Source organism: Carcharodon carcharias, chromosome 6, assembly GCF_017639515.1.
Source record: "Carcharodon carcharias isolate sCarCar2 chromosome 6, sCarCar2.pri, whole genome shotgun sequence".
NCBI classification, from domain to species: Eukaryota; Metazoa; Chordata; class Chondrichthyes; order Lamniformes; family Lamnidae; genus Carcharodon; species Carcharodon carcharias.
In genome coordinates this window covers 29010219-29082307 of record NC_054472.1, presented here as the reverse complement: position 1 = coordinate 29082307, position 72089 = coordinate 29010219, and positions in this window count along the sequence as shown.

Sequence of the window (72089 nt, the reverse complement as noted above, 5' to 3'; positions counted from 1 at the left end):
ATCCATCAAATATCTGTTATGGGGAAGTTATTTGGATCTTCTGTTAGGGACAAAATGACTGAGCACTCAGACATGCATGAACTGATCAGAAAAAGTGAGCATGGATTTGTAAAAGATAAGCCGTGTCTAATGAGCCTAATAGAATTTTGAGAGATAACTAATAAGGGAGAGATAACTAATAAGGGAGAGATAAGGGAACCTCTATGAGTGGTTATTTATATGGACTTTCAGAAGGCATTCAATAAAATTCCACAGACTGATACCAGAAATGAGAGTGCATGGAATTGAAGGCAATCTGTTGATATGTGTAGGGAATTGATTCAGAAGAAGGGGACAAACAGTGAGGAATGATGGGTATGAAATAAAATTGGTAGGATGTGACTAGTGGTCTCTCCCAGTTTTCACATCATTTATAAATGGTTGAAATGAAGGGATAGAGAGCTGTATATCTAAGATTGCTGACAACACCAAGTTAGGTGGCAGAATAAAATGTAGTGTAGATGGGAGTAAAAAGTTCAAAAGGGACATTGATCGATTAAACTTGTGGACAAAACTGAAATATACAACATAATTTTTTGCTGAGCAGGCAGGTGTGTGCGCGACTCGCTCGAGCATAAAATGATGCGCAGTGACATTGGGCGAGCATCTCAACGAGATTGCGCGCTCACGCAATATTTTGGTCGGTGGGTTCATGCGGGAGTTGGTAGCGCACCCACTGACAATTAAAAGGCCTATTAAGGCCATCAAAGATGTAATTGAAATAAATTTTTAGCTGCCCGTCCAACCTTACTGTTGGCGGGCAGGAGAAAATGCCAAGTGGCCTTTGCATTTTTTAGGAAACCTCATCCACAGGTGGGATGAGGTTTCCAACAGCAATTAAAAATAAAATAAAATCTTTAATTTTTCATTAATAACACATCCCTACTCATATGACAGAGTCAGATGATGGGACATGTTTTTTAACACTTTAAAATTGTTTATTTTTTTATATATATATATACCTTCAGCTCCCTAAGGCAACTCTGTGCCTCAGGGAGCTTTTCTAGAGCGCACCCACGCACATGTGCGAACTTGCACTCTCACCCTCCTCCGCCCTCTTCCACCCACATGCAGTGCTGAGCGCTGAAGCGCTCATTTCACACTGGGAGGGGGCCTTAATTGGACCGCCAGCGATCTGGCCCCGATTGCAGGAGGCGGTTGGCTTCCTGACCACTCCCACCCACCCTGCCGAACCTACCCAATGAGGGGAAAATCTTGGCCACAGTGTTCAATGCAGGGAAGTGTGAGGTTATCCACCTTGGACTTAAGAAAATAGAGCAGAGGTCTAAATGGCAAGAAGCTAGGAACTGCAGAGTAGCAGAGAGATTTAGGAGTGCAAGTACTAAAAGCTAGTGAACAGATACAAAAATAGTTCAAAAGGCTAACGGAATGTTGGCCTTTCTATCTCGAAGGTGTTGCAATACAAAATGATGCAAGTTATGTTAAAATTGCATAAAGCTCTAGTTGGCCCCGTATAGCACATTCGTTTCAGTTCTGAGCACTTCAGGAAAAGTATATTGGGCAGGAAGTGCTGTGGGTCATTACCTGTGTGGCTTCTGCAGTATTCTTCAATTATATCAATAAAGAATGCTACAAGGGCTGCACAAGTAGTGGCTCGAGGCACCTATCTCCCCAGTGAATCAACATAAGTCTGTGTGGCTGCAGTATGTGAATAGATTTTTGCTCTGTTGGCTTTGGAAGGAGTGCAATATTATTGTGGCTTGTTATCCCTGTAGAGACCCACAACTTTTTATAGGAGCTGACTTTCCCAAATGACTAATGGAAATATCCAAAAGACAAGATTTCACTTTTTAAAAATTTCACTGTAACAAGCAAACTAATGTCAAAACAGGCCAAACATGAATTAATAGGCAACGGATATGTTAGATTAAAGAAAAAGATAAGTTTTGCATAACCTAATTAATGCAACCAAAAGATGCCTTATGAAACACTCCTACTCTATGCCACGCTTCTGGCAGATATGTACCACTAAAGGGACTACCTCAAAGTCACTCCCAACTCTCCAGCTGAGTGTCTCCTCTCTCCACCACGCCTGGTCAAAATCTGCAGTGTCCTTCAACAATCACTCTGTTATGTTCCTTCTATCAGGTCACTTTGTTAAGTGAACATGGTTGGCATGCCTATCTACTGGTGAGTGAGTTAGTAAATGATATACTGCAGACCCAGAGACCAATGTAAGATGAAGCACATGTTGTTTATTAACACAAGTCACAGAGAACCAACACAAGTCACGGAGCACCAACACAATTTGTGCTTCTCAAACCAGACCCTATTCTAAACTACTGATTAATATTGTAGCCCATGCTACACAGCAATTGGGTAATACAGTCACGTGGTCAATCTACTCACATTCTCTTAAAGGTATGTTGCACCTCAGATTACCACACGCTCCATTCCATCTGAGTTTTCCCAAATATAATTATCACCAGCAGGGCGCACTTCAATGAATTCCATTCGCCCTCAGGTCACACCAGCCCTGACAATCCAGTTTTCCAGAGATTCCTGTGTTCAACCTCTTTAAACAGTTTAGTCAGCTCTGAAAAACTGTCTTCCCCATAGCGAGTTTTACTTCTGCTACCCGTCCTTTCTTACAGAACCGCGAAGACCTATTCCTGGGAGAGTTCCAATTTTTCACAGGCCTGTGTCTCTGCAGCAGCTGTTCTTTGTTCTCTGAGATACAGTGAAAGGTGCCAATGTTGGCACTTGATACCTCAATGAGTTTCTATTTGAGTTTTTCTCCTCATGGCAGCCGGAGATCATGTGTATTTCCCTGAAATGAGTTGTTTATTAAGAATTCACCACCCTCACTTTCAGAACACCCTGTTTCATGTTAAGTTCAACGAAACATTTTAAAGCAAAATTGTCTTGTAAAGTTCAGCATTCATGACAATGAGGTCAGGTTGCAAATATTTGGCTTGTATTCCGTTGCATATAGAAGATTAACGGGTGATGTTATTGAGGTGTTTAAGATTACTTGATGAATTAATAGGGTAGATTGTGCTAAACTATTTCCATCATCGTGGGAGTCTTGGCCATAAACTTAAAGCTGGAGCTAGGTTGTTAAGGGTGATGTCAGTCAGCACTTGTTCACACAAAGTGTAGTCAAAATTTGGACTCTCTTCCCCCAAAAAGCTGTTGAGGGTAGGTCAATTGAAAATTTCAAAACAGAGAGTGTTAGATTTTTATTTTGCAAACAATTTAAAGATTATGGAACCAAGGTGGGTGAATGGAGTAACAAGACAGTTCAGCCACGGGGGAGAATGAATGGGGGAGCAGATCATGGGGCTGTTTGGGGCCTACTCCTGTCCCTGTTTCTAATCAAAAACAAATCTCACTGTCCTTTTTTATCTCAGGATTTTCCCATTGTCAGTTCCAATATCACTATTTAGAAGCAAGGAAGATCCAGACTGCTCTGCAAAGTACTCATCATTTATCCAATTCCTCCAATATTAACCTTATAAAATTGAATCTTTCAGTGTTTAAAGCTGATGAATAGAATCCCAATCTCCAATAAACAAGTGCAAAATGCAAATCTTATCCCCCAATCTAGCTGAGGGGGTTTCTCTTTCCACATGACAAAATGAAGCAGGATGGCTGAATGATTCAAATGGTTGCACGTGCAAAATGATGTTTAATTTTCTTTTTTGTATAATCTGCTCAAAGTCAAGTAAAACATGCCACATCCTGCCCTACTGTAGTTCTTTATTTCAATAAAGGGAAAGGGCATATTAAGACAAATAAACTGTAAGAAACACTGGGAAGTTAGATTCTAAAACCTGACTCTTCACCTGATTTTCATGATATTTCCTACTCCCTGCCATTTGCTATAATCATGGATAAAGACTATTTTTATGGCACAGCCATAAATTAAGGTTTACTGCTCATCGTGAGCTGCAGTGTTTGATTCACAAAGGCTCTCGATGCCTGGAATTGTGTTAAAGTACAGATGTAATAATGCCTTATAATAACTCTGTGTGTGTGTGTGTGTGTGTGTGTGTGTGAGAGAGAGAGAGAGAGAGAGAGTAGGGACTACATACAATGTATTTCTTAGAAATCTTGATGTACAAATATTTAGTGACATTATATGGTATTAAGAATACAGCATGTCAACCATCAGCATCTCAGATAGCGATCAGCACAAGTCTGGTTCATCCAAATCAGCATCTGTCAAACTATTTCCTAGTATAATGCGATATTCATGAGTACCATACATTAAATCATTGAAGACAAGCTGGGTTTTAAATAGCGGGGTGCCTATGTGACTGATCACTCAGTGTAATATTGCTACTTATCCATTGTTCCCATGATCATATGGTTGGTAAGTTGGAAACGCTGTAATTTCAAACATTTCAATCTAAGATGATACTGGGCAATTCTGCACTCACAGTTAGAAAGGCATATCTGCAGAGAAGTGCAATCAGAGAATGTGACCTGTGCATTTTGAGTCTGCTTTACTTGATGCTGCAAGTACAAATTTGCTACAAACGCTGAATTCCACAGTCTGCCTTATTTCTCCCTAATCAACAGTCTTTGAATACCTCTATTCTTGGTTCAATATTGGAAGCAATCTAAGGGTGGAATTTTACGCCAGTGGGATTTTACTATCCCACCAAAGTCAATGGACTTTTGAATGACTCACCGCATTTTACAGCCCCACCTCCACCTCAAGGGAGCTGTAAAATTCCACCTTATGTCTTCGTCAAATTCTGCTTGGAAAAATCTTTGCTATTGCTGTGGGAAATATCTTTGCACCATCTAAGCTCATATTTTTCAATAAGACACATTATCTTGCTCCCTCCAACCCACTCCTGTATCAGCCCCTGATCATTCAACTTCGTTTAGTCTTCATGCATGTTGACATTGTAGGTGACTCTTTGTTACTTGTCCCTCTCTTTTAAAAGTTTATTATACATCCTCTCAGATACAGCAATGCTTGTCATTCCTCTAAGTTGCTCTGAGCATTTTACATCTAGAGATGTGCTCATTCTGCACAGTATTTAAGTGGACCACAGTATAAGTCAGGGGCGTAATGGGGAATTCTGATCAAATTTGGATAGTGGCCCAATGTAGTAATTATGGTTTTATTTAGTGTGTAATGTACCTTTAGGAATAATACTTGCTAAGGAAGATCACATGATCTGTGGCAACCAAAGAGATAGTAATGCAGGCTACCTGAGCAGTCAGTGTAGAGGTAGCTTTGGAGATGAAAGCACATGTATAGTTGCTGTTGAGTATTTTGTAAATAAACTTAATGATTCCACCAACGAAGTGGCTGCAGGTCAACTCTATTATTAACAGTACAACTTGGCCACCCTGTCAACAAGCTGGTGATAAAGATAAAACAGGATTGAGCAGAAGAAATCAAGATAGAAAGAAATTGGCATTGTACCTCGCCCAGTGATTATAAGTAGCAAGCTCCATTAGAATTGAAGAAATTATCCTCTCTCAAAATGCCACAGTTTTGGAGAGTTAATCCTTTTGAACCAACCACAGATATTGATTTCATTACATACAATGCCTCACATTCTTTTTTCAAGCAAACATGTTAAGGGGTAAGAGAAGAGGCGAGCAATCCTCTTGAGTGTTTGTGGAGCAAAACCTATGATTTTATTCAAAGGTTGACAGCACCCAGTGCCCCAGATGCAAAAATTTTTGATGAATTGGTGGACCTTATGAAGGTTCATCTTCAACCAAGGCCCACAACCACAATGCAGAGTTTCAGGTTTAAGTAGCAAAATAGGGTTCCAGGTGAGACAATAGCATGCTACATAACAAATTTGAAGCCGCTAATAGAACATTGTGAGTTCAGTATGACTCTAAAAGACATGCTCAGAGATCATTTAGTATGTGGTGTAAAAGAACTAACTATTCAGAAAAGGTGATTGCTGGAACTGAATTTGGACTTTATGGCAGTACTAGAGATAGCATTGGCCAAGGAAAGTGCAGTAAGAGATTTAAATGGAATACAGGGTGCACAAAATGCCACTGTCCTCCATATTGGGTGGGAAACCCCAGCTGAAAAAGGCGCGAAAATGCAAGACTCTGCCGAGAAGCGGGGAACAGCCCCCACTAGCCAAAGAATAAAGAAAAATAACTTAGCAGTAAAATCAAAGAATAATTTTAATAGAGGTGGAAACAACCATTCTTCTGGTGATTGGCAGTTTTAAAAAAAATCAAATGCTACTATTATCATAGCAATGGACGTATGATGAGGCAATGCAAGGAAAGATTCAAGCGGGTTTGTAAACAAAAGAAGAAGCCAAATTAATTCTACATTGCAGAAGAGCCTGAAACAACAAATTGAGACATTTACTCATTGTTTAATCTGGACGTTGGAAAGACAGAACCAATATTTGTCACAGTGAAAGTAAATGGTAAACCTGTTAGAATGGAAATGGACATGGGAGCTTCCACTACAAAAATTGGGGAACATGCCTCCAGATATCTGAATAATGGTGAACATCAATTAAGTTTAGAAGAAACAGCTACCAAGCTCAAAACATATATGGATGAAGATATTCAAATAAAAGACATAAGCAGAGTAACTGTCCATTATGGAAGCCAATTGGCAAAACTACCCTTGCTGGTGGTAGTAGGTGAAGAGCTAAGGCTCCTGAGACAAAATTGGTTAAAGGAGATTAAGTTAGAATGAGTTGAAATTTTCCAGTTGAGAGCAAGTGGGATGCCAAAGATGGTTAGAAAGTACGCCACTGTCTTTGAGGATGAACTGGAGAAAATCCAGGGCCTGCAGGCAAATATTTATGTGGATCTGGAAGCAACTGCTTGCTTCATGAAGGTGAGACTGGTGCTATATGCACTGTGAGAGAAAGTTGACACTGAACTGAACAGACTAGAGAAACTGGGCATTATACAACCTGTTCAGTTTTCAGAATGGGCAGTACGCATAGTTCCCACCCTTAAACCCGGCCAAAGCATTCGAATTTGTGGAGACCACAAGCTGACGGTTAATAAAGTGGCTAAGATAGACAGGCACCCTATTCGCAAAATTGAAGACCTGAATGCCAAGCTGGCAGGAGGAACAACGTACGCAAAGCTTGACATGAGTCATGCTTACCAACAACTAGAGTTGGATAATGCCTCCCAGGAATTTCCCACAATGAATACCCACGAAAGGTTGTGCCAATATACATGATTGCCTTTTGGTGTCTCTTCAGCTTGCACCATCTCTCAGAGAACACTGGAAAGCTTACTGCAGTGACTGCCCCATGTTATTGTCTATTTAGATGATGTATTTCTAACAGGAGTCACTGAAAAAGAGCATTTGGCAAACTTAAAATTTTCCTTGAAAGCTGCAGTGCAGCTAGAAAAAAGTACACTTTCCAATCGAGGGAGGTAATCTATTTTGGTCACCAAGTAGATTGACAGGGCCTGTACCTGGCTGAGGTGAAAGTGAGAGCCAAAAGATAGGCACCCGCACCAAAGAATACCACAGAACTCAAATCATTCCTAGGAATGATCAACTATTATGGGCAGTTCTTACCCAATTGTCCACAGTGCTGGTCCCCTAAATTCTCTGCTCAAAAAGAACCAACGTTGATCTTGAGAGGCGCCCCAGAAATAAGCTTTCATAAAGGTGAAGCAATTGTTGCACTTGTCTCATCTATTAGTGCATTACGACCAGATGAAAGAATTGCTGCTGACATGTGACACATTTCTCTTTGTAGTGGGAGCAGTGCCCTCTCATCAGATGGATGACTGCATGAAATAGCCAATAGATTAAGTACCAAGAATGCTCACCACAGCGGAAAACTCAGATAGAAAAAGAAGGCCTGTCCATCATTTTTGATGTCAAGAAATTTCACCAGCACATACACACTGCCATTTTGCAATCATTTCAGACCACAAGCCATTGTTAGGGTTGTTTAGTGAAGACAAGGCTATATCAGCCATCGTCTCAGTAAAAATATAATGATGGGCTTTAATACTGGCAGCGTACGAATACACTTTTGTACATAGGCCTGGCAATCAAATCGCAAACGCTGATGCCCTTAGTCATTTGCCTTTACAAGAAAATGATGAGCACGTCCCAGATCCACAGCTACTTGTTTTACTGTTAAATTTCTTAGATTCCTCACCAGTACGTGCTCGACCAATCAGAGACTGGACTAGTTGGGACCCAGTCCTATCTCAAGTACGAGAACTAGTGCTACATGGTAGGTCACAGGAGCCCGTATCTGATTAAATAAAACTGTGCTTCAACAGAAGACATGAAATAACCAGCCAGGATGGCATCTTATTGTTGAGTGCATAAGTGATAGTTCCCCAAAAGACAGAGGACCACTTTTAATCAAACCACAGAATGCCCATCCAGGAATTTCCCAAATGAACCCCATAGCATGTAGCTATCTATGGTGGACTAGGATGGATGGCGAAATAGAGGGTTTAGTAAAGCACTGGATACAATGTCAGCAACAGCAAAAGTTGCCAGTGACAGCTCTGTTGCACCCATGGGAGTAGCTAGGTAGATCCTAGGTGTGGTTACTCATTGACTACATTGGATCTTTCCTGGGAACAATGTTTCTGCTCATTGTCATACTTGGACATATATGAAGTGAAGGAACTAACATTGGCCGCTACAATTGAGGACTACGTCAGAATTTTGCCATTCACGGACTACCAGAAGTAGTCATTTCCAATAACAGCATGGTACTTATGAGTGCTCAGTTTCAAGTTTATCAACCTCAACGGTATCACTCATGTGAAAACTGCACTGTACCACCCTTTCTCAAACGGACTGGCCGAAAGGGCAGTTCAAACATTCAAGTTCAGCATGAAAAAGTTAACTGGTGATTCCTTGGCAACCAAGCTAGCACACTTTCTTTTTCATTAAAGCCTACCCATCTCACACAATAGGTGTCAAACCTGCAGAGTTATTGTTGAAGCACCGTCACGGGATGAGATTGAGCTGAATAATGCCGAATTTAAAGGGGAAAGGAGTCAGGGAAGCCAGAAAACTAGACATGACTGGCACAGTTGTGAGGGGAAATTTACTGTGGGAGAGATGGTATATGTGAAGAAGTTCGACGAAGGCCCAAAGTGGTTGCCGGGTGAAATAAGTGCGGTGACTGGACCTCTATCTTATCACGTACAGGTGGAATGCCAGATCATTCATAAACATGTGGACCACTTAAGGAAGAGAAAGACAAATCACCAAGAATTGGTTCCACCAGTGATCATGACCAGGTCTGCATGTCTTGTTGACGATACTCAACCCAGGACAGACATGTCTGATGTTCCTGTAAGAGTTGAGGGCACAGAACTGCAAATGCCCACTTAGGCACCTGATTATCAGGCAATTCTGGAAAAGAAAGTACCTCACTAAGAATCTGAAGTTGTGGAGCTGCGAAGTTCCACACATACCAGGAAACCACCTGAAAGACTGAACTTGTAAATTCCTTACCCAGTGTAAATATTATTTTGTCTTGGAAAACATGTTCTTGTAAATATAATATGTATAGCCTGGTTAAAGGGAGATGAATGTAGCAATTATGGTTTTGTTTATTGTGAAATGTACCTTTAAGAATAATGTGTTAAGGAAGATCACATGACCTCTAGTAACCAATAGGAGAGCACCGCCGACGACCTAAGCAGTCAGTGTAGAGATAGAGTTGGAGTTGAAAGCACACATGTAATTGCTGCTAGGTATATTGTCAATCAACTTGATGTTTCCACCCAAGGGGTGTCTACAGTTCAACTCTAGCATTGCAACTTGGCCACCCTTACAACACCCAGATTTGCACTTAAAATGACAGTGAAGTGACCAAGTTTGACTGTCATTACTCCTCTGAAACTGAAAGCACATGTGCAATTAAGTGCAGAAGTCCAGAAATGCCATCAGTGATTTTGCTCTAGGGAAAGCTGTTGAAGGCCCCCAGGCTCACTAGAAATACTGGAAATTACTGAACTCTCCTTTTACAGCATTGGTCTCGTTGTAAAAACACTTGTAAAAATGATAGCTTTTTGAATGAAGTGTATCTGGGTTTTTCATGGTTTTCTAAGTTTATAAATACTGCTGATCTGCCTCTCTGGCCCTAAAATCCTAATTTCATATTTGTTGAGTGTCAAATTGCTCCATTATGATTAAAAAAAATTCCACATAGTTTATTAAAGTTTTTTTATCGCAGAAGTTTATGATATTTTAGTTCCTACCCTAATATCATCTATATATGTGAATCATTTATTTTGCTCTCTGTAAAATGATATTTAAAAATTATGAATAATCAGCACACTTTACTTCCTGATTTACTGTGTGAGAATACTTCACTATGATTGACTGCTTACTCTGCCTGATGATCTCATCATTGTTAGATACCTGGAGAGTCTCTTGAATTAGCACCAGATTTAAATTAATGTCAGGAAAAGAGGAATTCATGCCACAGGGGTCACCAGATTTTTGTGGATAGCTTTCTTTGAGGTCAGCAGCGAGGATCGCCACTTTGCTACTGTGGCATTAGGCAGGTTGATGATATACCTGAACCCTGCTGCCTTTCTGTTTCTGCCAGAAATAAGTTATAAGTGGGTGTTACAATTGGTCCATGGGCAAGGTCCCCCAATTTATTAACTTCCTGAACAAGGCCCCAATTTTGTTATGCTCCCAGGTGAGGAGGAATGAGTTGGCTTCCCTTCTTTATTCCATCCCCTTAGTTGGTTACAACAAGGTTAATTTAAAAATGTCCCTTTCCCCACCATGGATACCCTTTCCCATTTCAATTGCATTTATTTTTTACAAGAAGACAATTTAACATGGCTTTCTTGAGTTTAAAAAAGTATGTTTATTAGTTACTAACACCTGAGAAAAATAATAAAAATGCAACACACATACACATAGATCATAAATAGGAAGGCAAGAGTCCAAATAAAAGTTTAAAAAAATATAAATGAATCAGTCTTTGGCTTGTCCACGAGGCATAGATGGCGGTACGTTGAAGCCGTTAAGTTGGGTGATTCCGGTAGAGCTGACTTTGGCAGTTTCGCAGTTGATTTGGAGACACTTGGTTCTGCAGCATAGCTGAAGAGGCTGTTCTATTTCCTTTATGATTGTAGCTTCTGCTGAGCCCTGCCTCCAACAACAAAGAGAGAAAGAGAGAGAGACTTTGCCTATAACTGCAGGGGTGACTAGTTGGTCTTCTTGTGCTGTCACTCTCACAGCATACCAGCACACACTGCACTGTCCTGCAGCTAACTTTTTAACCCATTTTCCCCCTGTGCATTCCAGGAGAGGAAATAGTCATCTTGCATTCATACCAAAACTATTAACATATTCTGAGATATAAATCAACAGGGGGTGGATTTTTGGGTGACTGCTGTCTTCACAACCTCCGGAGATTAAAGTTCAGTCTTTTGTATCTTTCTTATCTCCCTTTCAAGTGTATCTGCTTGAAGAAGCCCATTACATATTTCAAGTACAACATACCATGCTCTGTCAGGGCAGGTCTGTCGAAATAATCCACATAGGAATTCTCAGGAAAGTGGTCACTTTACATTATCAGCCACTTTTTGTTCAGTACCCTTACTTGTATTTCTTTAAAAACACACAAGTCTTCCTTAAAAATTTCAATATGCCACAATAATTTGTGGTGGTAATTGGCTTTTCATGGCAAAAGGAAGGTCCATGGCTTGACCTACATATGCCATCGCCGACTGAGGCCCTTAAGTGACCAAATAATGACCATTACTTACCTGTTGCCTGGATCACTCCACAATCCTGGTATTCCTGTGCCTGTCACTCCAGCAGGAGCCTCGGCCTCACCAGTGGCGCTGCTGAGCACAAAAGCTGCTGGCTTCTGATTGGCTGTTAGCTCTCAGTCGATGAGACTTCATCCATTGGGGACTTGATTGCAGGAGCAGTCCCACCACAGGCCTTGTCTGATTAGCTAGTGGTTCAATTGGCCTTCCTGAAAAGAGGCAGTGGGGGCCTCTCACCAGCTGAATAGTCGGCACAAAAGATCTCTGACACCTCAACAAGATTCTGCTAATTTTGTCTCTTGCATGTGCCCACACGTGTGTTTCTCCAACCTTTTCAAAGGAAGGCTGAGAAAATATTTTATAAGGATGGGCATTAAATTCTGGCCTAGCCAGCGGTGCTCACACCCCATGAATGAATAAAAAAAATAAATTGTTAACAACATCTTTAACATAGAGAAAGTTTATCAGATGTGATTGGATTGGGCCATGCAGTAAAGCTCTATTGGTTTGGATGTCGTCTAAAATGATTGAGATTTTGGGCAAGGCATTAAAAGATATGAAATGTGTGTCTCACATGTCGACAAGTGCATTCACACTCTTTTAATTGCTGAACTAAAACCATTGAACTTCTGCAGAAAAAAGATGGTGCAGAAATTGACCCTTGCCATGGGAATTTTATGCCTCTCAGATGCCTGAAAGGATTATACCACTATTTTTCAGGCATCTCTGAATGTATCATGAGACAGATTTTACACTCCTAATGTATGTGAATGAGGGGCTGAGTGTCAGTTTTATGACTCCTGGACAATATTCAGGCTTGGGCTCACAAGTGGCAAGTAACATTCACTCCACACAAGTGCCAGACAATAACCATCTCCAACCACGTGCCCTTGACTTTCAATGGCATTACCATCACTAAATCCCCCCACCATCAATGTCCTGGGGGTTACCATTGACCAGAAACTGAACTGGACCAGCCATACATATACTACAGTTACAAGCAGGTCAGAGGCTGGGAATTCTATGGAGAGTAACTCACCTCCTAACTCTCCAAAGCCTGTCCACCATCTACAAAACACAAGTCAGGAGTGTGATGGAATGCTCTCCACTTGCCTGGATGAGTGCAGCTCCAACAACACTCAAGAAGCTCGACACCATCCAGGACAAAGCAGCCCACTTGCCTAGCACCCCATCTCTCAGCTTATATATCCACTCCCTCCACAACCAATGAACAGTGGCAGCAGTGTGTACCATCTACCAGATGCACTGCAGGAATTCACCAAGTCTCCTCCGGCAGCACCTTCCAAACCCACGACTTCTACCATCAAGGACAAGGGCAGTAAATGCATGGGAACGTTACCACCTGCAAGTTCCCCTCCAAACCATGCACCACCCTGACTTGGAAATATCTTGCCATTTCTTTGTTGTCATGGGGTCAAAATCTTGGAACTCCCTTCCTAACAACACTGTGGGTGTACCCACAACACATGGACTTCAGTGGTTCAAGAAGGCAGCTCACCATCATTTCTCAAGGGCAATTAGGGATGGGCAATAAATTTTGGCCAAGCCAGAGATGCCCGCATCCCACGAAGGAACAAAAAAAATCTCCTTCGGAAGTTGTACCCCAAGCAACGGACTGGAACGGGAGCTAATCTTCACCAGGTGTACACATGGCCTAGGAAGTGTCCAGCACCAAAAAGGTGAGATTTTGTGGGATTTTTAAATTCACATGAAGCCAGGAAAAGCAGGGACACCCCTCAAGAATTCTTGAAAGTGGCTGAGATTCGCGAGAAATACAATGGCTCAGATTTTACTAGTCAGGAACAAAACGGCAGCGCTCACCGCAGACCTCGAAGGAAGTTACCTACAAAGGTCGAATGATCTCTGTGACATGGATTTCCCTTTTTCCTGACCTTAACTTAAATCTGGTGCCAAGTCATGGGACTCGCCAAGTGCCTAGCACCAGTCATGTCATCAACATGCATAAGCAACAAATTACATTAAGGACTTAACCAGTGTGCTCACCTGCCTTAGTACGCTCGCTGCTGGCAAACTGCGTTAACATCCCTGATCAGTTCGGCAAATGGGTTCCTTGATGCCACACTTGGTCAAATGCTGCCTTCATGTCAAGGGCAGTCACTCTCACCTTATCTTCGAATTCAGCTCTTTTGCTCAGGTTTAGACCAAGGCTGGGGTGAGGTTTAGAACAGAGTGAACCTGGCAGAATAAAAACAGAGCATCAGTGAGCAGCTTATTGGTGAGTAAGTGCTACTTGGTGGTACTTTCAACACCTTCTTTGAATCTGTTGATATTCACTCTACCAACATCCATTGGGATGACACAGGAAAGGACTGTTGCCAGCATAAACTGGGTTCAGGATTCGATCCCTGTGTGAGAATGGTTAGGCCTGAGCCACAATCGATATTAGATCTCGGGCCACGTTTAAATTAAATCAGCAAGCTGTGAATGCCTGCTGAACATTCACAGGCAGCTCGCCAGTGATGCAGATTTAAAGTTACACTGCCTGCAATGGCCTGCAGATAGGTCCTGTGGCAGAGTTGGGTGGGGGGGAGGAGGCTGAGTGGGGCCAACGCTGGTCTTAGCAAAAACCCTGTTACTCCTCCTGGTCCACGTACAGTAAGAATTTGTTTTTTTACAAGTACCTTTATTGCTTTCTGTGTTCCCTTTAAGAACCCTGTGTTAGGTTGCATGTGATTTGGTTATCCTGAAACTGGCAGGCATAGTGTCGGTAGGGTTCGCTGAAGCCCAGTTTCTGGAAAGAGTCCTGAAACAGACATTAGGCCCTCTATCTGTATGTGCAAAGACTCACCGATTTCATGCAGGGACCCTGTGTAGCTATAATTCAGCCTTTGCCAATGTAAAGCAAATGGCACACTTCTTGGGTGGAATTTGCATGCTCATGCCAACCTCATTTTGAATGCTTAGGTACCTGTTTTATGCTTGTATTAATGAACTTCTAGACCATGGTGTCTTCAGCAACAAGTTCCTCTGGTTGTTGAGATTATGGCCAGGACTTTCCCCTCAGCGATTTGGGGGTGAGGCCCAGTTGCCGAGGGTAACATGATGTGGGATGACATTGAGAGAAATTCCGGACGTCATCCCGGACCATTTAAATCTTTAGGAAGGCGGGCGGACAGTGAAATCAGCTGTCTGCCCGCTGACCTGTCAATGGCCAAGTGAGGCCATTGACAGGCTAGTTAAAGTACTTAAAGACCTGCCCAGCCAACCTTAAGGCTGGCGGGTAGGCCAGGAGCCCCAGCAGGCTTCTGATTATCCATGAGACTTCATCCACTGGCGGGATGAGGTTTCGTGATCGTTTTGAACAAAAATAATGAAGTTTATGTGTTATTTTTTAACATGTCCCATCTCGTGTGACATTGTCACATGAGGGAGACATGTTAATAATTTTTTAATGTTTCTATTTTTAATGTTTTTGACACTGTCAGTATTCTCCCTGAGACAGGACTTTGCCTCAGGGAGAAGTGCGTTCTTTTGCACGCATGCACGAAAGAGCGCACTTTGACAGCTGGGGAATCCCCCCCGCACAGGAAATGCATAGTGCTTCCCGTCGGGGATGCCGCTGGGTGGGCCTTAATTGGCCCGCCCACTTAAAATGATGGCGGGCACTGTTTCAGTGGTGGGGGTCGGCTGCCCGCCCATCACCAAGCCGGTGGGGCCCGCCCGCCATCCAAGGGCAAGATCCTGCCCTATGTTCCATAATTGCTTATGTTTACCTGGCACTGGAGATCAAGGTGAGGCTCCACCAAACAAAGCATATAAATTGTAATATTGCTTATTGTGCAGTTGTCCAGGTTCCTCATATGCCACAGGCATTTGTACACATTTACTCTGTTGTAACTCAAAAGGAGGAGGCCAGGTTACCTTAACAGGTAGAATTTTGCGGCCCTGTCGTACCAGGAGTAGGCATGCCATAAAATGTAGCCAGCCGTTCAAAAGTCCATTGGCTTCAGTGGGACCGTAAAATCCCACTAGAGTAAAATTCCGCCCTATACGTATGTAACTTTTGACTACGCCAATTAGACTATAACAGATGGTTGTAAAGGGGTATGGCAGTTTAAGCACAAACAGAATTAAGACACTAATGGGAAACAAGCAAGATTTTTTTTAAATAAATGTTTTCTTCTATTCGCTATATTATTCAGAAGGACATTGAATTCAAGTACAACCTTGAATACTGTGAACTTAAGAAAAGGAAGTTAAAGTAAAGCTATTCAGAGGAACATTTTGTACAGAACTAAAATAAATTCAGAGTAGCTGAAGTGCAATAGATTTTCAGCATTTTGTTAGATTGATACAGATGCATTTTCATTTTCAACTGGACTTAAATGAAAAGGAATAGATTTAAAATTTTGGAATAAGCTCTGATTGCTTCCAACAATACAAATTATCCTTAGTCTGGTCATGGGTTCATTCTGTTGTTAGGCTTCAAAGGGTATGTGAAACCAAAAGAGGCAAATGGTTATGATTCAATCACCAAAATTCAAGGATTCCTTCATGCCAAAGAAAAAAGAATGAATAAATCGGAAATATATATTTGGACAAGTGGGACAGGGAGCAAGTGAGCTGCTGGTTAGATATTATACATCAGTATGACATCTGTGGATTCACAGATGAGAATAAAGAGCTAAAATCACAAATTATCCTGAGTTGAACTTCTCTTCCATTAAGCAGCAGGCAAACAAACCCTGAAAGACCTGCTCAATGTAAGATGCGCATCGTGAGCCATCAGTGTTCCAAGTATTAGACACAGAACAAGGCTTGCATTGTAATGACAATATTCACAAATGGTATAACACGCCAAAGACCAAACTGAGAATCAAATAAGGGGCGTACTGGAAGAGAAAACGCTCAGGATAACGAATAGTACATAAAACATATTGTACAGTAATTTTTCCACACAAAGGCCAAGGTACTCTAAACCTATCTCACAGCAAGCAAATCACTTCCTAAGAACTTCCATCTCATGATCAAAGCATTAAATGATACACTTGGTTGGAGCACCAGTCAAACCTTTAAGGTTCAATGGACAGAGCAAAATGGAGCGAAGGAATTTCACTTAATGCAGGGAATAGATACATTAATGGTATATGTCACGTGATCCATGCAAAACACCAGTGATTAATGCTGAACATGTCTTTGAAGGTAACAATGAATTTCATACATCGATATGCAGAAAGACCTGAACAACTTTCAGGCTTGGACTGATGAATGGCAAGTAACATTCATATCACACAAGTGCCAGGTAATGAACACCTCCAGCAAGAGAGGATCTAACCATCTGCCTTTGACATTCAATGCCATTACCATTGCTGAATCCCTCATTATCAACATCCTGGTTATTATTGATTAGAAACTGAACTGAAATACTGTGGCTACAAGAGCAAGCCTAAGGCTGAGAATTCTGAGGTGAGTAACTCACCTTTTGAATCCCCAAAGCCTGTCCACTATTTATAAGTCAGGGGTGTGACGGAATACTCTCCAGTTGTTTGGATGAGTGCAGCTCCAATGACTCACAAGAAGCTTCACACTGTCCAGGACAAAGCAACCCATCTGATCAGGCCAATCAACCCATCCACGCATCGATGCAAATTGGTTGCAGTGTATACCATGTTCAAGACGCACTGCAGCAACTCACTAAGACTACTTCAGCAGCACCTCCAAAACCTGTGACCTCTACTGCAATGGCAGCAGATGGATGGTTTCACCACTTGCAAGTTCCCCTCCACGCCGTACACCATTCTGACTTGGAAATATAACACTATTCCTTCAATGTCGCTGGATCAAAATCCTGGAACTGCCTAAAACAGCACTGTGGCACGAGCTGCAATAGTTCAAAAAGGCAGCTCATCACCACCCTCTCAAGGGCACTTAGGGATGGGCAACAAATGCTGGCCTTGCCAGTGATACCCACTTCCCATAAAAGAATAAAAAAGAGATTAAGCATAAACTTAAGAATGCCTCAGGCAAAACATAATGATATTACCAAAGTGAAAAGTGCAACATTACAATTTCTGCACATTGGTTAAACTTAATGCCATAAGTTTTGGAAGGATCTAATGCCTTATTTGAATGAACAAAAACTAATGTGTGTAACGAGATAAAGGAAATAAAATAATTTTCTTTCAAATTATGAATACTGGGAGTTTGCTGACAGCTGATGTTAAGAGTAACTGCTGCATAGTTAACCAAATTATCTTTCTCTTCCTGCTTGAAAATAATTGTTGTAAGTCGTTAATTCTAACGGTAGCTACTGAGTATGTGCATAAGGAGGTGTGTGGTAATGATGTCGCTCAGAGAGATGAACCTAAGAGAGAGGAGCAATAGTTTAGCCTTGATGTTATGTAACCTTGTATTCAGTAAGTTATGTAAGTGAAAGTATTTTTAAGGAACGGTCTTTACCTCCAGCCAGATCTCTTCCTAGAGCAAGAGACCCAATGGGCGGGATTTTCTGGCCCTGCACTCTGCCGGAATCATCCAGTTTTGCTGAAGGTCAATAGGCTTCTGGCTGGGCTGCTGCAAACCCTATGGTGGGTCTCACCACGATGTGGCTGGAAAATCCTGGCCAATGCCTTCCGAAAAAATCCAACAATAACAGAATTGTTATATCAGCTACTTCTCAGTAGGTTACATATTTCATGAGGATTGAAATTTTGAAGTCAGAGCTTCTTCTGTCTCCTCTATCACATCTTCCAACAGATGGAGAGGTGGTGGCATAGTGTTAGTGTTGCTTATACAACTATTCCAGGGACCCAGGGTAATGATCTGGGGATTTGGGTTCAATTACCACCAGAGCAAATGGTGAAATTTGCATTCAGTAAAAAAAAAAATCTGGGCCAGAATTTGCACCTGATCTGAACTCACATAAAACTGTGCAAAAGGATATTGGGTGTGTGTGTCCCAATGTCATCAAGCTTGCATATAACATTGAAGTCAGTAGGCACATGTTGGAGTAGTGCCTGCTGACAATGAAAGGGCCAGTTAAGGTCATTAAAAAGCCAATTGACTGCAGTTCTATGTTGCCCATGTGATTTTTAGCCCATCATATGGGCATACCGGTTAGCAGGAATCATGTTTTAATTGTTTCCTCATCCATGGGTGGGATAAAAACCTCAGAAGCACCTTCTCTGTCAGTTTCTCTCTCTCAGTCCTTTGCTGTGTGAGTACAGAGTTGTCCCAGAATTTCTTGGCATCTTGTTTGATTATCAAGCCTGTCTTTCAGCATCTCAGGCCCTTATCTTCCCTGCAAGATTTCTCTGAGTATTGCAGCACAGTGCTCCTTCATTTTCAAGATACTGCTTCTCTGCATCCCATCTTATGGGGATAGAGTATTCTGCTGGTGGAACCTCCTCTGAAGAGGAAGGGAGGGGCAGGAGGGAGATGGGGCTAGGTGAGCACGCCAATGTCCTAGGGACAGATCATTAAGAGGAGAGGCAGGACCTTATTTGGTGCAGGGCCAGCAGGGATGCCAAGGTGGGAGGGCACACCGGAGAGACCACTACCCAGTGGCTAGAGTGTTCAGGCAGCGCTCTAACTACCTCCAGATGTCTGAAGTCCATTGCCACAGGTGTCTCTGCCTCTCCAGTGACACAGTGAAAGCAATATGACACATGATAGGTCCAGAAATCACCTTCAGCTGTGTGGGCGGACGCCCCATGCTGGTGGCCTTGGAGGTCACAGTGTCCCTCAGCTTCTCTGCCTCCAGTTCTTTTCAGGGTTCAGTGGGGTATCTGCGGCCTTTCTCAATCAGCTGCACACAGTTGTGTCAAGCTTTTGGCTGATGCTACCTTTAGACACGTCCACACTTTCACCCACTTCCGGACAGGCAAGGTGAGCCAGGTGGAGAGAGCACAAGGCTTCGTTGCAATGGCTGGTGCCCCCATATCCAGGGTGTAATAAATTGCACTCATGTGACCATCAAGGCACCAGCAGGTGTGCCTGGAGCTTTTGTCAATAGAAATGGGCTCCACATTGAATGTTCAGATCGTCTGTGACCACAGGACACAGATTCTCCAAGTTTGAGCCTGTTACTCTGGGAGCTCACACGATGCTTACATCGTGCGGCACTCACAAGGACCAAGGCTGCTCGTGGCTCCTGCACGAGTGGATGGACGGCTCCTGGGTGACAAGGGCTATCCCTTGAAGAGGTGACTGATGATTCCACTCTGTCACCCAAGAATGAGGCTGAGAAGACATACAACAGGAGACGTGCCTCCACAGGGGCGGTGGTGGAGAGGACATCGGGCTGCTGAGGATGCACTGCACATGCCTGGACCAATAAGGGAGCATCGCAGTATCCTCCAGAGTGTGTCTCCCTCATAGTGGCCACATGCTGCACCCTGCACAACCTGGCTCTGGCGAGGGGGGACCCACTGGAGACTGAGGAAAGCGAGGCAGCTCCACAGGTCAGGGACGGTGACTCAAGTGATGGCTCAGAGGAAGAGCCTGGGGAGGCGCAGGGTGAGGACCACAAAGCAGAGGACAGGAAGCATCATGGAGGCAGGGACACCAGAGGTGCTTTGATTGAGCGAACCTTCAGCTAGGTATTCAAGGCATCAATGCCTCATCAAGTCAATGGCACTGTCTCCTTTGCTAACAATCAATAAATGAGAACCCAAACCAGTACACCAGCACCACACACCATTCATTTACAAGCCTGTGCTGCACCTGGCACCTATTCCTACCATCCAGCAACTCAGCCCATTTAAGTCACATAAATGTTTATGGTCCTTAACATGAACAAACAAGGAACAAACTAAGTGTCCATCCCTAACATGAGAGTCAAAATAATTAACGCAAAAAATGTCACCTGTGACACACCCCTGCTGTGCTCAAGGTGCCTTCAACTTACGTTTGCGGGTGCTATGTCTTGGTGCCACCCCATCCTCCCCTCAATGACGGTAGTGTTGGAGGTAGCCTGCCGACTCTGCTGTCCTGGTGGCCCTGATGACCTTGGCGGTTGTCCTCTGGCCACCAGAATCTGAGTTGGCTCCGCCTGGGAGTGTGCATCCAGCCCCATAGCTGGGCACTCCTCAGTCATCACGGCATCATCAGATACAGCGGCCACTGGCAGAGAGTCAGAAGAACTGGTGCCCCCGTCCAGAGTTCCCTGAGTGAAGCCCGTAGAGACAACAGGCAGCTCGTCTGCCAGTGTGAGGTGCGTTTGCATCTCCCTGCTCACCATTGATGGACGGGGACCTAGCAGAGAGATTGGTGCCTCATTCATCTCTCACACTGGCAGTGACCTCATGAGGTCACTGTCTGTTTAAGTTCTTGCAGGTCTGAGTGCAACCCCAGGAACCCGAGTGTGCTCCTGAAGCTGCCTGTTCATGAGAGTCGCCATTTTCTCAATGGAGGAGGCTGTGCACTCGGTGTTAAGTGTCAACGCAGAATTCATGCTCTGCATGGACACGTCCATGATGGAGACCATGGCACACAGACCCTCATGGGTCTCCGCCAGTTCTCTCCACGCATCCCGCTGAACATCCAGCATCTGACGCCTGCTGGACAACTCCAGAAGTTCATCAACTGCCTCAGACGCAGCATTTTCCTCGTCTCCAGCTGTGCTTCCACTGTCGGCTTCCTGGGACCTCTCTGCCTCTACCAGCTTCCCATGTGAGTGTGATGTGCCCTCACTGCTGTGCATTTCTCGCAGAGCTGAGTACCTAATGCCCACCAACATGCGGATATCTGTGCTGGTGCCTGGTTCAGGGAGATGGTCTGATGCTAGTGCAGGTATGATGTCTTCCTTGCAGTTTAATAGGGGTCCTCGGGGTCGCTGGCAGCTCCTGCGGATGGTGCGTCTGTGGGAGGAAGGCAGAAGATCAGTACATTCACTCATCATAGTCACTATGCAAGCTAGGCAGGCTGAGGAGACAGTGGAGACATGTTGCATGGTGCCATCTGCATTAGGTCTTCAGTGGGCTCCCTGGCTACAACAGTTCAGTTTCTGATGAGAGGAGCCCATTATGTTTCCAGTATCCACCACACATGCACCTGTCACCTGCACTCTTACCTTCACCCAATACCCCACCTCACTGCAACCGGAGAAGCGAGCTGGTCGGTGGCAGTCAAGCTCCAGTGCATCACACTCGTGCTTAGTGAGGAAGCACAGATTTGGCCCTCCTTCGCCCGTTCTGCGGTGTTCCACCGCATTATGACTCCTCTTCTTCTGACAAGGAAAAATAGCTTCATTATTGCTCTGTCTCCTTGAACGTCCTTTCCTGGATCCCACCCACCTTACCAGCTGGACATGGTGCGGGCCGTGTCACTGTGGCACATCTCACTCTGCACTGCACTGACGCCAACCATGCTGACATCCCAGCCTCAGCAGAGCAGACCTAAGTGCCAGTTGGCACACGTAATCTTAGACCCCTGAACATTCCAAAAAATGGGCACCTGATTAAAGTTCTCTCACAGGTCCATGCCATTTCTGCACTTACACATGCTGACTGCAGCAGATCATTGAATCTTTTGCAGCACTGAAGCCACACTTGGTGCACCATGTTGTGCTCACTGACCTGGACGGTGACCTCTGTCCAGACCCTCTTGGTCAGCTGTGGTGGGCTTTTTTTGCCATCCCTGGGCATTAAGATGTGTCGCCTTGGCACTGACCTCCTTGACCAGCACCCCCAAGCACTCATCTGAGAAATGCGGGGCAGAGTGCCCACCCAACTTGCCCTTCTGCCTTCTAAGTGCTGAGGCCATGACTGCACACTAGGACACTTCTTGAACAGCTTCCAAACAGCCCCCTCAGTCTCCCCAACAACTCCTGGCAGCCTTCAGGGAGCTGCCTCTTCTGTTTTTGAACACCCAGCCAGGTCCCCTTTGGACATGGCGCCTGACACGTTCCTGCCCCCGCACATGGAAAATGCATCTGGTAGTCACATTTCACGCTGGGCGGGGCTCAATTGGCTACCCAGCGTAAAGCCGTGTTTATGGTGCATTCTCGGCCCGGAGTGGATTTCACATCTGCCTCCAGCCGCGCTGACCTTGGGCATAACCCGGCGGGTAAAATTCAGGTACTGGTATTGAAAGTCTGATAATGACCATGAAACCATTGCCAATTTTCGTAAAACCCATCTGGTTCACTTAATGCCCTTTAGGGAAGGAAATCTGCCATCTTTTCCTAGTCTACATATGTTTCTAGATCCGCAGGAATGTGATTGATTCTGAAATGCCTCCTGAACAAGGGCAATTATGGAATGGGCAATAAATGCTGGCCTCGCCAGTGATGCCCACATCCCATGAACAAAAAATAAAACAAACATGGGATTTGCACTGTCAAGGTCTATTGATAATTCAGCTTGAGTTCTGCTATTTTTTTTAGAACTGATTGCTTGCTATAATTACTGCCATCAATTGTTTTATATACCCTTTGCATGGTGCCTATATTTGCACTTTCACCACAAGTTGTAGGAGTTAATCAAAGCATTTATTCAATATCATCATCTTCATTCTCCACAATTAAACGCTTCCCCTCCTCCCCATCTTGCAACTATCCTTGACTGTTTATCTTCTTAAAAAAACATTCACCATTTCCTATCATGGTCATCTGCTCATTTTTTAGACATTCACCTTAAGCCTCTCTAATGTTTCCTTTTCACCTTCTGTGGTGACGGGGGGTATAGTCCCTCCCTTCTATCAGTCGAGGATCACGTGATGTACTGTGGGTCCTCCAGCCAGTGAGCTTTTAGCGCGCACAATCCGGGGGCGGGGGAGGGGTGGGGGGGCTTCCTGTTGAGGAGTCCTGGATGAAGCATCTGTAAATCTCCCTGTAATAGAGTCTAACTGTTTCTTGACGAAACCTGTCTGCTCCATTGAGGCATCACACCTTCCTACTGAACTTTCGAGAAGCATCAAGATTTTCTGCGTGTCGTTAACCCTAACTTTATCGAATGCTTCCTTTTAAAACCTCAGCTTATTTTTAAATCTCTACTTATTCGTGAAACTTCATACTTTTACGCACCCTTCTTTTGCTTTTCAGAGAAAAATTTATTATATAATCTCTGCCTCTGTCACATTTCATGATCTTTTTCCATTATTTTTCCACAGGAAGGATTTCCCAGAAGCCGTGATGAAATATTGGATTTCTTAAAAAACTGAATGTATTGCCTGGGGGGAGGGAGAGTGGTGGTTAGCTCAGTTGGCTAGGCAACAAGTATGTGGTTCAGAATAATGTCAACCGTGAGAGGCTAGGTTCCTGTCCTGCTTGCAGTAGACTTGGAGCTTACCTCACAGTATAAGCCGTAATGTGGAAAATATTGAATAAGCGAGAACACTGCCCGAGGAAGAAATGTATTCCTCTGGGATTTTTTTTTCAAAAACGCCCAGACAAAATGTGATTGATTTTCCAACTGGTGTTTCGACTACTACCCCCACCGCAACACCTCCCTGCCCCAACCCCCCAGACGCCGAACAATAATGTTTGAGCTCATTTAGGCAATTAAAAATAAATCTCATCCCCAGTGTGTTGGAAAGTCCTTTGATCTCTGTAAACAGAGCAGATAAAAAGGCAGAAAGAGCGATGCAGGAGGCAGGCAAGCTTTTTGAAGCAGAAAAGATGTGAGGGAAGCCAGTTTTGTCAAATGGAAAACTGCGAGGGTTTTCACTGAGGTGAAGAGGTTAGAAATGCTGAAGGATAATTAGCAACCATCTTGTATGAATTAAGTTAGGCGATCCACAGATGTGGACTGGAGTGCATTTTTTTTCATTTTCTATTATTGCATGTTGAGAAATCGTCAGGATTGAAGTAAGTGAGCCTGGCCATAACGCTAATTCTGTGGAATAAAGAAGCCTCATATTTATTGTCAGGCTTCACCTCAGCTCTTTGTCATGTTCAGAGAGATTGAAAGAGTATGTCTTTGAACGAGATGGATACCTGATTTAGGACATTTAGGGATATTACTGTTGTACCTGAGCGCTGTATGAGTCAATTTACAGAAACGGTAAGATACTCGTAGCTGAAACTTGGGCTCCGAAAATGGAACTGTTCCCGTCCCGTGGAAGTGCACTTTCCGGCATAATGAGCGAGGGGCTTCTGAGGGCAGGAAGTAGCAGGCACACCGATACAGACATTCTGATGACCCTTATGCCCCCTTTTCTGCAATAACTTTGGCAGCTGCCTTCTGGTCACCTGAGGCTCTGAGGGCCCCAGCATAGTGAGAGTCTCCTGCACTGTTGCAATGGTACTCAGAGATGTCTGTGCCAATAGCAGAATAAAAGGAGAGGCTGACACCATCAGAGACACCCTGAGAGGTGCCAGCTCACTCTCTGCCGTGAGGTCCATTTGGCTTTCCCTGCTTTCCTGAGAGGTATCAGTATCTAGATGTAATTCCAGGCTCCTCATCCTCTTACCACCGTGGCTCCGGGTCCCTTAGCTAATAGGCAAGACAATGGAGTTCGAGTCCAGGAAAGAGCTGAAATATAAGCTGGTTTAAGGTGTGTGTGTGGGGGGCGGAGAGATAGAGAGACAGAGAGGTGGAGGGGGTTGGTGTGGTTGTAGCGACAAACAAGCAGTGATAGAAGCAGAATATCAAAAGATGTCAACAACAATAGTACAATAGAACACATAGGTGTTAAAGATAAAGTTGGTGATATTATCTAAACGAATGTGCTAATTAAGAATGGATGGTAGGGCACTCAAGGTATAGCTCTAGTGGGTTTTTTTTTTTTATTTTATATAATGGAAATAGGTGGGAAAAGGAAAATCTTTATAATTTATTGGAAAAAAAAAGAGAAGGGGGAAACAGAAAGGGGGTGAGGATGGGGGAGGGGACTCACGACCTAAAGTTGTTGAATTCAATATTCAGTCCGGAAGGCTGTAAAGTCCCTAGTCGGAAGATGAGGTGTTGTTCCTCCAGTTTGCGTTGGGCTTCACTGGAACAATGCAGCAAGCCAAGGACAGACATGTGGGCAAGAGAGCAGGGTGGAGTGTTAAAATGGCAAGCGACAGGGAGGTTTGGGTCATTCTTGCGGACAGACCGCAGGTGTTCTGCAAAGCGGTCGCCCAGTTTACGTTTGGTCTCTCCAATGTAGAGGAGACCACATTGGGAGCAACGAATGCAGTAGACTAAGTTGGGGGAAATGCAAGTGAAATGCTGCTTCACTTGAAAGGAGTGTTTGGGTCCTTGGACGGTGAGGAGAGAGGAAGTGAAGGGGCAGGTGTTGCATCTTTTGCGTGGGCAAGGGGTTGTGCCATAGGAGGGGGTTGAGGAGTAGGGGGTGATGGAGGAGTGGACCAGGGTGTCCCGGAGGGAGCGATCCCTACGGAATGCCGATAAGGGGGGTGAAGGGAAGATGTGTTTGGTAGTGGCATCATGCTGGAGTTGGCGGAAATGGCGGAGGATGATCCTTTGAATGCGGAGGCTGGTGGGGTGATAAGTGAGGACAAGGGGGACCCTATCATGTTTCTGGGAGGGAGGAGAAGGAGTGAGGGCGGATGCGCGGGAGATGGGCCGGACACGGTTGAGGGCCCTGTCAACGACCGTGGGTGGAAAACCTCGGTTAAGGAAGAAGGAGGACATGTCAGAGGAACTGTTTTTGAATGTAGCATCATCGGAACAGATGCGACGGAGGCGAAGGAACTGAGAGAATGGGATGGAGTCCTTACAGGAAGTGGGGTGTGAGGAGCTGTAGTCGAGATAGCTGTGGGTGTCGGTGGGTTTGTAATGGATATTGGTGGACAGTCTATCACCAGAGATTGAGACAGAGAGGTCAAGGAAGGGAAGGGAAGTGTCAGAGATGGACCACGTGAAAATGATGGAGGGGTGGAGATTGGAAGCAAAATTAATAAATTTTTCCAAGTCCTGACGAGAGCATGAAGCAGCACCGAAATAATCATCGATGTACCGGAGAAAGAGTTGTGGAAGGGGGCCGGAGTAGGACTGCAACAAGGAATGTTCCACATACCCCATAAAGAGACAGGCATAGCTGGGGCCCATGCGGGTACCCATAGCCACACCTTTTATTTGGAGGAAGTGAGAGGAGTTGAAGGAGAAATTGTTCAGCGTGAGAACAAGTTCAGCCAGACGGAGGAGAGTAGTGGTGGATGGGGATTGTTCGGGCCTCTGTTCGAGGAAGAAGCTAAGGGCCCTCAGACCATCCTGGTGGGGGATGGAGGTGTAGAGGGATTGGACGTCCATGGTGAAGAGGAAGCGGTAGGGGCCAGGGAACTGGAAATTGTTGATGTGACGTAAGGTGTCAGAGGAATCACGGATGTAGGTGGGAAGGGACTGGACAAGGGGAGAGAGAAGGGAGTCAAGATAACGAGAAATGAGTTCTGTGGGGCAGGAGCAAGCTGAGACGATCGGTCTACCGGGGCAGTTCTGTTTGTGGATTTTGGGTAGGAGATAGAAGCGGGCCGTCCGAGGTTGGGCAACTATCAGGTTGGAAGCTGTGGGAGGGAGATCCCCAGAGGAGATGAGGTCAGTGACAGTCCTGGAAACAATGGCTTGATGTTCAGTGGTGGGGTCATGGTCCAGGGAGAGGTAGGAGGAAGTGTCTGCGAGTTGACGCTCAGCCTCCGCGTGGTAGAGGTCAGTGCGCCAGACAACAACAGCACCACCCTTGTCAGCGGGTTTGATGACAATGTCAGGGTTGGACCTGAGAGAATGGAGTGCAGTAAGTTCAGAGAGAGACAGGTTAGAATGGGTGAGAGGAGCAGAGAAATTGAGACGACTAATGTCGCGCCGACAGTTCTCAATGAAAAGATCGAGAGAAGGTAAGAATCCAGAGGGAGGGGTCCAGGTGGAGGGAGAATATTGAAGATGGGTAAAAGGATCCGTTGAACTGGGAGAGGACTCCTGCCCAAAGAAGTGAGCCCGGAGACGAAGACGGCGGAAGAAGAGTTCAGTATCATGCCGGGCAGATCTCCTCTGGGGATCTCCCTCCCACAGCTTCCAACCTGATAGTTGCCCAACCTCGGACGGCCCGCTTCTATCTCCTACCCAAAATCCACAAACAGAACTGCCCCGGTAGACCGATCGTCTCAGCTTGCTCCTGCCCCACAGAACTCATTTCTCGTTATCTTGACTCCCTTCTCTCTCCCCTTGTCCAGTCCCTTCCCACCTACATCCGTGATTCCTCTGACACCTCTACACCTCCATCCCCCACCAGGATGGTCTGAGGGCCCTTAGCTTCTTCCTCGAACAGAGGCCCGAACAATCCCCATCCACCACTACTCTCCTCCGTCTGGCTGAACTTGTTCTCACGCTGAACAATTTCTCCTTCAACTCCTCTCACTTCCTCCAAATAAAAGGTGTGGCTATGGGTACCCGCATGGGCCCCAGCTATGCCTGTCTCTTTATGGGGTATGTGGAACATTCCTTGTTGCAGTCCTACTCCGGCCCCCTTCCACAACTCTTTCTCCGGTACATCGATGATTATTTCGGTGCTGCTTCATGCTCTCGTCAGGACTTGGAAAAATTTATTAATTTTGCTTCCAATCTCCACCCCTCCATCATTTTCACGTGGTCCATCTCTGACACTTCCCTTCCCTTCCTTGACCTCTCTGTCTCAATCTCTGGTGATAGACTGTCCACCAATATCCATTACAAACCCACCGACACCCACAGCTATCTCGACTACAGCTCCTCACACCCCACTTCCTGTAAGGACTCCATCCCATTCTCTCAGTTCCTTCGCCTCCGTCGCATCTGTTCCGATGATGCTACATTCAAAAACAGTTCCTCTGACATGTCCTCCTTCTTCCTTAACCGAGGTTTTCCACCCACGGTCGTTGACAGGGCCCTCAACCGTGTCCGGCCCATCTCCCGCGCATCCGCCCTCACTCCTTCTCCTCCCTCCCAGAAACATGATAGGGTCCCCCTTGTCCTCACTTATCACCCCACCAGCCTCCGCATTCAAAGGATCATCCTCCGCCATTTCCGCCAACTCCAGCATGATGCCACTACCAAACACATCTTCCCTTCACCCCCCTTATCGGCATTCCGTAGGGATCGCTCCCTCCGGGACACCCTGGTCCACTCCTCCATCACCCCCTACTCCTCAACCCCCTCCTATGGCACAACCCCTTGCCCACGCAAAAGATGCAACACCTGCCCCTTCACTTCCTCTCTCCTCACCGTCCAAGGACCCAAACACTCCTTTCAAGTGAAGCAGCATTTCACTTGCATTTCCCCCAACTTAGTCTACTGCATTCGTTGCTCCCAATGTGGTCTCCTCTACATTGGAGAGACCAAACGTAAACTGGGCGACCGCTTTGCAGAACACCTGCGGTCTGTCCGCAAGAATGACCCAAACCTCCCTGTCGCTTGCCATTTTAACACTCCACCCTGCTCTCTTGCCCACATGTCTGTCCTTGGCTTGCTGCATTGTTCCAGTGAAGCCCAACGCAAACTGGAGGAACAACACCTCATCTTCCGACTAGGGACTTTACAGCCTTCCGGACTGAATATTGAATTCAACAACTTTAGGTCGTGAGTCCCCTCCCCCATCCTCACCCCCTTTCTGTTTCCCCCTTCTCTTTTTTTTTTCCAATAAATTATAAAGATTTTCCTTTTCCCACCTATTTCCATTATATAAAATAAAAAAAAACCCACTAGAGCTATACCTTGAGTGCCCTACCATCCATTCTTAATTAGCACATTCGTTTAGATAATATCACCAACTTTATCTTTAACACCTATGTGTTCTATTGTACTATTGTTGTTGACATCTTTTGATATTCTGCTTCTATCACTGCTTGTTTGTCGCTACAACCACACCAACCCCCTCCACCTCTCTGTCTCTCTATCTCTCCGCCCCCCACACACACACCTTAAACCAGCTTATATTTCAGCTCTTTCCTGGACTCGAACTCAAGTTCTGTCGAAGGGTCATGAGGACTCGAAACGTCAACTCTTTTCTTCTCCGCCGATGCTGCCAGACCTGCTGAGTTTTTCCAGGTAATTCTGTTTTTGTTTTGGATTTCCAGCATCCGCAGTTTTTTTGTTTTTATTTTTAAGACAATGGAGTGCTGGTCGGAATGCATATACACTATTTCATCAGTTATCTGCTGGGTTTGGCACTTAATGACAGTTGCTAGTCTGTCAATGGAGCAATCCACATGTTCTGTTGTTGGTCCTTGCAGTGCTCATGGCCTAGATGGATTCCTCCAATGTCAATGCCTGAACGCACATCCCCTCTGGTATCTCCATGTATGTCATGCTGGATGTCCAGCTTTATGGACGATTCCCGTTACCTAAGCACTCACCAAGTTCAGTGATACCAATTTCAAAGAGCGATTTTTAGCGATCAGCAGAGCCCTTGATCATGCTCTGGAAGTGCACATCATAGCTTTAGGCAATGTTGAGGAGAGCAATGCAATAGGAGCGAGGATGTACTGAAGCTGAAATCTGCTCTTCATTTAGCAATGACTCGTTACCTTGAGGGCATCATGGTGCCAGTACTTTGGAGTTCACAAGGGCCAGGGCTGGCCTTGACAGCACAATGTGTGCCTTAAAGAGGAGGCATTTTAACATCTGGCATGCAAGTGGTTGAACATTGTCATCCTCAGGTAGCCCATATTCAGAGTAAGGTGAGGATAAAAGCAGGCCAGCATCCCTAACTGAGAGTGCCAGGTGTTAATGTGATAGAGAAGAAGGTGATACAGGGGATTGAGTCACTTCTGATTAGATGCACATCTGCGGAACATTCTCGGCTGCCTTGGCCCAAGTGTCATCTCTCAGTTTCACCACCGAGGTTACACAGAATGCATTGTCCAATTGCTGGAGATGAATCTCCTTGAGGAGCTTTGTCAGATTGAAGGCATACTGCTACGAGCCCACTGAGGATAGTGGAACAGCTCCTGGCTCTTTTAGGCAGGTGTGACTGGGATGCTGGAGAGATGCTTGAGGAGGCAGCACCTTCTGACGTCTGATGCCAAGACTTCCTCCTCCAGTTAGCACCTCATCTCAGCAAGGACACCTGCTCCCAAGATTTCATTGTCCTTCAAAGTATCAGGACAATGTGAGCCTGATGTGTAACTATTCACTCTCAGATTGAAGTGCATGGTTGAAATGAGAGGAATAGCAATGCTGGTGTTCATGTTGGTGCATGATGGAAGTCACTTGTCCAAGAGGAAACTCACAGCAACTCATCATCCTCCTCGTGGAATTTGCAGGTAGTGAGGGCCTCAGGTGCATGCCTGCCTTGTTTGGCCCATGCTGTGGCCTTTTCCCCTGCAGCCTCAGCTTCTTCAAACAAAAAGCCCTCATCCCCTTCGATATCCTTCTCATCGGAGAAGCCCAGCCCCTCCATGCTGACACCTGACAAGTCCTCCCTCCTTTGCAGTGCCAGGTGGTGCAGCATGCACAGTCCCTCTGGGGACTGTACTGGAGTGATCCCCCAGATCTGTCCAAGCATCGCAATCATATCTTTAAGATGCCTATGGTCTGCTCCACCAATGCTCGGCCAGCGGCATGAGCCACGTTGTACCTTCTCTCTGCACGTGCCTGAGGCCACTGCATGGGTGTCATCAACCACATCCTTTGGGGGTACCCCTTGTTACCTAGGAGCCAACGCTGGATCCTGTGTGGTCCCTCAAAGATATCCAGGATCTGCGATCTACTCAAGATGTATGTTGTGGACGCTTCCTGGGTATCTGGCACAAACCTGAATGGTAAGTTTTTTTATGGTCACAGACCAGCTGTACATTGGGCAAGTGGAAGCCTTTACTGTATATGTATTGGACTGCCTGTAGCCAGGGAGATATTATTGCCACCTGAGCGCAGCCGATGGCACCCTGCACCTGAGGGATATCTGGAAATCGCTCAAAACCCAGTGCTCTGTTGACCTGTATTGCCTGATCTTTGTTGAAGTTGGGCCTGGTCAGAGAGGGTGTCTGTCACCTCATGTCTGCATTTGTGAGTGGACAATTGAAAGATCCCTCAGAGGTACCTTGTAGAGCCCTGGAAGGAGCCATTCACGTAGAAGTTCAGTGTGGCTGCTACTTTCACAGCCAGTGGCAATGAATGTCCCCAGTCCTCATGGCACCAATTCCTGGAGAATAGCAAATTTGAGTCACCAGATCCCTGGACATGCAGAGGCATCAGCGACACTGTCTCTCGCTGATCTGCAGATAAGACATGTAAGTTCTGTACACCATCGGTCGTGCAGGTGCCTGGGCACAATATCTCTGTGAGCCTCATGCCCTGCGTCCGGAGGAGGCCCTGCTGCCCCTTGGTCTTGAGGGTTTAGCTCCTCCCTTTGGCGAGCCTGGCACCTCTGTTGCACTCTTCTCCTTCTTTTCTCCTGCCTGTATGACATTATACAGCAGCAATAAATCCAGGCTCCATCTTCCTGATGGCCTCCTCCCTGCAGCGTCAATGAGAAACAGACAAGAGCCAGCATCAGCTTGTCGATGACTCAGTGAATGTGGGTTCAAAGGCTTTGTTCCAGTGTTGGAAAGTAATCGTCCCAAAAATCCAGTGCAAGGCTCGTTTCAAGGTGTGCCTTCCCCACCCCCCCCCACCAATTTACACGGTCGACTGCTATGAGATTGCTTTGTTCAAGCGCTTGGATGTGCTGCTTTTAGCCCAGTCAATGGGGTCTTCATTCCCTGCACTTTAATATAACACTCTTTGAATACACATGACGGAAAATGGTTATTCAGGAACTGAGATTATGTGAGGGGGGCCTGAGGCTTCTCTTCTGCGAAGCTGCCAGTGTCACGATTGTAACAAATATTTGAAGTTTGTCTAGTCACCCAACTGCTCTGGAGTGCATTACAGCCCTGGCGAATCTCCATGCTATCAACAAGGAGTTAATACAAGGAGATTGATTAGTGCCACTTTTTGGGATTAGTCTCGCATGAAAGTACATCATAGCTTCACTTTCCTGATTCCCTGCATTGCCATTGAAAGGCACCTAACGTCTCAGCAGTGCCTCTCTCCTTATTTGGGAATGCACAGGTCAGGTGGGTGCCCCTTTAATCGTACCCCCCGCCCCCCAACACCCAAGTGCATGTACCTGTACTCCAATCGGCCTACAGAGCCCTCACCGTCAGAGTATCGTCTCATTTTAATTTTGTGCTACGCTATCACTGCAAGTTGGAAGATGGCAGTGCTGAGGTCTCACTGCCAAACCAGCTTGGACCTTCCCTGCATGAGTGTGGAAATCCCTCCCATCATCGTGGAGAAGGTTAACGTTCAGGTTTCCCTCCCTCCAAGAACTTCTCAATCCTCCCCCTGTATTCCTTCATCCCATCATGATCGTGGTGGATATCCCTTTGTTACCCCCGGAACATGGTGAGGTAGATGTGCCTATGCCCCCTGTGGACCTCATCCCTCCCCATCTTGTGGACACGTGCACAGTCTGACATATACCCCGACCCCTTCCGACACCCTCAAATGCCCCCACAATACCTCTCCCCCATCTGTAGGCTGTAGATGCCTCCCCGACTGAGTGTGCCATCTGCGGCCCAGTGTGATGCCAGAAACCACAAGGACCGAGGCACATGATGTTAAAACAACACCCTGCGTACAACATCCTGGATACGACAGACTGGGCAGACATGCCTTCCCCTTGCTTGGACTGGGACAAGGATAATCTTTGTAAGCTCAGTATTGAAGCACTTCTTTACTCAGCAATCCTCCCATTCTGGCCCAAAGCCCTTTATTTCATTCCGTAAATGACTCTCTCCCCATCCTGTCACTGAGGGCGTTTCCCCACTGCACTCCACCTCTCTGATACCCACCCCCCTTCCCCAGTCATGTATCTGAGTGCACCTTTCCCAATCTTGTCCCCCAGTGGAGCCCTTGCGCTGCAGCACATTCCCAAGCCTCAGGCCAGCTTCCTCCCTTCCCCAGCAGAGGCTGTGCCCTGTGGCCCATTAAAAGCCATCCCTGCCACACTGCTGGCCTGGTGGGTAGAGACTTGGCTCTGACACCCCTGAAAGCAATGTGGCACTGTTTGCAAAGCCGGGCACTGCGGCTGAGTTGCTGCAAGTGCTGAGCGATGTAAGATAGGTGAACAAAACTAAAAGTCACGAGCAAAGTGTAGGACACCATGTGCGCATCGTTTATGTACCGTTGTGAAACATATTGGTCTAATAGGATGCCAACGTGCTCTCTTGATCCAGCCTGGGGGAATGATTCCAGTGGGCGGCCCTTAACATTAGATGCAAATGTATTAAACTGACACTCCCAATGTGCAGCGGCAGAAACCTGGCCTGCCATTAACAGCAGGAGCGGATGACCCAGACTGCTTTTACGATGGAGGTAAAATGATTTTTGCGACCTTGTGATATTTTGTACTCCCACCTGCCTTGCCACCCGTGTGGGGTTGGGGTGGGGGTACCTGAAAATCCTGCCCTTTGCATTCATATGGGGTATGGCTCAGCCACACTCCAATGTTATTTTGTCCCTGCCAAAGATCCTGAAAGCTTTGCATAATTAATAACAGTCACGCGTAGTTAATAAATGTCAATTACCTCTCGCAATGGTCCAGATAATTTCCATTCACCAAAAGGGTTTTCTGATTCCCTGAAAACAAAGATCCCTGGTGCAACTGATACCGTCCTATGCCAGGGGCCCATTAATGAGTGACCGTGGTCTGCTTTCGGGTCACAGCCTGCCACCTCTGTGTCTGGATGTCCCATCCTTATCGGACCACTGGGAAAGCAGCCCACTATCCCCAGAAGCTGTTGGCCGGCACCCCGCCCAGTGGCCGTTAATTGGCTGCTACATGTAATGTCTTTCACAGGCGGAAGTGGGAGTCGGTGAGCCACTGACTTCTGGAATAGACTCTGGCCCACTGTGATGGTAAGTAAAGTCCAGCCCTCCTATACGAGCAACTGATGTGACTAACCCACACAGGTCTCGAGAGCAGGCCTGAAATTCAAACAGCATTTCATACCTGAAGATATTCAACTGTTGGTCAGTTGACCTGTTTGCCCACTCTTCTACCGTGTCAAGTGTTATCTCATCAAACTTTGCCTGTTTCCAGTTCTACACTTCTTCACCATACGTTTCTATTCTTGCATTGAATGTAATTATATTATGGTCACCCTGCCCCAATTCAACTCTCCCATCAGTTATCTGCCCCACGTCATTTCACAGAATCGAGGCAAGTTTAGGCCGCAACTTCCTCAGAATGGTAAGCATCGTCGGATTGCCACTCCGTGCCCAATTACCTGTGTGGATTTTCTTCTGTGCCTGTCTCTCCCGATCTTCTGACTCAAGCCGAGTGAGATCCAAGCAGCATACCTATATCCGAACCCCAACATTGCAGTCCAGCTCCAGTGGATTGAAGAAGGACACACCCCTTTTTATACGGCACAAGCTGCCGTAAACCAAATAAGTTTAAAGGACCGATTGAAATTGACAGGCCAGGCAGAAGGTAAGTGACTAAGGTAAGTAGGTAGGATTTGGGCGGTGTGGGAGATGGATCAGAGATCGGGGGCTGGGGGTGAAGAGATCGGATGTAGGGGAGGGCATCAGAGGTCGGGGGCGGTCAGACCTCGGGGGATGTGGGGGGTTCGGAGATAGAGGGGCTGGAGGGGTCAGACCTTGGGGGGATTAGGGGGTTGGATAGAGGTCAGGAGGGGGTGGTTGGTCCTCAGGTGGGTCAGTGTGATGGGAGTCGGGTCAGGATGCCCGGTGGGTTCGTCCTCTGGTGGGGTGGGACCTTGGGGGGTAGGGGGATCAAACCTTAGGGGTGTTGGGCATGTTTGGAGTTCAGGTGGGTTTGGGTATGGGTCTGGCCTGTGGAGTGGGGGGGGTGGTCAGGTCGGGGGGGTGGGGTGGGGTGGCGGGTGGGGGGGAGTCCCATGGGGAGTCTGGGGAGCCCGGGGGTGGGGGGATTGGAGAATACTGCGGAGGGTTGGTTAACGGGAGTGGGAGGAGTCCCGTGGGGTGCGGGGGTAGTTGGGGGATGGGGGGGCGTCCTCTGGGGAGTTGGGGATGTGGGGGAATCCCATGGGGGTGGGGGGTGTCACTCTGGGTTTTTACAATAGTTACCTAGGTTACCTAGGAGTTAGAAGAGGTTTTAATCCTTCTAACTTTATCTGCATAACTAATTGTGTAACGCAGCCGGAACCATCTGATGTTTGTGATTTAAATTGCATTTTTGGATGGTTTCCAACGCAGGGCAATTGACCAGAGGAAGTTTACATTTCCAGACAATTGCCGTGCAACTCTTACCTGTGAACTTCCAAAGGGGATTCCCCAGCGCATCTTTGGGGTAACCCCCAAATCTGATGCTGGGGAGATCGGAAGTTAGGGCCCTTTATTTTTTTGTTGGGCTGGGAATCTATTGATATCTAGTCCTAGTTGCATATTAAAAAGCAGACCCTACTTTGACCACATTCATTAACATCATTGCACTCTGCCTCCGGATAGTTAAAATCATCCAGTGTTGTTGCTCTGTTGTTCTTACACATCCTTCTGAATGTCTGCTGATTTCTAACTTCACCTTATCACTACAGCTCGCTGGTCCGTAATACACTGCAACAAATGCACCATTGGCTTCCCTATTTCTGAACTTTATCCATAGCCAAATGGTTTTACTGCAACCCCCATGTCTTTCTTATATTCCAATGCTGTAATTGACCCATTACTACCCCTGCTGAACCAGCTCCTTATCTGTCCTTAAAACATTATAACTACAAATGTTAAGTTTCCAGTCCCGTCAAGACTTAAGCCTCTGCTGAAATGAATTTATTACATCTCTTCATTGTTATTAATGCTTCCAACTTTGCAAATTTGTTCTAAGTGTTTTGTGTATCCATCGGGCCGAGTTTAATGGTCATGGCAGCGGCCCTATCCACTAGCCAGAAAACCAGTGGCAGCCCCACCGAAGCCATTTCCAGGAGCCCGAAGGGATTAAATGTCAATCAGGCCCTGGATCAGCAGCCATGAAGGATACTCCAGGAGGCAGGTGAGTGGGGCAGGCTCGCCAGGGTCATTCATGCAGGCCCCAGCAAGGTGTGTTGGGTGGAGGGGAGTGGGGCTGTTCTGGAGGATGGAGGGGGCCACTTTCAGCCAGGTTGCCCTCCGTGGGCCACAAGGAGTAGATCAGGAGGGCTCCGCCCACCCTGAGCCCATGGGAAGGCCACAGGTGTATACCTGGCCGCCTCCCCACGTGGTATACAACACCTCTTCCCATGGGATGAAGACCTTATGTAGCCATGGATTGCCCATTTAAGGCCTCAATTAGCCTCTGGGTAGGAGGGCAACCCTTGACCCTCCCTGACCCTGACTTAATTGGGGGGAAATGGAAAGGTGACGTGCTGTTCACCTCATGCCTTGCCACCCAAATATGTGGCCCCCTACCTCTCAGCCCGCTCCAGGGAGGGAAATTAAATTTCGCCTACCATTATACCTAGTCCTGATTTCAATCTTTTGGAATATTGAACCAATTCTTTCCCCTGGATCACCACTGGTCATTCTACATTGTTCTTTTTAAACTCTCAATACCTCATTGCCTGATTCGCTTCCTTTGAGAGCTGGAATTTTTCAGCATTTATTTCATCTTTGCTTCCTACTGGTATTCCAGGAACATTATAGTCAGCTTTCTCTTTCACTGTTTGTAGCTCACTTAACTCATGAACTCCATCTCTAGGATTGGTGTACCTGTTAAACACCCTCAGTCCTTTACCACTCTTTGTTCTGGCCAACTTTACTGAGATGTTCATTTAGCTCCTCATCTTCTCTTTTAATGTAAGGCGCATTCCCAAAATAGCATAACCTGCACCTTTCCCATCAAATGATGCAGATTGGTTTGCTGTGAATTTTCAATGTTTTATGTGTTTTTTTCCCCCTCTATGTTAAATTAATGAAAATAATGGTTGAAGCAAGTTCTGTTAACTTGTCCAAAGAAAAGAAAGATTTGGATATATGTAGCACCTTTCATGATCACTGCTTTAACAGCTGGTGAAAACCTTCACTCTTATTATGTGAGAAATATGGCAGCCAGTTTGTGCACAGCAAGCTCCCACAAGCAGCAATGTGATAATGAGTCAATAATCTGTTTTTGTGTTGCTGATTGAGGGGTAGATATTGGCCAGGACATGGAGATAGCAGGAATTAATCTCAGGATAAAATGCCGTAGGCAGGACATTGACATTTGTTGTAACAGTCTCATTCACCAGCAAATTAAAGAGAACCAGCTATCACGTAGACTTGTGAGCATTTTCATTTGTAATTCTACGGGGTTCAATTTACAGTGATCACTGGATGTCATTTCCAACCAAAAATCAATATCGCTACAAAGCAATAGGGATTACATTTACAGACATACAAGCCTAGATTTTCTGATCAATGTTAGTTTTATGCTGGCAGTAACTCAATTAAAACAAATGAGTTAGTGTCAGCACTAAGTAATGTTGATCAGAAAATCCAGGCTACAGTTTCAAGGCACTGGTAATTCAAAGTGAGATAAACGTAATTTTACAGCCTAGGTGCACTAAACTGAGGTTACTTTGGGTTAGCTACCAAGTAGGAAGCCACATGTAATTGATGCAGAAAACCATAGGTAAGTGCAATGTACATCCATTTTTAATTTTGACATAGTGCGTTGGTGACTAGTACTTCTATTAATTCTTGGATTTTACAGAAAGGCAAAAGACTACGATAAAAGTGAATTTGGTAGCCAAAGTTGCAAGCATTGCTTGAAAAAGTGCGAGACAGGAGGGCTCCAGCATTTGACCACACCTTTTGCAGGCAGGAATGGTAAAAATGGGGCAAAGAATAAATAGTGTCTCATTAATAAGAACAAGGTCTCAGTCTTGAATTGACTTGCTTAAGTATTCTAAACATACTGTATTTGTAACAGAGTGACAGGAAACAAAGTGTGGTCAAGGGTTGTTCTTTGGAATGGAGGAAGGTTTATAGTGAAATTCCTCTGGGGTCAGTGTTTAGACCCCCTGCTCTTCCTGATATATGTTAATAACCTAGACTTTGGTGTACAGGGCACAACTTGGAAGATAGTACATAACTTCATGGGAGGACAAGTGGCAGACAAAATTTAATGCAGGAAACTGTGAAGAGATTTATCTTCAGAGGAAGAATGCAGAAGGATAATATAATATAAAGGGTACAATTCTAGAAGGACCTGGGGGTATCTGTGCATAAATCATTGAAGGTAGCAGACAGGTTGAGAGTGTGGTTAACAAAGCATACAGTATCCCAGGCTTTGTTAATAGAGGCATAGAGTACAAAAACAAGGAGTTACATTAAATCTGAATAGAACACTGGTTTGGCCTCAACTGAAGTATTGCATCTAATTCTGGCCACCATACTTTAGGAAGGGTGTAAAAACATTAGAGGGGATGCAGAAAAGATTTATGAGAATGATTCAACAGATGAGGAACTTGAGTTACATAGAAAGATTGGACAAATTAGGACTGTTTTCCTTGGAGAAGAGAAGGTTGAGAGGAGATTTGATCAAGACATTCAAATCCATCATGGGTCTGGACTGAGTAGATAGGCATAAACTATTCTTATTGAAGGAAGGATCAAGAACCGGAGGGCACAGATTTAAAGTCATTGGCAAAAAGAGAAATGGCAACATGAGGAAAAACTTTTTCACGCAGTGAGTGGTTAAGATCTGGAATGCACTCCCTGAGAGCATGGTGGAGCAGGGTCAACTGAGGCTTTCAAAGGGAAATTGAATCATTATCTGAAAAGGAAAAATTTGCAGGGCTATGGGAAAAGACAGGGGAGTGGTACTAGGTGAATTGCTCCTTCTGAGGGACAACACAGATATGACAGACTGAATGGCTTCCTTCTGTGCTGTAACCATTCTGTGATTCTAAAACACAAAATACACTTGTTTTAACTTAAAATTGTCATTAAATGTTGATATGTGCCTGTGGGGAAATAACATTGTAGTCCTACCTTCTTTACTTCTAACTACAAGCTTTAGCCTGTGAAGGATGTTAAGGCATGTGAAAATATACTATAAGAAAATAAATGTTTTGTAGAGGTGCAAAAACATTTATTGAAGCTAAATATGTGCATCCCATGTCAAGCTATATTTCTTGATTATCAACTTCTCTGGATGTCAGAATTAAATGGATCATGGTTAAAAGTGTGCATAAGTTTTAAGTATTTATCTTCTGCAGCATAAGTCTTTTCCAATCCTTTTACCTGATGTGATGTTAAGTTAAACTGAGGTCCTGTCTACCCTCTCAAGTGGACGTAGGAGTTCCTGTGCCATTATTTAAAAAAAGAGCATGGGAGTTCTGCCCAATATTTATCCCTCAACTACACCTAAAACCTTTAGGGTCTTGAAAAGCAGTATATAACCACAAATCTTTCTTTCTTTATATGAGTGCAGTCATCTGGGTGATTAAGATAGGATGGAGTACACAACACAGTGTTCTGAATAATTGTATCGGTAGCAGCACGCAGCACATAGTTTGGAACATTATGTGCTTCCTGGTAGTCTAGAAAGAGCTTTTCGAGTTGCTCAGAAGAAAAAAAGTCATAGAGTTGTGCCTACGTCCTTTATCTAGTTGAGGGGATACCTAATTATCAGTCATGAATGTACCCAATGCCTTTGAAGAAGATTGTAAAACTGATGTTAGCAGGCTTCGTTAATTCTCATTTGTGCAAGACTCTTATCATTTGCCATATTACAAGAAGTGAAAATGAAAAATGGATCAGCTTTTAACAGCACTCATAGCTATCATTGTAGAAAAAAAACAGAACAAATAAGAACAAGCATTTCTTACTGCAGAAATTTTATTTAGTTAAAAACAAGTTATGAAAGAGCTGGTGAGCCCACAACAGTGAAGATGTTGCTGGTAATGATTGATTGGATGCACATTGATTAATCAGGAACCTTTCCTATTCACGTTGAATGGTGCCTAAGAGCCCAGATAACTACATGGGTGCAATCAACATCCTTTTGGCAATTCAATAATTTGCTTTGAGAATGGGTAGCTCTGTATGTTGCTGTTGCTGTTCAATGGGGAAAAAAATTAGACTGCTGTCTCTGCTGAAGAATGCATCAAAACATAGTCGATATACCTGTGGACAACAATTTTTTCTGATATTGCATATGTGCTCCCTGGTAGACTAGAAAGAGTTTTTTGAGTTGCCCAGAAGGAAAAAAAGAATCAAAATGTTCAAATCCCAGTAAAATCAGTAATATTGGCACCAGTATTACTAGAATTCGATTTTAAGATATACAAGACCAGTTCAGACAAGTTTTACTGGTACCCTTTCATGGCCTAAGCCTGCAGGTTTAGTTGATGGCATAATAGTAGGACAGAGCAGTTGATCTTTACTGAGATCTGATATCCATAGTATTACTTCTGTGTTATTCATTCTGTTCCACTAAATATAGTTTGACAGAAGCACTTATATCATTTTCCACAGCTTGGAACTGAATGGCAGCAAAAAGAAAGGAGTACTTAGCTTTAATAAGTCCCTTCACAGCAGATGAGGATCTGGCTGGTCTTCAGTGGCCATTTTGAATGGGAGCTCAGCACACAATGCAAGAGTTTAGGGATTTTGTAGGCTGCCCCATTAACACCTGATTTGTGTGGTTTTGAATTTAAAGTGAAGCAGGCAGCAGCTGACAGGGAACTTTGTGTAAAACACTGAACAGATGGAAAGGGAGTGAGTTCCTAAACCCTGTGATTTTTCTGGCCCTGCTTGCATAATTCCCACTGCCAATGATTGACTAGCTCCAATAATGGCAAAGCATTCATATTCTACTAAATGTTGCATTGCCAAATTATTTCTGTTCTTCCCTTTTGTGTTTTCAATAACAAACTTTGACTCATCGACTGGCTAAAATAAACTTTCAACAATTAGCTGTCTTAAGTTCTATCACAATTTCTGCAATGTTCCAGTGAAGCTCAACGCAAACTGGAGGAACAGCACCTCATCTTCCGATGAGTCACTTTACAACCTTCTGGACTTAACATTGAGTTCAACAATTTCAGATCATTAACTCTCTCCTCCATCCTCACCCCCTTTTTAATCCCCTTTTTTCTAATAATTATTATATGTTTTTATACATTTTTTTCTTTTCCCACCTATTTCTATTATTATTTTAAAAATTTATTTCCATCCATTGTTTAATCTTCACCTTTTGCCTATTTTGAGCCCTTCCCCCCACCCCACCCCCACTAGGGCTATTTGTCACTTGCTCATCCTACTTTCTACCCTTAATGTCACTATTAGCACATCCTTTAGCTAATATCACCACCGTTAACATCCCCTTGACCTTTTGTTTATGACATCTTTGGCAATCCCTCCTTTGCCTCCGCCTATCACTGGCCCTCTATCCAGCTCCACTGTCCCACCTCCCTTAAACAGCTTACATTTCACCACATTTCTCTTTCTCTTTAGTTCTGATGAAGGATCATACGGACTCGAAACATTAACTCTGTCTTCCTCTCCCCAGATGCTGTCAGACCTGCTGAGTTTTTCCAGCAATTTTTCTTTTTGTTTCAGATTTCCAGCATCCACAGTATTTTGCTTTTATCTTACCGAGATTCATTGTCATTTCCTTCCTTTATATTCATTCATTTATATATAAAACCCAGATCCCAGTTGGTCCTCTACGTGGTTTAAGGCAAAGGCCATCCCCCTTTTAAGGATATGCGTATCTTCCCCTCTGTGTGCCTGATTTTGGACACCATTGAGAAGTTTGTCATGAGGAATTATAAAAAAAGTTTTCCAATTTTTTAAAAATTAAAATCCCTGTGGCATTTTATTCATGTGTACTTGAGTGCAAATTTATTAATGTTACAATCCTGACACAGACAGGTCAAATAAGTGTCAATTAATTTTGTGACCTGCAACTCTGCGCATTGAAGCTCCATGCCAGGAGCACAGTCTAACTGAAATTAGCCTGTGATAGTTTCTTCTCTAAGCATTTGATCACAGTGATAAACACAATTTGCCACTCACAAGCCCACGTTTGAAAGCTCCTGATTATCCCTTAACATATTAAGTGTTCACTGATCTTCTTTCACATTTTGATTTCTATCAGTTTAAAGCTAACAACAACAACAAGTTGTATTTTTATAGCACCTTAAACATAGCAAAATGCCCCAAGGCACTTTACAGGAATCTATCAAACTAACTTTGACATAGAGTCAAATAAGGAGATATTAGGGTGAAACGTTTGGTCAAAGTGATAGATTTGAAGAAGCATCTTAAGGGAGAAAAGAAAGGATAGAGACGTGGAGAGGTGGAGAGGTTTGAGGAGGGGGTTCCAGAGGTTAGGGCCATGGCAGCTGAGAATGCGGGCTGCCAGTGGTGGAGTGATTAAAATTGGGGATGCTCAAGAGGCCAGGATTGAAGGAGTGCAGAGATCTGGAGATGCATAGGGCTGTAAGAACCTACAGAAGTAGACAGGGTACAAGGTCACAGAAGGATTTCAAAGTAAGGGAGAGAACTTTAAAATCGAGGAGTTACTTACCCGGAGCCAATGTAAGTCAGCGACGACAGGAGTGATGGATTCTTTGGTAAAATTTCAGTTTTAAAATAATTTTAGAGGATTATAGTTAGAAACCAGGGCTGGTGTCTAATCAACTTTAAGTTATCTTAATTTTTAATATATGACTAGGCAATCTTCCATGATAATGCAAACAGTGAGGGGGTGCGGGTAGGGATTGCGGGTGTTAACAGAAGTGGGGCCCGCCAACCTGGGAAACATTTCAGAAGCAGCCACAAGGGCTGCAAGGTGCTGAGACAGGCTGTTTAAAAAGCCTGCCTTGGTGCTCTGGGACCTTATCTGGTTACAATAAAACAAAAAAACACAGCCCTCTGACCTTCACCCCTCACATCGTCTCACCACCCCACCCCCCCCAACGCACACACACATCATGCCCCCCATCCACAACCCCACTGCCCCTCATGCTCACCACACAAACCTACACTCCCTACCTACAGCATATGGCTCCTCGTGCCCTCCACACCAACCTATGCCCCTCCACCGATGCCACATGGCCCCTCATACCCTCTGTGCCAATCCATGACTCCCTACTCATCCACATGGCTGTATATAGCCCCTATTCCAACTCATGCCAATAAATGCTCCCATCACCCTTTGCCCTTACACCCTCCATGCCAACAAGTGTGTCTATTGCACACTTCACTATATTAAAACAAACACTCTCTTTGATGACATTTAACTCAATTCAAGTACTTAATCCCTATAAAACAAACATTTCCTTCAATTGCTCAATCCTTTATAAAAGCAAACAATTGCATTCATAGCCCCACACCCAACTGTGATAATGATAGGTTATGTAAGGAATCAAGCAGCACTAATTTTTAGCTCGGCTTTCTGCACTATGGATTAGCAAAAATGGTGGATGAGCCAGAAACCTTAATTCCCACCCCTGAACGTGGCACTCCCTACTTTTGAGGGGGCTGGATTGGAGTTGGACCAAAGTTCATGCATGCGTAGTTTACAGAGGCAACTAGCCATTTTAATCACAACCTGCCTCTACTGAAGTGGGATTTTGGTAGACCAGACATCTAAAACCCTGGTTAGACAAGGTAAGAGTTAGTTTGAAATTTGTGGATTCATTTTGATAGCCAGGAGAGTTAAGCTACCCCTTTGAACATGGTCTTGGGGCACATTTGGGAGACATAAGGTACCTTTGGGATTGTTAAAATTAGACATGATTGTGTGTAAAACGTGCATAAGCTCATTGGGAATGACAAAACTGTCAAAGAACTATGAAAGCTGTAAAAGAACTGCCAAAATTGTCACTATCATCAAAGGACTGTGAAGGCTGTTAAAACCATCAAAGAACTGTCAAAGATTACTAGGTGGGCTGGCTTGGGGTGGGTAAGGGCAAATTGTAGTATGTGGAAAGATGGGTTCACATAAGTTGGCACAAATCTGGAAAAGGGGCATAAAGCATGTGGGAAGCACGGGAGGTATGAGGAGCCAATGGTATGGGTAGAGGGGCATGGGGTGGCATAGGGTGTATGAGAGTGCCTGGGTTGTGTAGAAGGGGTGGCAAGGGGATGTGAAGGATCATGGGGTGGGTGGGGGTGCATGAGGTCACATCGGTTGGAGCATTGGAAGTTTGTGGGGGTGAGAGCGGTGTGGGATGAGGGATCGAAGGCTGTTTTGAGTTTCAATCTTTGTTTATTTACTTCAGCAAAGATCTGGAGCACGGAAGCAAGCCTTACACCCAGCCCGCCTCTGCACTCAGCAGCCTCCTCACTCAATCTGGGGGTGGCGGGCTCAACCTCTGACGCAGTTTGCCACCCCCCCACCCACCCCGCCTCACAGAATGAAAATCAAGACTGCAGGCAGCCATCTTTAAAGTTTGGGTTTGCAGATCTGAGAATTCTTCTGTCTCCATACACCTGACCGGAAGTGAAAATTTGGGCCCTTATATCAACAATCATTGAAATAGCAAGCACTGATTTTTTTTCATCTGTAGCTGGATGATTTATTATTTCAAAAATTTAATGGGCCTGGGGATTTAAATGACTTGACAGCTCGACATTTCCACATATATGCACATTTATGTCTATTCCAAAGCGATACCTGATCTCTCCCTAAGGGCACCTTACCTCTCCAAATAGTTCTGGCAGTTTTAAACCTTTTCATCAAACAGTGACTTGTGTTTTAAAAATCCCAGTTATGAAAAATTGGATCTGTTGAAAACATCTGCACTCTTACATGCGCAACTGCCTCTGTGAACCATGGATATGCAAATTACAACCTGCTCCCATTTGCTCCCCGGCAAAAATGATGGGTGCTGGATTCGAGAGCAGGACTTCCGGAATTGGGGTTCCAGCAGCATTTTGGCTCTGGTGCAGAGCCCTTCCATCACTAGAAAAATGTAGGTCTAAGTTAGAAAATGTGAGACGTGTGTAGAGGCAAGCATGGAAACAGCTCTTAGTTTGGACCATATACTGGATATATGGATAGAACTACAACAGAGACCATGGCACACATACCCTCCAGCCCAAAAAATATCCATTGACCATTACTCTCTGCTTTTTATTTTATAGGCAATTTTGTATCCACGTTGCTCCTGTCCCTTTTATTCCATGAGAATTAACTTTTCTCACAAGTCAGTTGTGTAGTCTGAGTCAAATGTCTTTTCAAAGTCCACGTACACCACATCAACAGCATTACCCTCATCAACATTTTCTGTTACCTCTTCACAATTTCCCCTTTAGTAATTCATGCTGGCTTTTCCTTATCAATCCATATTTTTCCATGTGACTACTAATTCCATCCAGAGTAATTGTTTCTAGGATCTTGCCCACCACTGAAGTTAAACTGACTGGTCTGTCATTGCAGGGCTTATCCTTACAACCTTTTTTGCACAAGGGCATAATGTTTGCAATTCTCCAGTTCTCTGGCACCATCCGTGAGTCTACGGAAGACAGCAAGATTATGACCAGTGCCCGTGCAATTTCTACTCTCACTTCCTTCAAAATCCTTGGATGCACCTCATTTGGTCCCTGTGCCTTGTCAACTTTCAACACTGACAGTCTATTCAACACTTCCTCCCTATCAATTTTGAACCCTTCCAGTGACAGAGTTTCCTCGTCTGTCCCATGGCCTGGGTGACATCTACATCTTTGGCAAAGACAGGTGGAAAATATTAATTTAATACCTCAGCCATGGCCCTTTCATCCACATGTAAATTCCCTTTTAGGTCCCTAATCGTCCCTACTCTTCTTTTTACCACCCTTCCACTGTTTATATGCCTAAGAAGATTTTGGGATTCCCCTTTATGTTGGCTGCCTGTCTTTTCTCATAATCCCTCTTCACTTCTCTAATATGCTCTTTCACTTCTCCTCTGAACCTTCTGTATTCCCCTTGGTTCTCAGTTGTATTTTCTACCTGACACCTGTCATAAGCACACTTTTTCTTCTTTATCTTAAGTTCAATCTCCTTTTTCATCCAGGGGGCTCTGCATTTGTTTGTCCTGCCTTTCCCAAGTATGTTTCTACATGTGTGCAGTCAATTGCACCCTGGATGCGGGGAACCTAGCAATCACTGCAAACCCTCTGGCTCACTCTGCCTGGCTGCCCTCATCTATACAGAAGTTAATAAATGTCATTATCCACCTGAACAGAGCTTCTGTCACCAGTTTGATGCAATTGTGAACAGCTGATTGGGAGACTCCACATAGATCCCCACTGACACCTGGAAAGAGCTGAAGGCATAGAAGTTCAGGGCCACTGTGATCTTCAGAGCCACTGGCATGGGGTTCCCATCCACACAGTCGGAGCTGATCTCAGGCCCAATCATCTGACAAATGGAGGTCACTGTCTCCCTGGAGAGGCGGAGCCTCCCTCAACATTGCACCTTGGACAGATTGAGGTCGCTGCATCACTGCCTGTAAACCCTGGCAACAGGATAGTGGCATCTTTTGCAGTTCTTTCTGCCTTGGACTACCGGCTGGCCCTGCAACCTTGTGCCTGTGCCTCTCCTCCCACATGTCGCTCCCCTAGAAGCTGAATTGGGACATCGGGCCTCCTTTACCTTCTGCCTCTCTCTTCCTCCTCAGAGGAGGTGCCACTAGCAGAGAGCACAATCCCTATCACCAGGTGTCTGATGCCTGGAAGGGTCCACATGGTCAAAATTCTCAGAGGGCCTTGAAATGAAGCCTGGATACGCTAAGAATAAAGTTCAGAACAGAGATGAAGCTGTCAAGTTCAAATAAGCAACCAGCAGCAACCTATTTCCTATACTCCTCACTACTCACAATGGCAATGCTGCTGACCCTTTTAATCCCACCCTTGGATGAGGTTTTGTAAAAAGTGGGTAGGCCACCTGGCCATTTTGCCTGAGCAACGAGTGCGCAATTGCACAGGCAACATAAAATCGTGAACAATTGCCTTTTTAATGGCCTCAAGTGGCCTTTTAATTGATGGTGGGAGTGGATCTGACACCCACACTTGCCTGCTGACCTGAAAATTGCTCCCATGGGGATGACATCAGGACGTTCGCCTGACGTCATCTCGCGCTACTTCTCATCCATTCAGGTCAGACGTGTGTCTGCCCACAAGGCGTAAAACTCTGCCCATGGGTTAGCATGGGTATATTAAGAACCTGTCCTGGTTAAGTGTGAAGGCCCCTTAACGCATCACGGAGAGTGATGGCCACCACTTGGATGGCCAGTTATTAGTGCGCTGCCCGAAACCCCAACCACCTCTGCCTCCTCCACTCCAATTGGAGACAGCTTTGCCCACTGGACTGCATGCTGTGCTCTCAGCTTAGGTGCAGGCATTCTCCTAACCCACACTGCAAGGCTGCACTGTTAGCTTGAATGATGGGAGAGACTGGTCCAAACCGGGATGCAAGGGGCTGTGAGCGCCTCCACCAGCAACTGCTCCATCGCCAGCTTTAGCAAGGAGATTGTACAATGTGCCCAGTCATCCAACTGTTCTGCAGTCCACTAAAACATTACATTGCAGTCTGTGCTCAAAGGGTAAAAAGCTCTGGAGCACTTGGTGGCACTTTGATGCCTCTGCATTGCTTGAGTGGAGAGATGAGCTAGAGACCCGACTCCAATCATATCAATGTGGCTGCGCCTGATCTGCCTCAGTTATAGAGGAATTGTCACTTTATATAAGGTGCCCCTGATCTGTGGCTGCTCCCCTCGCCCACCCTACACGCCCACCCCGAATGCTTGCACGCTACATTCAACTGCAAGGCTGCCCTTGCTCCCACCCCCAACGTATCTCAAGCTTGAAGTCCAACAGGCGCCCCAGTGGGCATTGCACAATGTTACTGCGCACTCTCCTCCGAATTCCCCTCAAAGTGCAGCCTGCCAAGGGCATGCCTTTGATATGCTGCTGTGAAACACGGTCCATTGGGGGTGGACGATTCTGGTGGGCAGCCTAATAATGTATTACAATAAGGTTCCCGATGTCTGATGGTGGGAAACCATTGGCGGGCTGAGCGGGTGATCGCAAACTGATTTCACACCGTTGTGAAACTGACTGCACCATATTGACTGCTCACTCCACCAAACATGCCCCACGCTCGCGGGCAGGGTAAATCCCGACCCAGGTCTTATGTTCCTTTACATTGCACTGTGGGTGGAATTGTCAGAGCTGTCCCTAGGTTATAGCAGATGGAGCGAACATCCTGGGCCCCATGCTCTGGTGGGCCCCGTGCTTCAGCATCAAGATGTTAAGTGTAATACTATCCTGAACTAGTTAAAGTCTTTAAAGTAGGCACATAGCATACCTTTGGGCTACGTCACTCACCTGCTGTGTTTATTTTTTGGTCCCGGGAAATTTAAACCCTCCTCTACTTATTTTATTTTTCTTCCAGTATGCATTTGCAACCAACAGTTACTTAATGTCGGAAGATGGACAATCATTGTGTTTTTAAAAGTCAATTTACTTATTGCATCGTGTCTGAATTTTTAAACAGTTGATCACAGTGAATGTCCTCACTCTGACATTTAGCTCGAAATTTTCCAGCCTCCCTGCAGTGGATTCCCTTGCAATGGGGCTGGTGAGCCATTGAAACTCCCGTTCACATTAGTGGGACCAGAAGACCCTACCAGCGTAAGGGGGCTGGAAAATTCCAGCCTTAAAGTTTTCTCCGGTGGAGGTGTGGGGTGCTTTAGTAAACATATTATAACAGAATCCCAGAGGGATCATGGATTTCTCCTTAACAAAAGGAGAGCCAGCAGTGATTTTCAGCCTTGAAAGCAAGGTGTAGTTTTATATGTGACACAGTGATCGCAGTCAATAGTGCAGTACGAGCTTGTAACCGAGTGCTGAGTAGCTGGGATGCTGCTGGTGTTCCTTTTCACACACAAGGTCAGGGGCTCAGCCGTCAGAGAGAATTTGTCTAAAAATGTTACAGGGGGCCCACATGGTGTGATTTGCCCCAGGCCCCGCACCCACCGAGGGATGGCTCTGGGTACTGCACCCAGTTCCACGTGAACCTTTTCCATGCCAGACCCTTATACTACACAATTCAAGGGCAAGTAGGATGAGGAAAGACAATAAATATAGATTTATGTAGCTTTCTGAAATTTTGGTTTATTGAAATTCTTTGAGAATACACCATTCAGTGGAATACACCATGCTGTAAAGTGGTTAGTGTTATGTATCTTGATAATTTTATAAGGCTCCTCATAAGAAACTTGTAGCTGAAAAAAAAGCTCATGGGATCCAAGATGAAATGTAAAATTAGATTATGAGTTGGCTGCATAGTTGGAAGCAGATGGTTCTTATCAATGGTAATAACTCTCATTGGGTAGCTGTGAATAGCAAAGTTTCCATAGATCACTCCTAATATCCCTGCTGCTTATAATTTACCAAATCACATTGATGAAGACATAGTATGTAGATTGTTCAATGTTGCAAATGATACCATGCTGTGCTTAAAACACCTAGTCCACAGAAAGGGATACTTTCAAAATTTGCTATAAGCACATACTAGCTTATTCATTGGCTAGCCATTCATTGAGAAGTGTGGAATGTTAAATAATAGGTAGAAGTAATAAAATGAGAAAAAAAAACTGATTATAAAATTTGGAGAGCCTCAAATAATCTGAGTGTGCTAGTTAATCAGCGGCTGAAAAGGTTGTCACATGCTATGGCTTCAAGCTCAGTGCAAATAGATGAGGAACTTGTCATTACATAACTTTTACTCATTGATGTGTCAAGATTTGAAATATTCTACATGGTTTTGGTTATCACACAAATTATGTAGAGGAATTAGGAAGAATTCAAAGAAAGGCAGCAAGAATATTACAAAGATTTGAGTCAATCAGTGAAACGAAGTTGAAGGAATTTGGGCAGATCCTCCAGGCTGATATTTCAGTACAATACTTAGGGCATCCTGCATTTTCGGAGGCGTTTTAGATGAGATGCTAACCTGAAATCCTATCTGCCCTCTCTGATAGATTGTGCCAGCTGTGATTCACTTTGTAGCACTCATGCCTTTGAGCCACAAGCTTTGGAGTTCAAGTCCCACTCCAGGATGTAAGGACAAAAATCAAGGCAGACACTCCAATGAGTGGTTGCTGCACTGTTGGAAATGCTGTTGTTTGAATGGTGCTGATGAAAGGGGACACAGTGGTGTGAAGTCTTCAAAAAGTGCTCCCAATTCTCACCCGCCATCTCAGACTCTTCTCCCAATGGTCTAGTCTACCCCTACACAGATGCAGTTGAAGTATTCTTTGGTGACGTTCTCAGATACTTCAAAGTCCAGAAGACATAGACCAAAAACATCTCAGCATTCAGGACAGGGATCTGAGCAACCTGCCTCTCCCCCTGCTGAAGCCAGATGTGATGGATCATGTAGAAGCAGTAAGAAGCTAAGTTCAAGAAATTGTAATTCACCACTGTGTACACATGGGTGTTTGACAAAATGTTGTATTTTTAAGGTTTTTTTTTATAATCCATGTAAAATTTATTGTGTCATAATTATCCAGTTCATGGCTCAGGAAAGTCATAAGAACAAAGGGGAATTTCAGTTGAGAATTTTCATCTAAAGTATATGTGATTATGTTTTGTTATGCATTTTGATGTGAAGTATAAGTATACACCCAAGACAGTCTAGTAATGTTTTCTTTACTTGTTTCTTGCATAGTAAAATTTATTGCCATGAAATCTTTAGGCACGATTTCTTTCAGGTGATCGCTGGTTGTTTGAATTTTTCTTTAAACATTAACCATCTCTTTGGGGTTTGTAACAATTGATTAGCACCACTTTTGTGTCTTGCCCACATTTGCATCTCGAGTGCGATCTTACCCTTGTTTCATGATGAATGTTGATACATGCCTGGGCCCATTCGACAGATCTGCAGTGGGTGGATGTGTGGCTGGAGGACAATTTTATGCATAGGTGATGGCGATCCTAGTGCTGGCAGTTAACCATGGGGCCTCATTTGCGAAATATCACATTTGGTGAGCCTTCATGATAATTGGGCTTCCTAGGTATCCCAGACAACAATGTAAGTGGCTGATCTGGTGATAGGTTCCCCATTTCCATCTTCCTTCTCCACCACAACATTCTCCTCATCTGAAATGAATGATAAGCCCTTTCATCCTCCTTTACCCGCAATCCTCCAGAGCACACCACCGTTATTTTAGGCCCCCTGTTGGTAAGTAGTGGATGGTCCCTCCAGATCTATCTAGGTATGAAGCATTGTTTCAGCAGCTGACTCAGTGATACACCTGTTGACCATGTAGCTCTCATTGTAAAGCTCCTGCATCAAATTAGCTGCATTCATCAAAGGTAACATGAGTCAAGTTTGAAGAGGGTATTTCTTTGGCTTCAATGAGTCAATGCTTAAGTCTGTTTCCTGGTTTGAAAAGGTCTGTAAAGTCAGACTACTGAAGTAGGAATACATTATGGCAGCTCCCAGGGAATCTAGCACAGATCTGCATGAAATCCTTCTTGTGGTTGCACACCAGCTGCATATTCATTGATAAATTATCCTAATAGATTATAAAAAATTGCAGATGCAGGAAACTATTGGCCAGTTAGCCCAACATCTGTCATAGGAAAGATGCTGGAATCCATTATTATGGAGGTAATAGCAGGACATTTAGAAAATCATAATACAATCAGGCAGAGTCAATATGCTAAAGTGAAAGGAAAATTATGTTTTTCTGATTTATTAGAATTCTTTGAGCAAGGTGGATAAAGGGGAACCTGTAGATCTAATGCACTTGAATTTCCAAAAGGCATTCAGTAGGTGTCATATCAAAGGTTACTGCACCAAAAAAGAGCTAGTGTTGTAGGGGTTAGCATGTTAATATGCATAGAGAATCGGTTAGCTAACAAGAAGCAGAGAGTCATTTTTGGGTTGGCAAGCTGTTACAGGGATCAATGCTTGGGCCGCAACCATTTGTAATCTATATATCAATGAATTTGATGAAGGGATCGAATGTACAGTTGCTAAATTTGCTGATGACATAAAGATGGCTAGGAAAGTAACAGCAGATAAATAGTCTGCAAAAGGACTTAGGTTGGTTAAATGAGTGGGCAAAAAATGGGCAGGTGGAGTACAATGTAGGAAAATATGAACTTGTCCACTTTGGAAGGAAGGAAGAAGATAAATATTATTTGAATGGAGAGAGATTGCAGAACTCTCCAGTACAGGGTACCCCACATAGCTGGGTGCCCTGATAACATGAATCACAAACAGTTGGTATGTGAGTGCAGCAAGTGATTAGGAATGCAAATGGAATGGTGGCAAATTTTGCAAAAGGAAATGAGTATAAAAGTAGGGAACGGTTGTCATGCAGAACCTTAGGCTGCATCTGGAATACTGAATATAATTTGGTCTCCTTACTTAAGAAAAGATATAATTGCATTAGAAGCAGTTCAGAGAAGGTTCACATAACTGTTTCCTGGGGTTATCTTATGAGGAAAGGCTGAACAGGTTGGTACCCATTGGAGTTTAGAAGGACGAGAGATGATTTTATTAAAAAATATAAGGTTCTTAGAGACTTGACAGGGTGAATGCTGAGGGGACGCCTCCCCTTGTGGGGTGTCTAGAAGTCTGGGACTGTTTAAAAATTTGCTGCCTCCCATTTTAGACTGAGATAAGGAGAACTGTTTTTTCTCAGAAGGGTGTCAGTCTGTGGAATTCTCTTCCCGAGAGAGCAGTGGAGGCTGGGACATTGAATATATTCAAGGCTGAGTTTGACAGATTTTTCATCTGGAAGGGGAGAAAGGGTTATCAGGTAGGGGTAGGAGGGTACAGGAGATACAGAAAAATGGAGTTGAGGCCATGATCAGATCAGCAATGATCTTATCGAATGGTGGGGCAGGCTCAAGGGGTAGAATGACATACTCTTGCTCCTAATTCTTGTCTTTACTGTGTTGGTGCTCGGATTGTCATGTGTGTGAAGTCGATGGCACCCTGCACTGGAGGAATCCAGCCAGAGAACTAAATCTGAGTGCTGCCCATTCAGCCTATTGCCACCTTGTATAATTTACATAATTGTTTGCCCGAAATAAACAATCCATCAGTAACTTTCCTTATGTATTTTTGTGTAGCTGACTCAGAAACAGCCCCTGGAAACAGCTCCGTTAGTCCTGAAAGATCAGAAGGTGGAGAAGTTGAGGCTGGTGATTATCAGCACAGCCTGCCCCTCAGGTCCAGCAGAGACCAAGACTTCCTCTAGTAGGATAGAGATGCCTGTCACCACCTGATGTGATCATCTGAGCCTGGGGAAGAACTGCACTTTTGAGAGAAACACTGGCTGAGTTCTTCCAGCCCCGCCCACTGCTGAGACCATCCGGTTCCACCGAAAGTCAGTGGATATTTGGCTTGAGCGGCCGCATACCGCGCGGTGGGTCCTGCCACAACGGGGCTGGAAAATCCCGGCCACTGTGACGAGGATGGTGCCTCCTGTGACTTCAACCTCTCTCCAGTACACACCCCTCTCACCTCTCAACTATGCACCTCCCTCCCGTGCACCTCTCTCTTGTGCATGTGCTGATCCAGCAGTAGCACAATGTTGGTGCCTTGGATGACAAAGGCCTTCCTCTTCAGACGTGCTGTCGGAAATACATCCAACGTGATCCCATCGTGATCTTGCCAGTTTGAAAGCCTCCAAAGTTGATAAAGGCTGCACGCATCAGAATTCTCTGCCAAAAGTAGACGCCAGCTGCAATAGGTGAGCTTTCATTCAGGTGAGAAAATAACAAGTTTAAATAACCAGCGAAATTGTTGCTCAAGCTCACCTTTATTTCACTGGTCAGTTTCCTGAGCTTTGGGAACCCCATGCTGTATGTGTTAAATTTGAAGCCAAGTGGCAATGTGCAAAACCCTCATTGTTATCTTCTAAAGACACTAATTGCACCAATAACAATGGATCTGTCTACAATAATTAAATCCCCGACTTTGGTGTTTCTCAATGGCATCCAAACACAGTTCTAGGATATGAATGTGTCGAAGCCACCTTGCACTCCCAATTGAAGAGCAACATCTTATATAACCCACGCCCACCCCCTCTTCTCCACCCTCTCTCCCCTTTCACCGCCAGCTGCCCTCAAACCCTCAGGGGATAAAGTTCCTCTATAATGTGTTTGTGTGGAATTCTTTTGACCTGTATGTAGTGCAATGTGTTAATAGAATGGCGTATGGTAATGAGTGATGTGGACCATGGTGTAACCATTACATCAGCAATCATGTGCTAGAAACTTGGGGAAGAGGATGGAACAGTCTGTACTCATGAGAGACATAGCTACTCTATAACCTATCTTATATATAGTGTTAATAAACCAATTTGAAGTAACCACCAGAGTAAGACTACAGTCTCTCTCGATATGATAGGCTGCACAATCAGAAACCAACCGGCACATAACCAGTAGATGAGACATGGTAGCAGTGGTGGTGACACCGAGGGTTGGTGCCATTGACAGGTCACCATGGCAGGAAAATACGGGAAAATCTGGTAGTAATAAGAATCTACACACCTAATGAAGAAGGAGGCAAACTGGAAAGTGGTAACCATAAGCGGTCTCTGCCCCTACCTTGCCCTTTCGAAAGTCGCAAGGACCCATGGAGAGGCCAAAAGTTGGAGTTATGTAAGAAACACTTCCTCCAAGCAGCATTGGGCCTTCATGCTAAAGAGCAGAAGCACCAGGTTACTTTATTCCTTTATGCCATAGGACTGGTTGTCGATTAAGTCCTCTTGAGACAGAGGGTGGAAGAGACCTTGACAGACTTCGACACCATCCTCAAAACCTTTGATAAGTATTTTAGCCTGAAACAATACCTCATGATAGAGTGAACACACTTTAACCAAATATCCCCAAAATCAGGGGAATCAGTCGAATTATTTCTTATTGGCCTATATTGCCTAGCTAGCTCTTGTGGATACAGGATTTGAAAGATTAACTTATTCACGACCACATCATTGTTGGGGTCCCTGATGAAAATTTCCCTGAATTTTTACAGACCAAAAACGTCCTCACTCTGGATCAAGCAGATCAATTCCCGAGGCAGGCCGAACTCAGAGAGATAAACTGGGCTATCATCTGTCATGACTCAGAGGCTCTAGGTGACTCTGTTAATTGAGTAGGCCCAAGGGCGCCGGCCCCACCCACTCAAAAAAACACCAAAATGGGCAAAATGGTGGGAAACCCTACAGCAGCCATTTTGAGATGCTTACGCTGCATTGCAAAGAAATAACACAGATGCCAAGATTGCCCAGCAGGGGGCACAGAGTGCTTCCAGTGCAGGATGGCTGGACATTTCAGGCATTTCTATAAGTCCAACAACTTTAATAAACGAAGAAGATAACAGAGTATTTATGAAATGTGCTTCCTCCAAGAAATAGAAAATAATGACAGAGACAAAATCACAGAGTTTCTAGGGGAAGTAAATAGTCTTAATCAGGACTATTGGTCAGTTGCAGTGCAAGTTAAAGGTTTTGACACCAATCTTAAATTGACACTGGAGCTGATGTTTACATACTCACTGATCATCTGGACTGGCTCCAGCCTACAGCAGCTGGTGAGGTTTATTCATTGAGCGGTGATTTCATCTCCATCACAGAGACACCATCCACCAGACCCCAGACAGATATCGATGTCGTAGATCTCTCAGTTCTTCTCAATACTAGGCCAGAGGATGTGGATACAGAAGGCACTGTGGCAGACAGTGGCCATCTACAAGAAGACCTTTTGGACCTGGATTGGCTCTTTCCAGAAGAAGGTAACGAGCAAGAAGCTGTTGTAACACCAAGTCATCCATTGGAAGGTGAAGTCCTAGGAGTTGATACGCTATTTGAATCTGTAGCTGAACCATATGAAGTCGCTATATATTTTTTTGAGGAGTCAGCTGTGTTTACAGTGGCAGAGCAGCATCCATATCTTCGTCCCACTGAACCTACCAGCATGATGCTTTGTGTATCACTGGTTAGCCATGAAGAGTTTCCCAGGGAGAACAACATGCTTGACATCATGCTTGAGACTATACAGGATCACACTGCCAGAGATTTGGTAACACCTGTTGCCTTGGGTGAAAGTACATTGATACCCACGCTTCAAGCCTCAGCTGAAAATCTTTGCACTAAAACTTTGCCAGCGCAAAAGCTGAGGCAGAATCTTCAGAGCTTCTCCAGACTTAGAACCCCAAATAGGAAATTTGTCTTCATATTATCTTAGAGATTCAGCTCATTTTAGAAAATGGTGTTGTCTTTTCTACTTAACCTCCAAAATTCTTCCCATTGCCCCTGGTGAAGCTGCCTCACACAGAGAAAAGTGTGACATTGCTACCATTGCCTACAGAAAGTAAACGTCATTTCCAAAATGCCATCGGAAAATCATCTCTTCATTTCCTGTAATACCTACAGGAATTTTGTCATTTTTCTTCTCATCATCCAGACTCATTAGAATCTCAGATCTTCAATACCTTTTTCACCCTCAGTGCTGCAATGAACGATACAACTGTGCGAGTCTTCAATGGAGTTGAAGATCCTTCGTCTTCTCAGGTCTTTCCCCAGTGTGTTTTGATGGAGCAGAAGAGTCCAAATTTCTTCTCTTCTATTTCAAAATAGAGTTGGTGTCCTCCAGTCTCTGAGACCAGTCCTTCTTTGAAAAGGATCCACAGTCCTTACAGTTCAGCAATCCTGAAGTCTACACTCCGATTACCAGCAGCCTAGAAAAGCTGCTGCCTCATTTCACTGATGATGGCATCCTCCAAAGAAAGAGAAATGCCCACATTTTTCCATGACCGCCTCCCTAAGGAGCCAAGAACATCAAGAGACTCAATCTCTCGTAGCAGTGACTTGGGGGAAGAGAAGAATAGGAGTAGGAGTTGGGTTGAAACTGTAACAGTAAAAGGGTGTTACAAAAATGTCATATAAATAGTTTAAAAGATAGTTTAATGCCGTTATTAAGAAGTTGTTAGAATACTTGGGAAGAGGTGTAGTGCAATAGGTTAATAGAATGGTTCTTGTAATGAGTGATGTAGACCATGATGTAACCATGGCATCAGCAGTTATGTGCTAGAGACTCAGGAGAGAGCATGGAACAGCCTGTACTCTTGGGATAAAAACCTATCCTATAACTGCTCTTAGATATTGTGCAAATAAGCCAGTTTGAAGTAACTACCAGAGTAAGACTATGGTCTCTCTAGAGAATATGGCCGAACAACCAGAAACTAACAGCCACACCACCAATAAATGAAACACCATATATTAACAAAGGCTCTAAATAAATTAAAACAATGGGCAAATAAGACTATAAACATGTTAAATGTTCATGTGCACAGCATAATTTCAAAGGATGAAGGGAAGAGGCAGCATGAACTAAGGGTATTTTTAACCTAACCAGCCCTGTGGGAAACTGATACAATCAGGTTGGACAGGTGCTTTGTACACCACTGGTTTACTTTCCATTGGTAGCACCTTTGTTTTTTAAGTCACAATGTTGTGGATCCAAGTCCCACTCCTGGCTTTGAGTACAAAAATCAAAGCTGATGCTCCAGTTCAGGGCTGTCTTTCGGATGTTCCATTAAAGTGAAGGCCTGCCAGCCCTCTCAGGTGGGTGTAAAACATCCCATGGCATTAATTTGAAGAAGAGCTGTAGAGTTATCCCTGATATCCTGGCCAATATTTATGCCTCAATCCATAACACAAGAACAGGTTATCTGGTCATTATCATACTTCTGTTTGTGGGAGCTTGCTATGCACACATTTGCCATCTATTTTCTACATTACAACAGTGATTATACTTCTAAAGTACTTCATTGGCTGTAGCACACTTTGAGACATCCTGAGGCCATGAAAGCTGCTATATATATACAAGTCCTTTTTGTTTTTATTTCAAATAATGTCCAGCGGTGAGTATAAAGTTTCTAAAATCATGGAGGGAATTGGTGAAGCCAATGCAAACTAATTATTTGTGCTGAAGTTGTAAAGGTTAGGGAATATGATTGCAGATAAATGAAGCACGAGTCAAATGTAAATCAAAATGTTGCTGCTTTCCATTTGGAGGTGTCAGCTGCTGAAAGAAGACAATGGGTGGGATTTTCGGGCCCCATCCACGGCTGGGATCGTCTGGTCCCGCCGAAAGCCAATGGGACTTTGGCTGACCTGCTGCACATTCTGCGGTGGGTCCCGCCATAGAGGGACCAGAAAAATCCCGACCAATGAATCTGAACTCAGTGGAAGAGGAAACTAGCAGATTCCTTCAAAGCAACCAAAGAAGTGGAATTTTATGTGCAATGTCAGGAGAGGAGGATGATGAGGAAGATCCAGTTTTGCCTAGATTATAATCAGTGATATGATTAACCAATGTGGCTGAAAAGCTTGAGAAAGGCTATCATGATGCTTTGCAGACTCCTGCCCAAAAGAAGAAAGACTGGCTAAAATTTTTGTACATTGCACCCAATTTCCAGAGTTAATGAGATATTAACCTGCAAATGCAGGATTTATATAAAATGGCTCATGTGGCAATCTGAGGTACAATGCACCTTTAAGGGAATGTGGGAAGATTGGCCACATGACTGTATTACCCAATTGTTGTGTAGCGCAGGCTACAATGTTAATCAGTAGTTTAATAGGGTCTAAAAGCAAAAAAACTGCGGATGCTGGAAATCGAAAACAAAAACAAAAATACCTGGAAAAACTCAGCAGGTCTGGCAGCATCTGTGGAAGGGAGCACAGTTAACGTTTTAAGTCTGCATGACTCTGTTCTGTTGAAATGTCATGCGGACTCGAAACATTAACTGTGTTCCCTTCCACAGATGCTGCCAGACCTGCTGAGTTTTTCCAGTTATTTTTGTTTTTGTTTAATTGGGTCTGGTTTGAGAAGCACACATTGGGCAGGGTCTTTAGGTCAGTGAGTGGGGGGTGGGGCCCGCTTGCCGATGCGTAAAATGACGCAGGATGATGTCAGGCAGAACTCCCGACGTTACCCCGCGTCATCTCCGTTCTCAGGTCGACGGGGGCGCAGCTGAATCGGCTGTGCGCCCGCCGACCTGTCAAAGGCCCATTGAGGCCATTGACAAAGTCATTAACCTTATTAATAGACCTGCCTGTCCAACCTTAGGGTTGGCAGGCAGGCCAGGAGCCCAGGCGGGCTTCACAAAAAGCATGAAACCTCATCCACGGGCGGGATGAGGTTCCATGAGCATTTAAAAAAATTTAACAAATATTTGCGTTCAAGTGATGGACATGTCCCGACTCATATCACAGTGTCACTTGAGGGGACATGTCAGGGAAATTTTTTCAACATTTACCTTCAAAGTTTTAATTCTGAGCCGATCTCCCCTGAGGCAGCACCTAGCTTCAGGGAGATCTGTGCGCTCTGTCGTGTGCATGCATGAAAGAGCGCACTCTCAGCTGAGGGAATACCCCCCCACCCCCGCCCGCACAGGGAGCCCGTAGCTTAATTGGCCCACACAATTAAAATGGCAGCGCCCCCCCCCCCCCATCGGGAGTGCCAATCGGAGGCGCACCTGCCCACGCCCGCTCCTCCACTTCCCCCCCAATGGGGGGAAAGTTCTTCCCATTGTGTTAGAGCTCTATTGCTTGTGTTAATAAACACCATGTGCTTCACCTTACATTGGTCTCTGCATCTGAAGTATCTTGTTTACCAACTCACTCACTGGTAGATAGGCGTGCAACTGTGTTCACTGAGCAAAGCAACCCAACAGAAGGAATGTAACAACTGAGGGGGTTATTTGCATATGTGGCCCTGGGCAACATAAGAAGGGGTTAATTATTCACACTTTTAATTCTGTCATAATGCATATGATTCAGAAGATCTAGGTCTCTTATCTTGTGGGTAACTGTGACCTTTTGAGTCTTATTTGTTCATTTTTCTCACATTTTCTCTATCAAAATGTTAAGGTGCATACGGTGTCCTAGGCGTTATAAATTGAAGTTTAGAGCACAAAAGCCGGGACATTATGCGAAACCATCGCTGATTAAACTGCAGCTGAGTAACGTGTCCAATTCTGGGCACCAGACTTTGGAAGGATGCCAGGGTCCTGAAGTGGGTGCAGAAACAATTTTCCAGAATAATACCAGGGATAAGAGTTATGTGGAGAGACTAGGAAATCTGAGCAGAGAATGGTAAGAAGAGATTCAATAAAGACGTTGTGGAAGAATAAACATGGAGAAACTGCTTCCAATGGTAGACGGATTGGTAACCAGGGGCAGAATTTTCTGCCTGTCGGGCGGGTGGGCTCAACCCAATCTCCGGCAGGTGGGGAGCTGAACCCCGCCGGAGAAGCAGGCTCTGCCGCCATTTTACGTGGGCGGGCTAATTAAGGCCCACCCAGTGTGACGCCTGGCGGGAAACGCTATGCACTCCCTGTGCGGGCGGGGGATTCCCCAAAAGCGAGAGTGCACTGTTTCCCACATGCGCACGAAAGAGCACACATCTCCCTGAGGCTAAATGCAGCCTCAGGGAGATGGCTTCCACATTGAAAAATATTAAAAATAGAAAAAAAAAATTCCTCAACATGTCCCCCTCATGTGACAATGTCACATGAGATGGGACATGTTCATAATTTACGGAATTAGTTTATTAAAAAATTTATAACCCTGCATGAAACCTCATTCCGCCCATGGATGAGGTTTCATGTTTTCTCTATTTGCCACCAGGTCTCCTGGCCTGCCTGCCAACTTTAAGGTTGGACGGACAGGTCCTTTAATTGTATAAATGATCCTGTCAATGACAGGTCGGCAGGCGCACAGCTGATTTTGCTGCGGGCCCGACTTCCTGAAGATTTAAATGGGGTGGAATGACGTCGGGGGTTCCGCCCGACATCATCCCACTTTTTTTCACATGTCGGTGAGTGGGCCCCACCCGCTGCTTGCCGACAGCAAAATTCTGCCCCAGGGGAAACAGATTTAAGATATTGCCAAAAGAACCAAAATGTTTACGAGGAGAATTTCTTTTCTGCAGTATGTCGATCTGTGATTTGGAATGTGCTGCATAAAAATGGTGGTGTTAGCAGATTTAGTATAACTTTCAATTAACAATTACATACATACTAGAATAGGAAAAAAAAATTACAGGGCTAGAGGGGAAGAACAGGAGAGTGGGACTAGTTGGATAACACTTGTAAAGAACCAGCACTTGTCTATGAATGTATGATTATAATTTTCGCCAGACCACTCCTGAATGTATTGAACCCTTTCTGGTTTCATGGTGTTGATCATCCTCTGCTACCTGATTCAAGTGGCCATCATTCAGATGTGATATTGGACAGTGAATATCAGTGCTATGGATATCTGGTTGATGTGATGCATCCTATGAGTTAGCATAGTGGATGGTTTAGTGGTTAGATTGCTTGTCACCTGTTGCTTTCAGCTCTACTCTTGACTAGCACTACAACTATTGTGAGAAGGAGATCCGAGTGCGTAAGCCTCTTCTAGCCAGTAGTCTCCCCATCAGCAAGTCATATGTAGCGCCTCCTCTTTAGACAATGCTAGCAATTCTGAGAAGCAGGGATCTGCCGCTTAGACAGCTCAGGATTTCCATACTATTTGCTCAGGCCTGCACTCTGAAGTGAAAACTCCAGCTTTGTTTATGAGGGTAAAACGCAGGAGTCAAAGTTGCCAGTTGTAAGTTCTCATTTGAATGGCATAGAGCATGAGCGCCAGGGGTTACTTCTGACAGTGGGAGAGAGCATTGCATCTCCTTGGATAACTACTAGGCAGCTGAAGCTGGGCAGGCCCCAGGCAGTTAGGGGCTGTCCTGCCATGGCTTGCACGTTTGGAGCTTAGAGAGCTATATCTCAACAGCGGGGTTGATAACTGACGACCAGGCAATACAAATTCAACAAAGAAGATATTAGTCTTTTGCATCGCAAATTAGAAGGTAAGGAGCATGCATCATCGCTTTACCAACGGCCTTCTACAGATTGATGACGCACACAGCTGTGTTCAACAAAGAACTTAAGAACTTACATAGTTCAAAGTGGACATTGCTGAACTGTAAGAAACTAGGCTTGCTCAAAGTGGATCCCTTAAAGAGAAACACTGCACATTCTTCTGGCAGGGGAAAGCCCAAGAGGCAACACATGAGCATGAAGTAGGTTTTGCACTAGCAAACGCTCTATTTGTGATGATTGAACCCAACCCCACCACCCCACTCCCACCCCCATCCCCCAGAAGGCTCAGAAAGACTTCTTACTCTTTCCATATCAACAAGCGCTGGCCCAGTTAACCTCACATACACCTATGCCCGAATGCTCACCTCCACCCCAGTTGTCAAGGATCAATTCTATGAAGCACTTGCTGCTGCCATCAGCAGAATTCTCATCACTAAGGGTCTATGCCTTCTCGGGGTCTTCAGCACAAGGGTGGATACTGACTACACAACTTGACCAACACATCAACACCAGGGCACCAGGGAATTAGCAAGATCAACGATAATGGACAGAGGTTTGCTGGAACTATGCTGTTACCATGGATTCTGTGTGATGAGCTACTTTCAAACCAAACCATGCTACAAGGTGTCCTGGAGACATCCAAAATTATGCCATTGGCACCAGCTAGATCTCATCATCACCAGACAAACCATCCTTAATAGTGCCTTCATCACTCACTGACCACTCCCTGGTGTGTAGCAAGGTCAGGCTTCAGCCAAGGAAATTATACCATTCCAAGAAGAAAGGTCTTCCTTGGATCAACACTTGCCATACCACTGGCACTGAAAAGAGCCACGAGTTCCTCAACATCCTCCAGCAGGCTCTTTCAGACAACACCACCCAAGGCCAAAGTGCGGTGTCAAAGTGGGATCACCTGCACCGACACTACCTGTAATTCCACATTCACTGCATATGGAACAAGATATCAGAAGAATACTGACTGGTTTGAGGCTTATTGGACTGAAATGGAGCCAGCCACTGCAACCAAGAGGAGAACCCACATGAACTCCAAGAATGTCCCCAGTAAAATAAACCAAAAGGCTTTCAGAGCTGACAGAATAAGTCTTAGCAGGCTGCTCAGCACTTTGGCAATCAATACTGGTTGAAACTCTGCAATAGCATGCAACCTGCTGCTAAACTTGGGATGCTAGAGGGATGTATGAAGCAATCAAGAAAACAATGGACCTAGCAGCAACCAAATTATCCCCCTTGAAGACAAAGACGGTGATTATGACTGAACCTAACAAACATATGGAAAGGTGGGTGGAGTATTGTCTTGCCCTCTACGCAATGGAGAACACTATCAATAAAGATGCTCTGAGTGCCATTCCAGACTTCTCTCTCAAGGAGGAGTTGGACAGTAAGCCAACCAGAGTAGAGCTCAACAAGGCCATTGACCATCCTGCCAGAAGTAAAGCCCCAGGAAAGAAGAGCATTCCACCTGAAATCTTCAAAAGTGGGAATCTGACATTGCAGCAGCATCTCCGTGAACTTTTTATGTCTTTGCTGGAAGGACAGATTTGTGCCTCAAGACATGAGTCATGCAAAAATAGTCACCTTGTACAAAAACAAAGGGGATCACAATGACTATAACAATTACCAAGGCATCTCCTGTTAAGTATCACGGGAAAGTCTTTACACACATTGCTCTGATCAGATTGTAGACCCTGGTCACACATCTATCCTGAGTCTCAGTGTGGGTTCAGAGCTGGTAGATTGACAGTCTACATGTTTTTCTCACTCCAGCAATACAGGAGAATTGCCGCTAACAGCACAGGCCACTCTACATTACCTTCACAGACCTCACCAAGGTCTTTGATTTCAATCAGTAGAGACAGAGGCTTTAAACTGCTGCTGAAAATAGGATGCTCACTTGGACTCCTAGGCATAATTTCTTCTTTCCACAAAAACATGCACAGCACCATCAGTTACAATAGAGCAACATCAGATGTTTTCAAGATCAGCAGTGGGGGAAAGCAAGGTTGCGTCCTGCTGCCAACCCTCTTTGGCAGATTTTCCTCCATGCTCCTATTATATGCTTTCAGAAGCTCAAATGAAGATGTCTACCTGGTTTGCCAGAGCCGACGGCAAGCTGTTCAACTTGGCAAGACTGCACACTAAGATCAAAGTGCAAAACGTCCTAGTCCGTGTTTGCTGATGACGCTGCACTGGCATCCAATACTGAAGTTCACTTACAACAGCTTGTAGATCGGTTCTCCCGGGCCTGCAAGGAGTTTGGACTAACAATCAGTGCCAGGAAGACCAAAGTTATGGGCCAGGATTTAGAGACTCTGCCTTCCTTCAGTATTGATAATCTCACTGTAGAGGTCGTCGATAGCTTCACATATCTTGGATCAACGATTCCCAGTAACTTGTCCCTTGATGCCAAAATCAGCACCAGGACTGCCAAAGCTGCAGCTGTCATGCCAAAGTTAAGAAGTCTACTGTGGACCAACGCAAACTACTAACCAAAAATGCAAATCCCATGTGTAGCAGGCTTGTGTTCTCAGCACAAACCTTTACAGTAACAATCATGGATAATTTACGCAAGCCAAGAAAAGCACTGAACAGCTTCCACTTTTGCTGTCTCAGCCAGACATTGGGCATCTCTTGGCAGGAATGAGTGCCAAATACAAATGTACACCAATGTGCAGCATGCTTGCCCTCTTGAGTCAGTGACAACTCTGTTGGCTGGATCATGTGAGCCGAATAGATGATGGCTGGATCCTCAAAGACATGTTGTATGGTGAGCTTGCTATCGGCACAAGACCAATAGGTCACCCAAGCCTGAGATACAATAATGTTTGCAAATGAGGCCTCAAGTGGATCAGGATTGGTGTTGATGCATGGGAAGTCTTTGCTGCTGACCCAAGTGCCTGCAGACAAGCCAGGAAGGGCACAGAAAAGCAAAGGACAAAATAAGTGACCAGATGGTGGAAAAGAGTGCCTGTTGAAAGGAAAAAAACACCAGTTGACTTTGGGTCAATGCTATTTATCTGTGCAAACTGTGGAAGGGATTACCATTCACAAATTGGCCTCTACAGCCACATGAGACAATGCTCATTCCAGAAGCGGTATGCACCCTGGACCTAGTCTATTATCTCCCGACACGAACAGATGATATCACATGGATCATATCTGCAATCTAAGTCCATATGGGACTATGGTTCAGAAAGGCAGGGATTGAAAAAGCTCTCAGGTGGAGAAAGAACCCTAGAAGTCTTTGTCCTCCTTCAACTGAAGTAAAGATGCTGTAACTCTGTTACTAGCAGTTAACTAAGTACGGGTCAGTCATTGACCTGGGTCAGCCAGTATAGGCAAGACCCAACTGCTCATCACTTTGTTGAGTAACAGGGTCCTGATCCTTTTGAGTTTAATTTGAAATTGCTTCCAGACGTGTGCATTCCAGAATGTTTAAATCAGCTTTAAACCTATTTGATTAGATTTCTTTAACTTGAAGCATCTGAAACTAGCTGGAAATTCTGTGCAGATTATTAATTTGTTGTAACTCTTTACATAGGCTCATTGTCCAATGACGATTATCACACATAATTGATGACAAATTGTAGCTGCAGTGTTAATTTAATTAATTTCCTCGATAACAAAGAATCGATTGCTACAAATGCCTTCTGTAAATGTGTAATCCAATGTAATGTGGTGCTCAAAGCGATTACTATAATTGAAACAGGGTGGAGGAGAGAAACTGCGTGGGACATAACAAGGATGCAGCCCCCCCATTATTTATTGACAACTGTTAAAGTGGACAGCACTATTCAGTACCATTCTGACTGCTAAACATAAATCTGGTGGTTGTACCTTCTTAGCTGCTTACAATGTGTTTTCATCCTTGAGGAACATAAAATAAAGTAATCGAGGCTTGAGGTACTGATATCTCTTGCTATCAGGCTGCATTACCTGCTGAGTTATAATCTGGTATAGTGCCAGAAAAGCTGAGCTGAAGCTACAGTATAGTGTGAAGTTACAAGTACTTTCATTGCGCTCCCTTCCATTGGTACCAGGTCGCAGCCAATCACAGTCCACACCTGTGACATGCCAGGTGACAATCAGCGTGAAGCTCATACCGTAGGCAAGGTTAGAAGGTCAGAGAAAATGTGCGATGGCTGACTGATGTGTTGTAACAAGAGGCTGCAGTGATGTAAGTCTGCAGAAGAAAGCTGCAGAGTTTTTTTTTTAAATAGGTCCTTATGATGTAGGTTTGCAGAAGAAAGCTACAGACATAAAAATGGGTTCTTATGACAATCTGACAGATGCGTGGTCACGCTTTATCAATACTCGCCTTTCATTCCAGATTTGGTTTTAACTGAACTCATGTTCTAAAACTGCCGTGATGGGATTTGCACTATATGTTCAATTGTTCCTCTGGAGGGCTGGGCCAGTAACATGACTGTATGAATCAATTGGGAGATTGCAGGACTCATAATAAATAAGTAAAGAAGAATAAATATTAAGGGCAGAATTTTTCGTATGGTGGGCGAGCTTGGCTGGGGTGGGCGTGGAGCCAATTGCCACCGGTGATCGGCTCCGCGATGCCATATTACGTGGCCGGGCCAATTAAGGCCTGCCCAGCGGTACAATAGGAGCCAGGGCACCACAAGGGCTGTAGTAGAGAGACTTCTCAAGATGCGCTTCCATTGCCTGGACCGCTCAGGGGGCGCACTCCAGTACCCCTCAGATCGCTTCTCTCTGATAGTCATAGTCTGCTACGCCCTGCACAATCTTGTGCTGGAAAGGGGGGAGGCAGTTGACGATGAAGACCCTGATGCCCTGGATGAGGCTGCACATGATGAATCAAGCAGTGTCTCAGAGGATGAGGAAGCACAGGGCGATGATGAGGGGCAGAACACCGACCTGCAACTACACCAAGGAGGCAGGGACACCCGCAACAAATTAATCCAATGAACCATCAGCTAACTCCACACACATGGATCAGCAGGAGCAGCATTGTCTGGTGCTTCCACACGTGGCACTTAGGTGCTACATCTTCCACCTAATCAGCTGCAAATGAGGGCTTAGTACAGAAACATCAATGTCCACTCAAACACTCATGATATGTCTTTGAAAAAGAAAAATGCAGCACAAAGGAAACACCCTCAGCCATGATCAGAAAAGTGGACTTCACTATGTGCGAAAAAAGTACACAGACTTCTCCATTCCAAGGAGAAGAATTTTGTTCCCTATTCTAAGGCCAACACAAAATCACCAGTGATGTAACTGGGGAGTGCCTAATGTGCCTTATGCTTACGTTTGTGGGTGTTACGTCTAGGTGCCCCCCCATCGGTCTGAGTGGCTTGTGAGACAGCCTGCTGACTCTGCTGTCCTGTTGGCCTCGATGACCATGGCAGGCGTCCTTTGGCACGTGGAGCCTGTGATGGCCCTGCCTGGGAGGGAGTGGCCATTCCAGAACTGGCACCACCCCAGTTGTCGCAGCCTCAATGGAAGCAACTTTGACTGGCAGACGAGCTGCTGCCCTCATCCAGAGCGCCCTGAGAGGAGCTCGCAGTGATGTCAGGCAGCTGCTGTACCAATGTGAGGTCACATTGGAGCTCCCTGTTCACCGCAGATGCATGGGCACCGAGCACTGACGCTTGGTGCCCACAACATCTCCCACATTGGGAATGACCACCAGTGGACTGTGAGGGCTTGTAGGTCAGAGCATAACCCAATCAGGAGATTCTCCACCTGCTCGAATCCCCTCTCCATGATAGTCACCAATCTCTCAGTGGAGGAAGCCTGAAACTCTGCCCTGAGGTTCGTGCCTTCATGTGCACACTGCCTGGACTCCTCAATCACAGAGACCAACTGAAGCACACCCTCATGCAACCCTGCCAGATGCTAACGCGCTTCCTGCCGGTGTCCTGCAGCTGCTACATTGGTGACAACTACAGAGGCACATCATCAGTGCTGGACTCAGCATATGCCTGGTCCTCTGCAGCTCACTGCTGGCGCCATCGGCACTCTCTGTCCCTACCATCTCCTCCAGCGATTGTGAAGTACCCTCTCCACTGTGCCCTGGGACACTAGCCGATGGTAAATTCCCCACCGAGGTGTTTGTGTCTGTGCTGGTGCCTGGCTGGCTGAAATGATGTGCCACAAGTTGCACATGTTGGGCCTCAGTTGTGGAGGGGGGTGCTGCAGTGTCTTTGGGCGCAGCAATCTGGTGGTGATGCTGAACTTAACAACAAGGACTGTGCATCAGTTAGCGTATAGTCAGGTAAACCTTTCATCCCTTTCCCCCCAGCCTCATAAGTCGCTCATCCTTCAAGACCCTAAGGAGACGAACATTGGTGGAGTGCAAAAGAGTCAAGAGGAGCCCCAATTATTAAACGCACACGCAGACAGGCTGGTCAGATGGCCTCAGAAATGCCACATGGCATGTTATGAACCATAGGAGTGGGGAGAGCGTAGAGCTACCTGACCTGGATGCATGCTGGCCTGGATAGTTGTGGGGCTGAGAAAACATCGCAAACACTTGCAACATTTGCCGTGGATCACAGGAGATTGACAGGTCACATTATTGACCTTCATACCATTAGGAGGGGCAGAGACCGGTTGGGCAGAAGGCAACATTTCCCCTTGGCGCAGGGATGAGTAACGTGGTGGCATTTATCTAAGTTGAGTGCCATGAGGTTCACAGCTGATGTGCTGAGGACCTTTTGGACAGAGTAATGTGGGGCGCACTGGCTGGAAGGATGGTGGAGGTTCCAAACCACCTCAGATGTAAAAAGGCTTTGGCTGTGCAGCAGCGATGCCATGGCATGTTAGACCATGGTGATTGTGGTCACAAATGGGATAAGGTGACTTTGGAAGATGGTGGAGATGCGAATCCTCAAGGGGACGAGGGACCTTTGTATATGACCCACACGTCAGACTGTCTCAGTCTGTGAATGAGCAATGTTGCAGCATTAACGATTGCAGCAGCCATCAGTGGTTTGGATGGTGGGCAGACAGAGTGGATGGGACTATAGGCCTCAAATACCTGGCCACTGGACCACAGCTTCACCGTCCCTGGCTGCCCTGTCCGCCTGCCTCCTCCCCAGCTCCATGGCCCATTCCTCAAATGTGGTGAGGTGCTGGAGCAGGGTGTGCCCACCTCCAGTCTCCTGGTGCTCCAGCTGATTGGGTTGACTTTTGCCTGCAAAACAGAGAAGAGGATTTATTGGGGCTGATCGCTCATGTACTCTGCACACACACGCAGCACCCCAACCACAGTGGCCCATCTGAGGTCTCCAGCGGCTCCTGTCCACACTACTGGTGATCAGTCACCAGAAGATAGTACAGCTGGTCCCAACCCCCTCCCCCAACAGCCACTTTGGTCACAGTCGGCGTCCATCACTTCCAGTAACACACGGGTCTTAGTGCCCATGGCATGGAGGTGCAGCTAGGTGTGGCATTGAGGCCAGCAGATGGCACTTGGCCACAACACCTTGAGGCACCCCTTGCACCATCTCATCACCATCAATATGCCATGTGTTGGAGTTGTGAGTATGTGTCTAGCAGCCTCCCATGCAGGTTGCCCCCAGACTACTCAAATGCCACAAACACCAACCTATGCTGTGGGGAGAACCCATCTTCTCCTCTACCACTAAGGCTGATGTAAGCATGGTCAGTACCCGTTCGCCCACCCAGCGTGCGCCAAATGCCCAATGCAGTAACGACAGCAAAATGTGTGGGGGCGGGGGGACTCAAAGGCTAAGGCTGCCTTCTGGGTCAAATGGCCAAGTCTGACATGGTACTTACCCTTCCAGAGCGCAACAAATCATTGAATCTCTTGTGGCACTGGGTGCCAGTGCACCGCACATCATCATGGGCACTCACAGCATCACCAACCTCCTCCCACGCCTGGCTGGTGACATGATGGACTCTCCTCCTCCCATCAACCGGATACAATACATCCCGATGGCTGGAAACCTCTTGGAGGTCGACAGCAAGGCTTGTATCGGAGAATCGAGGGGCACACTGGCCCCCACCACCGCTGGCCTCTCCTGCAGCCTGCCCCCTCTTCCTGCTCATGCTCTTCTACATGCACAGCTCCATAGCATCCAGGCTGCCTGGCCACTCTTTACACAGACTGCTGGTTCCCCATTGGAATGTGAATCGCTAAACCGTTGGGTGGACCTTAATTGGCCCGCCCGCGGAAAGTAGCGGCGCAGCCCATTTTTGCGGTGGGAATCGGCTGCCAACCCACCACCAAGTCGGTCAGGCCCGCCTGCCCACCAAGCGGAAAATTCTGCCCTAGGAATTCTGAGGAATAAAATGGATTTTGGTTCCAATTTTTCAACAATCTGCAGAAAGGGAAATTGTGCCAAAGGACCAGGGAGTAGTGGATGTGAATCTCCTTTTGAAAAAATTAGATTGGAATATTCCAAGGAAATAGAGATCAGTTAATTGTACTTCAGGGGTTTGTAAACTGCTAGAGTCTATAACGTTGTATAAAATTACTAAGCATTTGGAGAAACATTAGTGAATCAAGGCCAGTCAGTCACTATGGATTTTGTCCCAGCCTTGCAGGACTCTTTGAAAGAACATCACTGAGGATAGATGAAAGAAATGCAGTAGATGTGCTTTTAATGGATTTTAACAAGCATTTGATAAGATATCACATAAGAGATCTTAATGACACATGGAATTGAGAGGTACTTGTTGACACAGATAGGGAGATTAAGGGCAGGAAGCATTAAAACATAAAGGAGCACTCCTTGTGCTAAAGACTACTTTAATTTACTATATACAGAAATGACCTGGACTTAGTAATTCGGGGAACATGGAAATATTGAAATTTGTTTATGTCATGAAATTAGGATATGGTAAATTGGAAGAATTGAAAAACTGTAAGGCACATTATGATCGTCAGATGAACAGCAAATATACGTTAATGTAGAGAAATGTAGCATAAAGAAAATAAGCAGATTGTAATGATAGCAGACTTTATAACCATTACAACCACTACCATCTAAAAGGACAAGGGCAGCAGATAGATAGGAGCACCACCACTTGGAAGTTCCCCTCCAAGCCACTCACCATCCTGACTTGGAAATATATCACCCTGCCTTCACTGTCGCTGGGTCAAAATCCTGGAACTCCCTCCCTAACAGCACTGTGGGTGTACCTACACCACATGGATTGCAGTGGTTCAAGAAGGCAGCTCACCACCACCTTCTCAAGAGCAATTAGGGATGGACAATAAATGCTGGCCCAGCCAGCGATGCCCACATCCTATGAATGAATTTTTAAAAACCACGATGAATGCAATAGAAATTATGCCACACAAAATGATTTGTGAGGATGTTACCAGAATGTATGTGAATTACTAAACGGGTGAAGACCCTGCATGATGGATTGTTGTTTCACTTGCTAATCAAGGTTACCTATTTCTAGCCATTATGGGTAAACTAGGTTGAAAAATGTCAACAGTGTAGCAATGTTTTTGCTTTCTGCATGGATAACAGCAAGAATCTTAAGGAACTCTTATTATTCATGCA